Source organism: Lonchura striata, chromosome 4 (assembly GCF_046129695.1).
Source record: "Lonchura striata isolate bLonStr1 chromosome 4, bLonStr1.mat, whole genome shotgun sequence".
Classification (NCBI taxonomy): Eukaryota; Metazoa; Chordata; class Aves; order Passeriformes; family Estrildidae; genus Lonchura; species Lonchura striata.
The window spans coordinates 71,981,113-72,047,383 of NC_134606.1; the positions used below are offsets into that span (position 1 = coordinate 71,981,113).

Genomic DNA, 66,271 nt, shown 5'->3' on the forward strand with positions numbered 1-66,271 from the left:
TGGTGCAAGTCCACATCCTAGTTCACAAAGGTCCCCTCTCCCTAAGGATCTGTCAGGGACACATCTCTGAACCCAAGAACAACAGCCAGGAAGCAGAGTCCTCTGCTCCACCCTGCCAGGTCTAGACAAGCTGATCCAGTTGCTGGGTATCCACCAGGGAAAAGCAAACCTAGAAAAACACCAACACACCTATGCCAGCGTGGCTTGCTCTGTTAACTGCACTGACATCTGCTAATTGATTTATCTGATTACCCAGCCCTGTGGGAAGGAGCGTGCAGCCGTCCCAGGAGTACCTCCCAGGTTGGGATGAAGCATCCCTGCCATCTGGCCAGGACTCCATTCCTTTGTGTAATTGATTTCTCAAAACCCTCATTTTCCAGGGAGCCCACTCCAGTGACTACCAAGCACACGTACACCTGCCTTGGGTCTGCTGTGTACAGTGGTCTGGGAACCTGGAAACCACTTCAGCAGTGTAGAGAGGCACGCTGGAGAAGGCCTGTGCTCAGCTGCCACCTCGCAGCCTGTAAATAAATGCTCATAAGCACCATTTGCTGTGAAGATGCACTAAAGCAAGCAAACACTGAGTTCTCTTTAGGAAAAATAACGTGGCTCTAGGAGCATCCAAAGGAGCTTCATGGATGTGCTCCACTTGTCTGTGTTACAGCCCAAAGCCCCAGATGAGACTTTTAAGCCCAGCCTTCCTCAGGTCTTTACTGCAGGCAGGAGGGCCCCGTGGCTTTGTGAGCCACACAAGCTGCCACTCTCACAAAGAGCTGCCAGGGCTTAGCAGGGAAGCTCAAATTAGTGTGGAAGTACAGCACTTGGCTTCCTTGGATTGGGAGGATTTAACTCACCAGGAAACTGCCAGGTCCCTAACAGTGATCCATGAATGTCAGCAAGCAAGGGATTTTTCTTCAAGTGCATTTTTCCAAGGAATTGAATAAACAGCAAGGACACGGAGTAATAAAATAATGATTTACAGCAGCAGCAAGAGCAAAGTGCTGGAACCACAGAGAGAAGTGCAATAAACTGTACATTAGTACTCAGAAGGTAGAGAGTCTTTTGAGACCCATCACAGGGGACAATGACTCGCACCATAAAATCAGCTTAAAATGCACCACGGAGCTCTAAACCACATCAGCATCCTTTACACAGATGCCACTCTGCAAGTTGTGTTTTGTGACAGCTGTGGCATTGAGTGACAGCTGGGAGGGGGAAATAACCAGGCATGCAGCTTTCCCGGGGAAACACAGGACCTGAGCCTAAAGCCCAAGAGCAGAACTGCAAAAACTTCTGGAGGCCTTTAGAAGCCTCTCAATGGTCACTAATCAGCTTTCTCAAAGTTCCCTTAAATCCTAACAAGTGGCACTTTAAGGAGATGGTTTTGAAGTGGTGAAAATTGCAGCCTGACGTGCTGCAAAACTGACTGGGCAAAAATGTTTCCTGAGCATGCACTTAAAAATGCTATTTGAAAGCACATAATAAAAACAATTTTGCATCAAATTGAGCATTTTAAGCACTCCTGGGTGACAGGAAAGATGCTTTACTCCTGTTTCAGGCAAAACCAGCTTTTAAATGCTTGATGTAATCGTTAAGACACTTTAAAACAGAAAGGATGACAAAAAAAAAAAAAAAAAAATCAGTGCCATTTCTGACTAGAGTCTGGATTAAAGTAACTCCTTGCATCAAATATGATGAAAAAAGATATTACAAAGGTCTCAGGGGATGAGAAAATAAATTTCTCTGGTCGCCCTCTAATTGGAGCTGGGGCTCAGAACAAGAGGGGTGGAGGGAAGAATTGGGTGGGATACAGCGAAATGATCTCTTTAATAAGAAATGGGCCATACTGTGACATTTCAGAGCCCTTGGGCTAGAAGACCAAAAGATCTGTCAACAGAAAGGAATTTTAAGTTCTGCCATGGGTGGAAGGAAGCCTGGGAGTCAATCTAGCGGGTTTAAGACTGCAATTAGCTCTGGAGGCTTTAAGAAAAAGAAGATGTAATTGCTGCACTCAAACTTCAAATGCAGCAAGGATAACAAGCGCTGGTTTCTCAGACAACATCATTTGGGAAATTTTCCACAGCATTATGGTCCTGAAACACAAATTAGAGATCGCCAGGCCTTTTCTCTCTGAAAATATATTATCCTAATTTTCATCTTATTCAGGGTACCCTCCAGCTCCAGGGAGACTAATGAAGAGGAAGCAAAGACCTGATGAGTTCCATGTGGAGACTACATTTATGGATTAATCCCAACAGGGAGCAAATAAACCTTATTCCCAGAGCTCTCAGTTGGGACTCCACACAATCAATCAAGGAATGGATAGTTATTTATGGCTGAGGCTGTTTTGACTTTCAAATAAACATTTTAATTATTTTAAGTGTTACGCTGGAACTTGGAATGTGAGCCTTGCTTTCATTGCACTGCCTTGCTCTCCTGCTTCCTAATCCCAAACCACTCTGGTCATTATGACACCGTGCAAACCATACTGATCTTCATGCCTAAAACATTGGAAAGGTAAAATCCATGGATTTTTATCTAGGCAAACTAGAGAAGAGGAAGGAGGATAAATGAAAGAAACACTCTCAAGCTACACTGAGCCCTAAGAAAATGAGGTGCACAACTCTGAAACCCTTTTGCAATCAAGTTGGCACATCCTGATCCATCTTTGTACTCTTCTCTGCTGCTCTTCTCTGCCTGCTCCTACGAGCAATTTTAATAACCAAAGTGCTTTGGAGTGTTTCTTTCCCAACAGCTCATTTTCAAGTACCTGCACCACTTGCACTGCTAGCTTTTCCCTCCAGCCTAATTTGGTGTGCTGTGGCCTTTCCACTGTGAGATTAACAGAGCCACACTCGTTTTTAGGGAAGCTCTTTAGGCTGTTAGAGTCTCTTGCTAAATAAAGGCAAGGGGTGAAATCATGACACAGATCTGTCGTAGCTGCTGGAGTTACAGTCTCACCTTCACTCTGCATTGTGGCATTTCATCTCCCTCTGCTTTCTGTAGGGAGACTGAAAAAACTGCAGGAGATTGTCCCTGGGAGAGCAATGGAGCATTTGGGCTGGTGTTTTTACCTGCAGCAGGTAAGGTAAAGGGGAGCATGCTCACCACACAGCACCCTCGGCTGCTCTCCCTCCCCTGGATTTGTGCACGAGCCTCCTGGAGCCCTTCCTGCCACTCCTGGCAAAGAAACCAGGCTCAGCTTCATTTTTGCATTTGGCTGCTTGAGGGATTAAAAACTAAAACAGGAAAAAGAAACGAAAAGCAAAGAAAACATGCTCTTGATAACTTAGCAAAGGTTTCAATAATTGAGTTAATATAATTTTCCACAGAAGGAAAATTCAGTTTCCCTGGATATTTCAGTGCACACATGCTTGTGTTTTCCTAGAACATTTACCTTTCTTCATGGAAAGATGGTTTTACAAAAATAAATAGATTTGCTGGGGGCTTTATTCAGTTAGTTAGCTAGTTTACTTCTCTGGCTTAAAGATTAGAGGTTTTCTTTTGGTAAAGCTGGCTATCCCAACTGGCTGTATTAAAATAAGGAAGAATCTCAATCAAAAAGCCTCTCCTAAGGCAAGCTTTCTTGTTAATATGCACCAACATGAAAGGGTTTCTTTTCATCCTATACAACTACAGTGTGTGTAAATTGCAGGGGGCTCATTGGCATAAATCTTGGCTGTGACCTCTGAGGTAAACTGGATTTACATTACTTTCTGACAAGAATTAAATGAAGGCCTTGTGGATATATGAACAGCCTTCTAGACTGCAACAGATGGGCATGAATGTGCTCCCTAGGCAAACTATCAGTGACATCTGTGTCCTCCAAATTCTGGTGGTCTCAGCCAATTAGCAGGCAAAAGTGGAGGAAAAAAAAAAAAAAGAAAAAAAAAAAAAGAAGCCTGCCCCTGCACAGCTTCCCCAGGCAGAGCCGAAGCAGAAGTGTTTCTGTTTGGAAATGGGATCAGGAACAGCCTCCAGCAGCAAGGAGGTGCTTTGCTGGCTGCTGCAATGCTGAGGTAACACTGCAGGAAAAGCTGAAGTAATTAGGTAGAAGAGATATTAATATTAACACAGGACAAATCCCAGCCTCACCTAAGCCTGAGTGGGGCCTGGATAATGGGCTGTGATCATGGATTTCTAGTGCTGCAGCCAAGGATGGAGTTCTGTGGATCCTAAAAAGCAGAGGAGGGGTGAAAGTGAAGCCCAGGGCCTGACACAGCTAAGGCAGGATAAGCCCCACTCTTGATCCATATTCAAACCCCCACGGGACCCATAAGGATTCCCAAATCCTCTCCAAGCAGCCCCCCTGAGGTGGATGGGGTCTGGGGAGCAACACACTGGATAGCCACTGCACCTGCCTGCTCCAGAGCTCAGAGCTTTGTGGAAGAGCATCTCAGTTCCAAAAAAAAAAAAAAAAATTAATCCTGGGGAGAAAAATCTTTCCAGTTGTTTGTCAGAAGGAGGTTTGGGATTTCAGCCACAGAACAGAGCCAAAGGCACACAGCAACTGCTCACCACACGGAGAGGTGGCCAGAGGGCCACCAGGGAGTCAGAACTCCATCTCCAACCCACAGCACAGCCACGGTTTCAGGCCACTCGTAGCAGAGGAGTGACCCAGACCAACCCAAAATGTGAGGCTCATGCTCTGCCTCCCAGCTGTGAATGGAGCTGCCATGGTAGGAGCAGGCAGGACCTCTGGCTAAAAGCAGAGTGTGGAACAAAAGCACCTGTTGTTTCGCCCTGGTCATGACTTTTCAGAGAGGCCAATTGGGTGCTTTTCCCCCTCATCACTGCTGTCCCAAGTGCTACTAGGGGATGCAGAAAAAAAAAAAAAGAAAAAAAAAAAAAGAAAAAAAAAAAAAAGAAAAAAAAGGGAATTATTGAGGGGCAGATCAATAAATTAAAAAGTTCTAAAAAAAAAAAAAAAAGAAAAAGAAAAAAAGGCATAATGAATTTGGTACAGCACATATTTTTAGATCAAAGATGCCTTTGAAGTGACAAACCCTTAATCCATAAACTACTGAAGCACTTCCTTTCTCTCCCAAACTACTTGTTGTCAAATAAAATGGAAGTTAAGGAAATTATCTTTATCTGAAAATGGCCAAAAGAAGCCATCACCTAATGACAGCCTTGTCAAAATGACAATTGGGGAAATTGTTAGGAAGGGGAGGCCTGACGACTGGAGGAATAAGCTGGCTGTTTGCTCTAATCTGGTCAGGCAGGCCCCACACAATTCCAGTCAGCTTGCTGTGTGAAACAGCTAAGTCTTTGTCAGCACAGGCAGGGGCTGGAAAGACTTCTCTTTCATGAATATGTATCACCACCCTCCACATCTACAGAAAAAAACCCATACCTTTCAAACAGCAAAAAAAGAATAAAAAAAAAAAAATTAAAAACACCAACAAATCCCAGAACAACAAAATCCTGAGATATGGAGCCTCGTGGATAGAAAAAGAGACTAAGCAATGAAAGTGCACGTTTTGGAAGTGCAGCCAGAAGGACCCTCTTCCCAAAGGCTTTCTTTGCACTTTTATGCCCCAGCAGGCTGGGATGAGGCACTTGAAGTGCACAAAGGCAGAAGGGCCCATCAGGGTATTTAATGTCCATCACTCTGTGGTTTAGATTTGGTGTTGGTGGCACCAAACCCCGGGCCACAGATCCACAGGGAGCTCATGGGAATTCCTTGTGCCAGGAGGGCCATCACCCCCAGCAGGTCTGAGCACTTCCAAGGGCAGGCACAGAGGCAGCTTTGGATCAGGGGCAGAAATTCCCTGTGAAGCCTCACATTTCATCCCACTGAAATGTTTTTTCTGAGAGATGTCCACGACGTCTGTAAAGGAAACCCTTCACAACACCTGAAACTAACTGCTGAAACTGCTGTAAACCCAAAAATGGTGTTTAAAGCAATGGATGGGTAGATGGGAAGAGAGCACAGGATCAAACCAAGCCTATGCCTGCTGCAAAAAACCCAAATGAAGATATTTTAAGCTGTGGTGGGTTTTGTCTCTGTTGGAGAACGATGACATAATCAAAGCACGACAATGTCTGAAATGTTACCCTCAAGTGCTTGTTGCCATCTTTTTGACTTTGCTTGTAAAGCTGCAAACTAGATCTTGATTTATTATTGTGGTAATATTATAAACTTCCTTTTTTTTCTCGAAATAACAACCAGAGTATGAAAGTTTGGCTCCCAGCAGAGATATCAAGACACAGTGCTCAGTTTTGAGGTTCCCAATATTATGCAATGTTTGCTGTAGACATTTCCATTTCATTAGCATATTCTACTTTACACGAAATCCAGCAATGAATGCTGTCCCTGATCTAAGGCTAATCCTCTTTAAAGAGCTACAGGCTATATTACATGTGGCCACAGCCACGGTTATGCCAGGGCTGGATCACTTTGAAGCCTATTGAACAGTGTTCCCTTGTGAGGCCATACACAGAGCCATAAAGGGATGCTCCCTGTGCTCTGAAATCCTGCTGTTTCCATCTCCAAGAGTTTCTGTCAGGGACAGAGCAGAGTCCCAGGCAATGGGCTGCAAACAGGGAAGAAACACCCGGTGCCTTCACCACCCCTCAGTGCCAATTTATGTGCCAACAGTAATAAAAATCCTTTTTTCCTAAATCCCAACAGCAAGTGCCCCAAGGGAGGGCTTCCAGAACAATCAAAGGTGAAGGAGAACCAGACACCTGCTTCCCTGAGTAGGAAGGAAGCTGTTTGAGTAGTTTGGGACACAGCCATATGTATCTTGGAGGAAAAAGAGAGAAATGGTTGTGGATGTACCTGTAAGGCCGCATTGCTCACAGCTGGGTGCCCTGAACGTTGTAAACTGAGATAATGGAACTGTGTTCTTATTGCCATACAGTGTGGAATCTTCAACACCTTCACATCTATACAAATTTAAAGGGAGAAGAAATTACAAGACAACAAAAAGGGCACTATATTCTCTGGTCCTGCTACATATGAGGAAAATACAGCTTATATTATCTTTAATTGTTCCAAATTACTTTCTTTGTTCAGTGAAGGGAACTGGAAAGGCTGACTCTCCTCAGCCTGCAGTGTGCACATGGAATTTTCTCTGTCTGAATGGTGTCAAACCAGACAAGGAGAATGGATTCAGCCTCCACTGTAAAATGTGGGGCCTGCTGAAGATAATGTTCAACCTCGTCGCTATCAAAATAGCAGCAAAAGTTATTTTTTCCTTTGCAGTGGAGGGAGAAAGGGTCCAGACAAAAAACAAACACAAGGTGGAGGGAGCAGCAGAGGGAATAGGAAAAATAATCAGGAGGGTAAGAGGGAAGAACAGCAGAGAGCAGGAAGGGCAGGAAAATGGAAGAGAAACTGAGAAGAAAAAGAAAGGGAGAAGCCAGAGAGGCTCTAAAGGAGGACAAAGGGCAGATCATGATGTAGAACAAAAATGAGAACTTGGAAAGTGATATAAACAAAGTCCATCTTGCCAGGAGTACTTCTCAGCAGCCAAGGTGAATATTCCTCATCAGTTTATTCTGCTCTGATGAGAAGTGGAAGAGTTCTTTTTCCTGAGTAAACAAGGAGCAAAGAAGGAACTAAACAGAGGGAACTGTGCCCTCTTTTCCTCCTTTGGAAAATCTCCTCTCTGCTTACGGAATGGAGCTGCTCTTGGCACTGGGAGCTAAAACTTCAGGGAATACACATCCTCCCTGTGCTCCTCTCCTCCCTCTCACACTGACATCCAGTGGAATACAGCGGGATATCTCTGGAGTGCACCTGCCTTTGAGAAGGGCCTGTCTCTTTTCTGTTTGAACGTGAGGCACTGTGCAGTAACAACTCATTGCAGAACCTCACTACAGGTTGTCACCTACTCCATTAGGCTTTTCCCAGCTCCTGGAAGTTGTCACTGCCATTATTACCATTAACTTACAAGCACCACGACAACTCTTGCACTACCAAAATGAAATGTATGACTTAAAAATAAAAATAAAGATAAAGCAAAGAAACCACCCCCCCCCCCCCCACATCCCACCCAAACCTACAACTAATTACCACAAAACACAAAAGTCCCCCAAAACGAACCTTGTCTTCCGTGCCTGATCACACATTGCCATCTACTGGCTCCCACTCCTGTGCTCGGAGTGCTTGGGTGGCTTGGAATGAGCAAAGGGCTGTGAGCAGCCTGGGGTTTGTGGCTCTAAATCACTCAGCTCTCACTCGGCTCCTCCTCAGTGACCCGGCAGGTACCTGAAGGACAGTTTTGGGTCACCCCTGTGCCATCATCCCATGCCAGGGCAGGTACAGCCCATGTGACAGGTGCCAAGACACGAGTGAGGGATTTAAGGCCAGGGAAAGCCAGCAAACAGGACTCATGTACCTGGGGAGACACTCCTGGGGTATGGAGAGGGCTGGGGGGGACAAGTGCCCACCCACTGCATCCCCCTTGGGCTTTCTGAGCTCACCACATCACAGCCGTCCCCCGTGTGATGTGGCTGGTGTCCTCCTGTGCCCAGAGCTGGTAAAGCACCACTTCTGCACTTTTCTGCCCCAAAACTAACCCTCAGTGCACCCGAACCCACGGCGATGCTTGGCACAAGAGGTGCCAGCAGGTCACAGCATCTGCCTCAGCGTTTGCCTGGTGACACCGGGGACAAGCTGTGCCAGTGAGTGGGAACGCCGGCGACCAAAAAACCACGGGAATTATACTCACACGCAACATTCACAGCTGTTGGCAGCCTTTACACCTGAAGTCACTGGCAAATCCCAGCACCGCATCGACAGTTTTGCTAGCCAGGTTCAAAATCTGACCTTAAGAGAGAGGGACAGAACTGTGGAAATGGCAGCACAGCAGAAATCAGGCCAGATTTCCTGATGATTCAGCAGGGTGAGGATACTTCGATCATGTCAACTTAAACAGCAGAGATAAGGAGAAAGTTTCAGACTTGTCTGGACTGATGCTGGTCTCAAATGCCCACAGAAAGGCTTTTATGCCCTATCAGAGACAGAACTACAAAAGGACATTTTTCCCAATTGTCCAAGAAATGTCACCAGAGCATTCCCAACTCATAACCACTCCCACAGACGATTAAGAGACTATACTTCTTATAACTCTTCTGGCCCACCATGAAACATCCCAGAAAGAGAAAGAAACACATTTCCCCTCACTGACTCCCATTTCCTAAGCCAGTTAGGACTGACAGCAACATAAAAGTTGCTGGTATTTTCCCATTTCCCAGATTTCCCTATGTAGGCTCTGGAGTTACAGGAATCAGTTGTGAGAAGAACAACACTCCGTCACAGCCACATCTAAACCACCTCGGTCTTCCAGGCTGAAAAACACTAAATTACCCCAAAAACCACATTTATCCACAGTTTCGCTTTCGACCGAAGAAATTTCAACTAAAAGAAGAAGTTATTGTAATACTGGAATGACCTCTACTACAGCACAGAACAATTTTAGCAGGAATATTACCCAAAAAACCCACAGGCACAGAGTGCCTGCATTTTTTTTTTCTTATAAAGGGCAAACCTGGAGCTGCTTTACTGAAGCTGGCAGCGTTTCAACTGACTAGAAACTTACTGAAGAGAGAAGCTGTAAATCCAGTTTCTGCCCTCCCCTGTACAAAATCACACAGAGCTATACTTAAATCATAAAACAATAAAGGAACATGCGACTAATTTGACGTTACACAACCCTACGGGGGGAAAAAAAAAGGAAAGGTCCTTACATACCTCAATAGATACAAGTATCAAAATAATCCTATCAGAAAAGTTGTCTGATGACCTGGGACTTGGCTCTTTCCGGAAACAAAGGACTGACAGGAATTATAACTATCGACAGATGCAATAAACAGCAGGGTTGCGCAATTCTGGCCTTTCCAGAAGGCAGCAAAGTATTTCATTTTTCTTGTGTGAGCACACAGGCCCAGCCCTGCCTGCTGTAAAAAAAGCCTTCACGTGTGGCAGAAAGTTGGAATAATTTTTTCCTTCTCTGCTCTTCAGCACAACTTCTTGCAAAACACAGTTTAATCCCTTTTTTTTTTTTCCCCTGATGTCAGGGAGAAGAGCCCATGGAACAGCCGTAGTAGGCTGCATACATATAAAAGTTATTCCACAAGAACTACAAGGGAACTTATCAACCCACAAGTCATGTACCTGTTTGCTGAAGAGATAAAAAGTGAAAAGCAGTTTGTATGAACAGAGGCAGAATTTGACAGCCCGTGCCAGAGCAAGCAAACCCTCAGTACTTACTCGCTGTGCAGGCACAGGGAAGGGAGGACACGGAACATTCGGGATCTGGATGGAAAAGGAACAGGTTTGCTTCGCCACTGGCCCTGTGCTGGGGAGTGACACAGGTGAATACGAAAAACCAAGCCGCTGGATAAAGAAGAATCCACGGCTGTCTCAGGATTTGTAAAGGGAGATAAAAAGAGAAGTAAGGAAAAGTTTTCAGATCCCTTTGGACCATCGGCCAGGGGAAGATTAGGCTATTTGCCAAAGGCGGCGCAATGAACCTAACTGCGGTTGCTTAAAGCAAGCAACCAAATATTTAAAAATAATCAATTTAATAATATAATCAGGTCAACTGCTGTATGCTCATATAGCGTGCCGCTTACCAAAGCGTTTTACTCCTGGAAGCGTTCATTTGGGGGGGAAAACCGGAATTATTTTGCCTGACAGCCGAGCTCGCGAACTTGTGATCCCTGACAGGGCTCTGAGCACATGCTCAGATGGCCCCGAAACCCCGGACAGACCCGCGGCTATAGTGCGATTCGCTGTAGTAAATAATTTAACTCTTAAAAAAAAATATATATTTTTTTTTCTCCTTTATTTTTAAAGACGTTCCACTTCCGGCCCCGCAGCTTCCCGCCCCTGGCCCGCCCGCTCCGGCTCCTCCCGCCTCACGCTTCCCGCGGCTCCCGCGGGATTCCCGGGAGCGAGGAGCGCCGCAGCCCCGGCAGGTGAGAGCCGGGCTGGGCCGCCGTGAGGGAAGGAAGGGGGCGGGATAGATCGGCGGGCAGCCGGCATGTCGCCAGGCACTTCCCGTGGGTTCGGTCCGGGGCATCCCGGGCTGTGGGGTGGGGAGGTGGCGCCGAGCCTGCTCCGGGAGCCGGAGCCCGTATTCCCGTTGTTCTGCTGCCTCTGGAAGTGGGGGTAGTGGCACTCGCTGTCCCCTAGGAGAGGATGGTGAGGTGGGTTTGGCTCCGGTGGAGGTACGGCCGACAGAGCTGCGAGGGAGATCCACAGAAAGTTTCTTCCTCCTGGCCGATGCTCTCTGGTAAGTAGAAACTCCTTCAGCATTTACGTGCGGGAATGTTCAGTGTGCTCCTCCACCTCGGTGAGCCTTTGGGGCAGCACTGGGCAGCCGTGAGGGGATGCCTGAGGTGATTGTGGATGTGGATGTGGAGCCGGGAGATCCTCTGGGAGCTGCCGAGATCCAGGTTCATCAGTGGGTGCTGCCGAAGCAATGGGTGGCTGTTCTTTTTTAAATTAATGCAGCCGTCTGTAAAACTCGGTAAGGTGAACTACAGTGGCAAGGCACTGCGGAGCCTCTGCGGGCTGAACTGCAAACATAATGAAAGCGCTCAGTGGTTTCCCCCCTTCACCCAAAGATGACCTCGTGTAATATCCCCTGACCTCATGGAATATCCCCTTACCGGTGCAAAACAAGGAAGGGCAGAGCTAGACACGGGGCCGGTCCCTCCTGGCCCACCGAGGTGCTTCCAGCATCCCAGAGAGACCTGGGAATCCACAAGGAGGAGGGACTGATAATGGTGCCACCACAGCTTGGCTCACAGATGGCAAAGGAGTAACCTGCTACCAGGGCATCTGTCTGTATTCCTGCCAAAAGCACAGATGATATTTCCTAGCTTGTTTTAAAGGGAGCTCTGCTGAAAATTCTGTGTTTTCACTCATCATCTGTGCTGTTGCAACCTGCTTCAGTAGCTAAGATGAGGTTGCTGAGCTATTGTGTCAGAACTGTGGCTGATTTTGTGTTTAAGGTGCAGAGGAACCAGTTTTGAGGTTTCACACAGAAAATCATGCACTGATACACCAGCATGCACTATGCTTGGTGTTTGTGTACAGCGTGTAAAAACCACAAGTCAACTCCGTCATCACAAAACACAATCATCACTTCATTGCAGTGATGATTCAGCCAGTCATAAAGCTCTGAATGGAGCTGGTGAGCTCCAGATCTGTGTGAGACACACTGGGATCTTACAGCAATCTGGATGTAGAAACATCTGCTCTGTGTGGTACCGGAGAAACGGCTGCACACATGTTCCTCTGGTGAGTAACTGGGAGCTCATTTGCTGGTTTCTACTTTCAGACAGCAAGACTTTTCTTTTCAAGGCTCAGTTTTAGTGCGGGAAGATGCTGGCCTTGCATTTAGAGAACCAGATGGCAGCCTTTCCTGAGCTGGTTTTATTAGGGTGCACTGCAGTCGCTCAGGCCTTGGAACAGAATTTGTTTCATAAGTATGTGGTCTCTGTGCTGCATGTGAAGAACTTTAAAAAACAGCACAAAACTATCAAACAAAAGAAAAGTAAATTTTTTTAGCACTTCTTCAGCAGCAGAGAGCTGGGGTTTTCCAACAGACAATGGGGAAATAGCTAGAGGTGGTGACAATTCCTCTTTTAGGTCTTGTGGACAGTCCAACTTTTGCATTCACTTTTTATGCAGTCACTTCTAAACACTTTCTGTGCAACAGGTCAGGTCAGTGAGCCCAAGGAATGCTTTATAAACATATTGAATTATCACTGCCTACACACAGACTGTTGGTAAAAGTCCCTTGATACCTTCCAGCCACAGGACACACCGAGAACAGGGCGCACAGGCCCAGCCACTAGTGCCTAACTCCATTTTAAGTCTGTCAGGCAAATCTTACTGCTAAATAACATATTTCTTGCAAAGATAAATCTGCCTGTGAGACCCTCACGAAGAGCTTGCTGGCAGCAGTGGTCAGTCGTGGCTGCTGAGCTCCCACTCCTGTGCTTTCATCATGTTTGTTGTCAGGTATCTGCAGGTTCTGTCCAGTGTAGAGCAGCACAGGAAATATTTCAGTGCCACGCTCAAACCAATTTGTTGGGTTCCACAGCTGTTCCACGCCGTGATTTTGCCCTCTCCTGGTTCTGAGGGCTCCTCTCGTCATGAGCTCCTTCGAGGAGGCCGAAACAGAGGAGACGGTGACGTGCCTCCACCTGACCTTCTACCACCCCGGCCAGGGCGAGAAGATGATGTTCCGCTGCCTGGATTTCTGCAGGCGCCAGCAGGTCCGGGCGGACGACACGGCCAAGTTCGGCCGCGATTCCAGCCTCTGCCGCTACAGCCTGATGGACACGCGCGTCTCCCGCATCCAGTTCTCCCTGCAGTTCTACAGGAAGCTCCACACCTCGGAGTACGGCTTTGAGGTCAAGAACTTGAGCAAGAAAACCAAACTGACCGTCAACCAAACGGAACTGGCTTACTTGAACAAAATCGAGCTGCCCCTGAAGTGCATCATCTGTTTTGGGGACTACCAGATCCTGGCAGAGATTCAAGAAGGGGAGGCCGTGGATTATTTTGAGATTCACTTACACTTGGCTGAAGCACCCATCTTACAAGAAAGGTGCCTGCCATCCCTGCAGCCTATACCCGAGAATGGCATTTCTCCTTCCTTTTCTCTTTCCCAAGGCAAAAGCCCCACAGAGATTGATGAAAACGAGCTGTACTAGCGGGGGGAAGGAGGCTGGATCAGGTTTTGTAGTCTCCAACATACACGGCTCTCACCTCAGCCCAGTGTTCTTGGCGGTGCTTGCTGACTGCTGCACATCAGTTTTCTTTACTTGGTGTTTTCAGCACAGGCATTCCACAGCACTGCTCCACAGAAATGGATTCCTGCCACTGCCTTCACTGAGGGCTCTCTGATGCCCAGAAAGGTGTGGGAGGTGGGAGGTCACTCAGATCCATGGCAGCAGGTTTGAACTGTGGCCGCGTGCCTTGAAGGGACATTGAACAGTCATTAATACAGAGCATGCACAACAGGGTTTTTGGTCCCAGCCAAGGGGTGACACAATGTCTTGTTGCATATTGTACTTCGTGCTCTGCTTTGCACACCAAATTCCAAACAGTGTTTTTTGCGAGCCTAGGTTGTGACTTCACAGATTTCGCAACTTAGAAACGCTTTGTCCTTTTGAATTTATGTTTTTATTAGCTTCAAAGCTGAGTTTCTTTTTTATTTCTACTTATTTAATTAACTTTTTTTTTTTTGCAAGTTAACTACTTTTGCTTGTGATGTAGACAAACACATAGCATCAATGATCATGGTTTATAAAAATCCACATTAGTTTTGCAATAAATATATTTTGTTCTGTATTAAGGATTTGCTCCATTATATAGCTGCAATCTAGACGAATTTTTGGAGAATAAAATTATTTCCAGGACCATCCAGATAAGAGACTGTCACTGGCACTATTCCAGGCTTTCCAAAAATGCCATCACTCCAAGGTAAGAATTTACTTAAATACTTTCAGGAAGTTTTCTACCTCTACTCCTCTACCCAAACGTCTCTTAATTATTTTCTTGTCTTTTAAGCATTTTTCAGGTTGTTGCAGTTAAGTTTTTCTTTGTCAGGGGCTCAGCTTTTCATTGGCATTTGGCTTTTTTATTTTGTCAAATATTTTAGTTTGCTTGAAAGACACACTGGGGCAGGAGTTACCCATTTTATCATCCCTAAATATTAGGATGTATTTCAGCATTAATCATTCCAAGAAAACCATAATTATAACTGAGGGGAGGAACAGCTGATAGTAAGGCAACCAACCACAAGTGTGAGAAAGCCATGGGAGAGGCTATGAAACTCAAACACAGGTTAATGTAGGATTTGTCTCGTTCATCTCCTCTGTGACAAAATTACTTTGTTGCCATGTTTTCCAAGCCTGGAACCAGGCTCTGGTTTCCAAACAACAATCACTTGCTCAGCTGTATTTACTTGAGGTAAGAATAAACTGTGTAAAACACACATTAAAAAATGAGTTGTCCCCTATGACTACATTGATCTGACCAGCAAAAGATAATTTACACAAGGAAGGTTATTTTGCCTTTAAAGGGTGTGGCTACAGCTGCTCATATCCAACAGGAGAAGGGCTCCATGCTCCAAATTCCTCAGGTCTTCTGCAACAGGCCCTCAAAAGGGACACTGGAATTCAGCAGGGCTCTGACATGGCTGCCACAAACCCAGAAACAGATACCACACTGTCAAATGTAAGACTTGCTGAAAATTTTAATGACTTTTAAATTTGTCCAGATCGGCATTTTACAGTACCCTTGAACTGCTTCACGTGAGCTGCTTATAGAATCCCTCCGTTTCTCAAATACCCACAGAGATAGAGAATCACTTCAAAAGTCACCCAGTGTGGTGCACTGAGTACTGCAAATGTTCTCATTAACCATGGCTACAGAACATGCCCATCACAGAAAAAGCTGGAGTCAGCCTCCTTTTTCCTAAGTGCTTGTCTGTTCTAAGGGCAGGACTGTCAGCTGATTGACTTCCTCAAGGCATGGTCAGGACAAGGTCACCTCATGTTCCCTGGCCAGGAGAAGCAGTGACCAGGGCAGGGGAGGTGACAGTTTCAGCAGGTAAAAAAAAACATGTTATTTACATGTTGAGGAAGTTGCCTTCCTTCCCATATGAATATATTGTACAAAGAAATACCCAGAAGTCACACAGCAGTAGCTTAGGCCAAACCCAAAATATACATTTGATGTTTACAGATCTTTAAAGCTCGTTACAAGTATTGCAAATATAAATAATGGCAGTAAAATATTTTCAGTGACACAGGTACAACTGAAGAGATGGAATGTTACCAACAGGATTCATCTGTTCTCTAGGTTATTTGTACACATTTAACCCCAGTGTGCAGTATTTTCGTTCCTTATCCACACTGTAATGACCCAAATATTCCAAATAGCTTCAGATGAGCTAAACCACATTTTTCACACAACTTTCACCGACACATTCAGGTCTGATGATTGACAGAGCAGGTTCATTACTTACCACGTGTTCCCTTTTACTCCAAAACAAAGTTAAACCCTGTCACCCTTTTTCCCCTGGAAAAATGAGACAGCTGCACAAAATAATGGCAGAGCAGAATGGCTTTAATTTGAAACTTTGGGGAAAGCTTGAGATCTGCAAGTACTTTGCAGGTTCTCTTTTGTTAAAAAGTAAGATTGACATGGAATACCGGGGAGACCACACAGCACAGGACAGCAGTGGTGCAGTCACTGAATATGAATACCTCCTTGGATTTCAGTCCCTATTAGAAGGATTAACCATCCACTTGAGAGGCACAGGAAAGGCAGAGCACTTCAACACACTGTTAAAACATGAATTTTTCTTCTTTCTTTTCAAAATGCAGAAGTAGAAATTCAGTCTTTAGGTTCTTGTTCTTCCCACCCCCAGCAGCAGAGCCATCATCCCTCCCCCACTTTGTTCACTGGATGTTGCTTTTCCATAACTGTTCTGGTCCAGTGGAATTATAAATTTTCCACAACTGAGGAATTTTAAGGACCACGTATCAACAGAGGTTGGTCTGTTCAGGGGGGCTGGGAAAACAAGACTTTGGTCCTCCCAGTTCTCCACTGGTTAAAATTCCCATTTTAGTGACACATGTAGAGAATTTTTTTTTTATTTTTGCTTTTCTATCTAGCACACGCTTACTAAGTCTGGCATGTTATTATACAAGGCGGTACCTCACCTAACCTGATGAGTTTTACTATGTTCATTGGGGTTAACCGTGCTTAGTGTGCAGTAATAAAAAAAATTAAAATAAATGGAAAAAGGACAACAGAAGACTAGGAAGGCTTTAAGCTAGACAGACAGGGGAAAATCTGAAAATCTGCTATGTGTCAGATTTGTTTTGCAGCTCTTTTGCACCCTCTAAACAGCTGAAGAGCAAGTCAAAAAGCACAGACCAGAAATAAAAATATTTTTAAATTATTTCTCTATCTTCAAGTATTAAATAAATTATACAGGACTGTTTCTGAGATAAATATTAGGCCAATGATGAATTTTAAAGCAAAATCAATAGAATCATCATCCAGGAAAAAAAAGGCGAGTTAAAATATAGATAAGTCAAAGCTATGAAGCTCCAATTAGTGCAGATAGTTTTATATTAAATCCAGATACCCAGAAATATACACAATAGAATCATCCCAGTTTTCACAAAAGTGGAGAAGAAGGTAGATGATAAAATTGCACTTAGTTCTGAATCCATCCGGACAGCGAGTCGTTCCCGTCGCTCGCCGATCCGCGCGTAAGAAAAAGGGAAGCGGGTTACAAAAGAGCCAAGTGGCTTTGTGGCTGATTCCACTTCCCTTTCCAGCATTTGGTCACGGGCAGGGGCCGTGCTGGGATGGTCACTATCTGTCCTGGTGCTCGGAATCTGACAGCCTGACGTCCGAGGCCGACAGCTCCAGCACGGGATTGACGAAGCCGGCGTACTCGGAGTTGCCGTTGTCGTCCACGGCGGCGCTGACGAAGTCGTTCTCCCATTCCAGCCCGTTGGAATCGTCGGAGGCTGAGGCCGGGTGGCTCCCTGGCTTCCTGCTGTTGAACTTCAGCGCTGCCCGCAGGATGTCCTCCTCCGTCTTGGAGCGCTCCCGCACCGGGATCATCCTGTTCATGCCTGGCGTTTAACACACGCGCGTGAGAAACACGTCCTGGTGAGTTTGCACCTAACTTCTACGTTTCTCCTAGGAGAAACGAGGGTGGAATTTGGATAGATCGGAAAGGTCTTCAGTTTGTTTAATTCCACGCTAAATACGGTTCTGGTCACTGCTCAAAGACATCTAAGATTATTCTGATTTTGTCAGTAATTACGGACATTAATCACCTATTAGATTGGCTAAAAAACAATCTCTTGCTTATTTTTGGCGAGCCTTTCAATAGTCAAGGTCTCAACATTTTGGATAAAGTTTCAACTAAGAGCTTTTGCAGGTTTAGTAAACAAAAGAGCAGGTATTGGCAACAATGAGGAAATGCAGAAATACAGCAGTGATGATACTGCTGTATGATTGCTGGGATACTCCTTGGAATGCAGATCCAAGTCCCCAGTGAATGTTACAGTACAAGTAATAAGGGTTTTTCCCAAAATATTGTAGTCAGACTCCTGACCAACCTCCACATTTTGGAAGGAAGAACAAGCTCTTCCTCAGCTCCTGGCTCACGAGAGGGCAGCATTTCTTTACCATTACTTTTGTCAGGAGTCTACAAGTCAGTGCCACAAAATGCAGGGAAATGAATTTATTTATCTAGTGGAGTATCCTAATAAATGAATTCATTTAGGAGGGATCTCTCCACATTTATCAAAAATAAGGCAATTTTTCAGTAAAAATAATTTATAGTTTAAACCATTACAAACTTGTCAGAAATTCTATCAGAAACAAGTTTTAAATCACCTTCCCTTTTGAAAAAGACAAATGTACAATGAATGCAGCTTAAATTGTCAACATCTTTAACTCTGGAGTTCAGGATAAACCTGAAATGCAAGATAAATACCTTCTTCATCCTCCCACTCTAAATCCAATGAGGTGCTGTCATCGTTGCCACTCACTGATTTGGTTTTGGTCATCAAGTCACAACTGCTCTCCGTGTTGGGTGTCAGCACTGTGGCATCAGATGAAAGCCCTATTTAAAAAAAACCCATAATGTATTTTTAATTTGTAAATGTACTTGAATTTCAGGTTAAACATGCAAAAGTAAAATTTTAAATTAAGCTCTCATCGTGCTTTGTGACCCTTTAAACCTCAGGAATGCTGGAAAAGGCACTTTATCAGTTCAAAGAGTAATCAGTAGCTTATAAATAGTCAATATCACTGAGATATTGCCTAATTAGAACTAGAAAGGAGTTTAATAAGCTGTAAGCTGGGCTTGTATGAAGACTTGTAAAAATAAAACAAAACCCAAATCAACCCTCTCCTCCCCAAAAAACCAAACTACTCACACAGTCATCAATCCTCCACCTTAGTGGTTGTCATGTACCGTCACCAAAACTTACAGATAAAAGCTTAGCAAATTGTTTTCCTTTAAAATGTTAGTGGATTTTTTTAGTACAGGCAGGCAAATTTACCTCTTGCACTTCATTACAAAAAAATTAAGCATTAATATGCTTCTAATTACTTTGCCAAGGGATGTTAAAAAAAGCTATAAACACACATCTGCATCTTCAACTGGTTTTATAAGAAATGTTCGCCACTATCTTTTATTTAACAGATAAAAAAAGATCATATTTTTAAATTACAGATACATGTATGCACACTTTATATTTGTGTGCATAAACATAAAACTATAAATAATCTGTGTTTATCTAGGAAAAGAAGCAGCATTCTGTGCCCCTCAGGGTCCCTTAACATTTAAAGATGTGCTTACTACTACTTCGGAAAGCTTCATACTGGAATTTTGTATTCCTTAGGAAAGGGTCGAGGTCTTCCTCTGCCACAGAGCTGCAAGAACACAATTTTTAAAGCTTTAGAAACCTCCAAAGGTGCCATCAAAAATATGTTAATCCACATGCCCCCAGCTCTGTGCTACAAAGCACATGCACCCTGAACTAAACGTTTTATAAAATCATCTACAAAATGCCTTTCTATTCCTATTCACCACATCCTCTCCCAGTCCATGCTTCTGCTCAATTGTTATTAGTATTTTCAGTTAAAAATCAATTGAATAATTCAAAACAACTCTTCTCCTCTCTTCATCACTTTAGATAAAATTTCCTTAATTTTCAAATCACTTTTTAAGTAATGCGTTCAAACCCTGCTCCTGCAGTCCATTGATTTTAAAATCTGGCCAGTTCCTACTCAGTTTTCTCAGCTCCTATTCTAAGTGTGCTTCCATAGCAAAATTCCTCCAGTCCCCATGTCTTCAGTGCATGAGTTTTTTCTAAACTCAAACACCATTCCACTGTAAATGTCTCCACTTTTTTTTTTTTAGCTTGTTTTCCCCACCATCACCATTGAACACAGAAGATGGGAATGAAGAGACTTAAAAGAAACAAAGACTTAAATATTTAATAAATAAATATAATTAAGAATATTAATGAAGGAACAGGCAGACTCTTAAGCCATTTAAATAGTGTGCTTCTATTGGGTTTTTAAAACAGGCTCTGAACAATAAAAGTATGTTTATGTTAGGTGAAATTTTACATATAAACACCTTCTTAAAATACACCACTGGATTTTGTGTGTGTGTAAATATCTGTTAGCAGCTGGGAGTAGCACTGTATGCAGCAGTCTAGTAACTCCAGCGTGAACCAGAATGAGCCCAAAATACCCCCTAGCTTTCCAGATGAGGAACAGGAGTACAGACAGGGAAGAGTCTCAGTTTTCATTAATAAAATCTGGTCTCTTACCTCTGGAACTCTCCATTGTTAACAGCATGTGCTCTCTGCGTTATCCTGTGCTGCCTACGCTGCTAGCGAGAAAAGCGGATCGTTGAAAAAGCTGAACACTCAGAGCTCTCAACACTTCATCCTATTTTATGCACCCCCCAAAAAAAGCACATCAGTTTTTAGAAACATGGACACCACCTCAGTCAGGACTGCACCTGTTTTGTCTCCTTTTCTTCTTAAAGTGTTTTCAGTGCACAACAAACACCTGGGTGATGTTGGATTTCTTTTGCTTCGTGCCCAGGAACAGCCACCCTGCCATTTAAAAGATAAATATTTCCTACAAATCCTTTCATCCCTGTGCAAAGCAGTGCTGCCATCTCCTCTGGCTGTCTCCATCAGCACTAAGTGCTTCATCTATATTAATAACAGTTTTGCTGCCTTGCAGGGCCAAAAATATTAATAACTCTGCTACTGTCAACTTCATCTGAGAACTGCTCTTTGCTTCGGGTGTGGGGAGGTAACTGCACTGGATCTGGTGTTTTTCAGTCCCAAGAGGATGATGGTGGGTGGTGTTTTCTGGCACACTTTGCATCTTGGATATTTAAGTAATAGTAATTGCAGGTGGAAATGAGCAAACGGGGAGTGTAGAGAAAAAAGTGGAAGCAAAAATATCACGTTGTGCTAGTTAGAGGTGAAAAGATTCAAGAACGCAGAGAGGAACAGACAGAAATTTGGCACAACACAGTCAACAAATCTGTCAAAATCAATTACTGACACATGCATCGATTTTCTTTCAGGATTCCTATACCCACTTAATACCCAATATAGATTATCTCCCCATTTTGCCAGGTCACATCCCAATATCCAGCACTGCCAGTTCCAGGACACACACATATTAAAATTTCCTGCTGTTACAGACACTGACATTTAGTAGGGCAACATCAGCAAGCCAAATGAGCTTTCAGAGAGCTTGCCATACTTCCAGGGAAAAAGCAATTTTCCCATTTGTGCCCACAAACAGCAGGGAGATGAATGATGCATTCAAAAATAGCTTCCAGTTCATCTAGAAGGGCTAAGTGCTCAATGCATATCTGGACAAAAACGCTTCCTTAAGATCCTTATAATCCTTATGGGTTTTGAGGAGGCTGTTTGAGCAGGAGATAAGTGGTACTAATTTTACACCACGAGGAAATTAAAATCTCTACAATCCATTCTGTCTTAGGTCCTGACTAAAAGAAGTGCATATTAAAAATACTTAAAGACAAGAAATACAGCATTTCTTGCACAGAACTTCTACAAAAATCCGTTAACACGATTAAAAAAAAAAAAATCTACTTTTGCTGGCTTTTATATAGATCAAAAGTGGTAAGAAAAAAAACCCCAGCAGGCAAAAAGGTCAGAAATAATTAACCCTCCCACACCAAATGGCAAGGGGAGAGAAAGAAATGTGAAATGAGAGCTATAGGTAGTGACATAGAAATTAAATGAAAACTCCAGAGCAGGGTCTATACGAAACACAAAGATAAGGAGCAATACAGTGCACAAATATATAAAGTATATTTTACAAGTCTAAATGATGTCTGAATTAAACGTGTGCTTAATTTCAGGGGTATTTTTACCCCAAAGCCATCACAGATCATTTTTACATTTAAGATCAGTAACTTCTGCATATTATATAAGAAGAGTGTGAAGCTAATTATAGATTAAAATTATATCTCATTCAAAATCTATACTTGGCGACAGAAGCTGTTTCAAACAATTATGGTGATTTTCAGCTGCTCCAACCAGCTGCACTTTCAGATCTTGTATTTCTTTCTCTACTTTGCAAGCCAAAGCCTTGTCAGGTCTCCTGAGATGGGAAGGGTATCAGGGAAGTCTGCATAGATGGGAACAGGACAGAGGCTCTCATATATATTGGGGTCTTTTCCCCCTCACCTCCAAGAGCTTTTTCTGCTTTGCTGCCCTGGCTGCTTGACGTTGTGCAGCATATAAAGCCTCCTCTTCTAGTCTTAACTTCTCCTCTTGTAAGGCTAACTGTGTATGAACAAAACAGTAATGGTTAACAAAAGCAGAACCTATCTACCTTCCTATTAATAAAACCATAAGTGCGAGAAAACAAAAGAAAAGCAGCTAGAAAAACAAAATAAAACAAAATTGACTACAGCTAAAGCATTAACTGGATTTAACAGCTTCCCTCCCCGCAAGCGAACAGCCCGAGAAATTTAGGTAACTACTGAGAAAAAAATTATTATTAGTGAACTGCTGTAATGCTTTTTTCTATTTTATCATGGACTGCACAGTGAAAGATTTAAAGCTTTTCAGTTCCATAGGCACTTTAGATTAAAGTTCATTCAAGTTCTACATTGTATTCCACATCATATTCCATTAACTGCTGCAGCACTAAAACAGAGTAACAAATTATGTGGGTTTTTTTCCCTTAAGAAAGTTGTGGAGAAAATTTAGCACACGAAAAGTTGATTCAAGATTATTCCCCATTTAGTCTTGTCACTGAAGAAAGGGTCCAATTTAAGAGATCCTGGTCAGAAACCCAGCCTGTTCATTCCATTTTTCAGCTAAGAGCTATTAAAAACAAGTAATTTGTGCACCTAGTAGGCTAAAAAATACCAACTGATGAACAAAACCCAATTGTTCCATGTGAGTGGAATCTCCTAGTGTCCATGACTCATCCTAACATTTTTGGAAGAAAAACCATTTGTACTCACTGTGACCACTTACCTCTGTCTGAAGCTTCAAATCAACAACTCTCTGCTTTTCAGCGATGGAGTCGTAGTGTCTCTCTTTCAGGTCTGCAATTTCTTCCTCAGTCAGAGGCCTGGGGAAACACAAAAAAAGCTCCATCTATTATTCATGCATGACAACCCACATCTGCACTTTGACTTGTCTGTGTGGACTTTCCTGACCAGTCCTTTAAGGCAGATCCAACAGGCTGTGCCTGTGGCCTGCTCCTCCTGAAAGTTCCAGTTTGTTCCTCACTCTCACAATATATATTATTTATATCTTTACAGAAAGTATATTTTCAGAATCATCTCCACTAACAGAACTACTGGGATAGAACCATTACCGTCACTGCAGTCCATATCTCACTTTTTTTTTTTCCTTACTTGTTTTTGTCCCTCATTTTTCCCTTACTCCATTTTGTTTAGTGTTCACAGTGGGACAGCAGAGGGAAGGAGAGGTCCTCAGTCTCAAAGTCTTACCTGTGACTGCTTCCTGGGCTTTCCCCCTGTTAAAATAAATAAAGAAGAAAAGTCTGATTTTTGTAAATACAGAGCACTTCCAGAACTTCCCTTAGCAGAGCAACCCACGTCCATTTCTGTCTCAGACTGAGGATACTTGCTGAGTCTTATGCAGGAGCAAATTCTCCTTTGAGTCTTTCCAAACACACTTTCCCCCCACACCTCTTCTTTTCTTTCTTCCCAAAGTCCATAGTGCCCCCTTCCTTAATGGGTTATTTCCCATACTCTCCAAAACCAATCTCTTAGATCTTTATACAAAGCCTTAAATTCATATTTCCAGTGCAAGGAAAACTGAAAGTAAAAAAAAAAAAATCCCATGATTTAAGTCTATAGCTCAGCTTAAAGTAGGAGGAAGATTCAAAATTTTTAAGGATTTTACAAGCAGGTTCCACATAATGCCCCAGGTACTCACCTCATCACTTTCCACCAGGTTCTCAAACTGCAGAGGAAAAAGAAATAATTTTTACAGCTCAATATAATGAGTCACTAAAGACACACAGCAAATATGATTGCATATTTGATGTGTCTTGTAAAAACAGTACTCCAATTCTAACAGTGGGACTGTAACCCTACTTTCAGAGGTATTTTATTTTTAGAGTTGGACCTTCTTACCAATGTCTCTCCTCCTAAAAGGAGAAGAGTCCTAATTAAATAACAAGCATTCTAAGCTGCACAAACTCATCCAGCAGAAGTTCAGCTGTCACATAAAAAGAAAAAAAAAAAAAGCAAATAGAAATCCTCTGCACTGGTTTTCAGTATAGTAATCTTAAATCTAGTCAGTGCATCAGAAACAGAGGTCAGTACCTACAGCAAAACTCCTTACTGAGCTAAAATCTGGGAGGAGAACAGCACCTCCTTTTTGCAATCTGGGCTGGAATATCCCAGAATATTTCAGTATTCGTTAACTGCAGAAAGTGTTAAAGGCATTGCTAGGATTCAGCTTTTCCCACTTTTTCTTAAATAGCTAAAAATCTAAGTACTCACCTCTATAGTGAAGTGTTCTCCTGTTGAACATGTTCTAAAATACTTGGATCTGGAAAAATAAGTTTACAGTTAGACTGCAGAAGACTTTTCCATATACAGCAGAAGGTAAATGAGCCTGAGAATTTAAAATAGATTTTAAAATATGTTAAACATAAAATAACAACAAAATCTTCATGTGTTTAGCACATTGACTTATTAACTGGAGCTCTGCATCCCTACTACAGCAGACAGAGGCAAAAGCATGTAAACATCCTCTGTAGAACTGGGGAAGAAAACAAAATCCCGAGAGATGAAATCACTGTCAGGATGCTGGACTTGACATTTACAGACTATTAGCATGTTCTGCAATCCCTGTAATACATTTTTCCTAGAAAAAAACATTGTTCCAGGCAACTTCTGAAAATGCTGTTGCTCACCACGGCACTTAACTCTTTCCTGGCATCTTGTACCTCATCAGTGTGAAACAATACAATCTATTTTGACAGCTTGGCTGAGCCTCAGAGAAAAACACCCAATAAGAGGTCAAGGAAACTCTTTTAAGCTTAAAAAAAAAATTATCACACTCTAATTTTATACAGGGTTTCTTCCCCTGATTCTTTATTAAGAATTCTTCCTATTTTATTTTAATTTTTTTGCAGAGGACAGTTAGCTCTGTCCTCTACAAAACCCAACACAGTGTTAAGTTACCTGAACACATTTTTACCTAGCCAAGGAGGTTTGGCCATCATCCAGAAGAACATTCTAATGTAAACACTCTTCAGTGCAACATCCATTTCATCGAGCTGTTTCCAAAACCAGGGTTTCCAGTTACCAGTGCTGACTGGTGCAAGGAATAAAGCCAGGGCCTCAGGGATTTCTACACTTGCATGAAAAGATCGTTCAGCACTTGCAACCAACACCAACCCTGTGACACACCAGCCAAAGCCTGAATTGTTTTAACTGTATCCTGTTTCATCTCCATCTCATTTTCCTTTGGAAGCCAGTGAAGGGAGTGTCTCCCCTGGCAACTTGTTGCACTACCCACTGGTTCCTTCTTGCACAACCTTTCCTGCCACTAAAGAACCTTTTCCAGAGAATTCACTGCTGGGAAAGCAAAGAGGAAAGGCCACTTTCCTCTCTGGAAATCAAGTAGTACGTGACAAAGATAATTGGGACATGTGGCATGAGCACTTAGAGTATTTTCACTGCTGCCCTTCTCTGTAATTTGGTGTGTAGGAGCCAATAACATTAAGCATCTCATCTAACAGCACTCTGGACAGGAAATTGTTCCAGGGCCATCTACACTGTTACCAAACGTGTCATTCCAGTCTGCAGCACCAGGCTTTAGGTAAACTACTTCCAACTTCCCAAGCACTAGAGCTGCAGTCAGCTTAGCTGCAAGAACTGAGCAGCAAACTAAATGCACTGCAAGCTCCCTAAGTGTCATCACAAGCAGCCCAACAGCAAAGCCAGCTTTAGAAGAGCTACTCTTTCAGCAGCTCCTTCAGCTGCTTGCTGAACAGGGCATCAGTCCCAGAAAACTGAATTCTGTGCCAGAGTTTGAGCTCAAAAATCGCAGAATTACAGAAGCTTGAGGTCAGTAGGACAACAAACAGAAGACCCATCAGCTTCACCACTACCCAAAACTTCATGTGAAGTATTAGCAACCTATGAAAGTGTTTGCACTTTTTATAATTCTCACTTAAGCTCTACTTTTAAAAACACTTACTAAAAACTCTATACTTAGTTGTTTAATAAGGAGTTTATCTCTTACAGGCAAATCTTGGAGCATATAAAGATAATGAAGCTGGGGTGGGGGGAGGATCTGAGTGATTAAAATAATCATTAAGTTGATAAGCTACATTTTTACATTATGGTGTTCCAGAAACAGCCAAATGTGGACAATGTGGTATCAATCTCACTTGCAAACTTTACAATACGCCGTATTTTACAGTTTTGGTTTTAACAGAATTCCCTGCTGAGTGGTAGGAGAATAACCTCAACACTGATACTGCTCTGTAAACTACCACCACCACACCCAGAAAACAAACCTGCTCTGAAACACAGAGGCCAGCAGTTCTCTGTACATTTTATATGCCTCAGACTTTCACTGCAGCTTGTGCAACACCTGGACAATTAGACAATCCCGCAGCAGGCAGTAAGATTTGTTTCACTGGTAAGGACAGCCTGCTATTGGACTAACAACATATGCAGTGATTGCCACTAAATTTTTTGTCACTAAAGCTGTCACTAGATTTCCCTGCTGAAAAAAGGGGTATTGGCATGTAGAAGAAGACTCAGCAAAACACACAGGAAGAAGAAGCTTTCAAGTTGTGCAGGAAGAAGCTTTCAAGTACTGCCTGGTGTTCTCAAAGCACAACAAACTGCTGCTTCAGTGCCAGCTGTCAAGGCATTGGAAGTGTTCTCATCCCCTCTGGTGGAGCACTAAAAATACAAGCAGGTATCCTCTACGTGAACTGCTCTGGATTTTCACCCCTGTCTCTGAGAAGCAGCTTGTCTGGAAGGTGAGACTTGCCTGCCAGAGCTGATGTGCAGCAAGAGGCCACGAGCTTGCATCATGTAAACTGCTCAGCAGATCTGCTGAGAACCATTTCTGTCCTAACACATCAGAAGTAAGTGATCCAGTACTGGGCAGGATATGGGAAAACCTCAAGCACTTCCCGTTTGCAGAGCGCTTTTCCGTGAACTGGTTGTCACACGTTTCCAAGAGATAAGAATTTGAACCGTTCTGCAACAGACATGAGTTCATCTGAACCATTCTGCTCCTGATTTATCCCAACAGCGTCTCAGCCTCTGACTCACAGCGAAGACGAGATCACATTGCAGAAAACCGAGGTTTTTTTTTCCATCTTTCGCACAAGCACGGCCGCCTGCACGGCTTTCGGCGACTGACCTGAAAAACCCCTCTGGGCATCTCCTGCCGGAAAAACACCGGGGCTAAGGAGCCGGTGACCCTGGAAGCGCATGAGCCCCGACAGCACGAACCGCGCCGAGCCCGGCGGGCTCCCGGCGCCTCCATCCTCCGGGATGCCGCGGCTCCCGAAAGGAACGGGCGCCGGGCGCGCCCAGACCCCGCATCCCTGCCCACCCTGCCACCCGCTCCTGCCCCACGGGGAAGGCGGAGCCGCCGGGCCCGGCACCTCCCCGCCCCGGGGAGGGGAAAGGGGCAGCCGCGCTGGCTGCTGCTCACCCTCCGCCGCGCTGGATGCGGCCGGGATCCCTCCGGAAGAACAGCCCGCAGCACCACTGCGCCCAGCAGTTCCCCATGGCATCCTGCTGGCCGCAGCTCCTGCTGCCTCCCGGCGGGCTCAGGCCGCCCCGGCCGTGGGGAGGGGCGGCCGCGGACCCCCGGCAACAAAGGGCCGGCACAGCCTCATGGCTGCGCAGGCACGGGCGGTGCTCGCCCCGACCGCCGGCACCGCCCCTGCCGCCGGCGTCACCGGCGACATCGGCCCGCCCCTCGCCGGGACCGTCCCAGCCCGGCAGGATCCCGCCCCAAAAGCGGCTTCCCCCGGGGCCCTGCGCGGCGGGGTCGTCTCACGGTAGCCCGTGCTTTGACAGGAGGAACGTGTGGCAGGGTCCCCGTGGGCAGGATGGAAAATGGCGTTTTGAAAGGAGAGGAATCCCGCTCAAGGTCCCTGTTATTATGAGTGGGAAAAAGGGGTGTCCCCCCAATTATCGAGCCGTGACTGGGTCAGTGCCATCGAGGTAGCAACACCTGGAGCACACCTGGAGCGCAGGCACGGTGTGGTTTAGCGAGGTTCTCCACTCATTCTTGCTCTCTCTGGCTTCTTAAACCGCAGCTCCACACTGCCACGTGGGAACGCAGAATCACGGAACCGCAGAATGGTTTGGGTTTGAAGGGACCTCCAAGCCCATCTTCTTCCAACTCCCTGCCGTGGGCAGCAACACCTTCCCCTATCTCAGATTGTTCCAAGTCCCGTCCAGCCTGGTCCTGGGCTCTTCCAGGGATGGGGCAGCCACAGCTTCTCTGGGCAACCAGGGGCTCTCCACCCTCACAGCGAGGAGTTTCTTCCTAATCTCCAGTTTAATATGCAATCTACTCTCTTTCGGTTTGACCCCACTCCCCCTCGTCCGTGGTAAATTAATGGTGTCATTACAAAGACGTGGATTGCTCCTTTCTTTTAACGGGTCCAAAAGTCTCTCAGCAGTGGAAGGGTTAATTGGATTCCAAGTCAGCTCTCCATTAGCAGCACAGGACAGATGCCAGGACCCAGAGGAGATGCTTGCTAGGATAGTGGTGAGCAGCAGAAGGTAGGAGGAATATAATAAATCACTGCCAAGCACACTCCGATGTTGTTCTTTCCCTGGAAATGTGAGGTCAGCCTGGAAAAGTGCATTACTGTGATTGCATGCAGGGAGAGAGAATGAGGGTGAGGGAGACAAAAAAGCAACCAGGAATTAAGTGCAGAAGGTGATGCCTATCAGTGTGACTCAAGAGGAAGGTTCCAGAAAATATTGCTGGGATATATGATTCCTCATTACGCTCTTTTCCAGAAAATTGACATTTTGGCAAGGTAAATACTGCTGCTTTCCCAAAGAACGACGTTGCAGTATTCCAGCCTGACAGGCGTTCATGAATTCCTTCAGAGAAATTGAACACCTTTTTTTCCACAGTACCCTCAACTATGACATAGAGGCCACCCAACTGAGGCAGGAATATCGGGAATATACATGCGGAATGCCTTCGTTTCTACAATTTGTTCCTGGAGGTGTTTTCCTACACGTGTCCTGCCATGCCACTCCTGACCAGAACATGAGAAGTCAGGGTTAGCAGAAGGCCATCATGGGTTGCTACATCCACCAGTGGATGGAAGGAGCAGGGGGATGCTGGATTAAGAATGTACTGGCTGAAAATACAAGTAAATACAAGGAAACCCACAGGAATGCTTCAGCTTTCCTTCCTCTCAAAGGGAGCAGGTGTCCTCTCAAAGGGAGCAGGTTCATGCACGGTGTTACGTTGCAAATAACACGAGCAGGCACTGCCAAGTTTGTACGATAAACTGCACAGTAAGGCCACCGGCACAGACATCTAAAACTAAATTATTCCACCTTTATTCACGGCTGATCCGTGGCAAGATCAGCAGCCTCCCATCTGCACACAGATTCAGTGTGAGTGGATTCAGGCTGGGCTATTTTTGTCACGTCGCTCAGCCCACCGCGCAAGAGACACCGCTTTACGTGCCCTAGCGGCTTCAAGAACGCAGCCTTTATAACATTTTATTCTTAAAACATTTTATTCTTAAAACATTTGACGAGGCCTTTTAACGAGCCTTTCCTCGCAGCTCCCAGCCGCCTTTCGCGACAGGCGGGCGCGGCCGCGCTTTCCGGCGGGCCGTTGCCGCGGTAACGTTGCCGCGTTGGGTCGGGCGGCGGCGGCCGCGGTGCCTCCATCCCGGTGCCGTGCCCGCATCCCATCCCGGTGCCGTGCCCGCATCCCATCCCGGTGCCGTGCCCGCATCCCGGCCCGCTGCCTGCCGCAGGGCCCGGGCCCTCCCGCCGCGGCCATGGACAAGTACCAGGTGCTGGGGCTGGTGGGGGAAGGCAGCTACGGGGTGGTGACCAAGTGCAGGAACAGGGAGAACGGGCAGGTCGTGGCCGTCAAGAAGTTCCTGGAGAGCGACGACGACGCGGCGGTGAGGAAAATCGCCCTGAGGGAAATCAAACTGCTCAAGGTGAGGCTGGCGAGACACACACCCCCCCCCCCTTTTTTTTTTTTTTTTTTTTTTTTTTTTTTTTGGCCAAAGGAGACTCGCCCTGCTTGAATTTGCGTGTGCTGCATCCATGGGGCCGCCTGTGCTGCAGCCTGGCACAGCTGCTTCTCCCTTGGCCCGAGCGCTGGGCTGGGTGCACCTGGAAAAGCCTGGGCGTGTTCCGGCGTTCCCGGGGGATGCTGCGGTCTCTGTTGCCTCCTGCTGGTGGCTGTCCCCTTGTCCCGAATTTCTGGCCTCTGCTGCTGTGGATTTGCTGGAAATGGAAGAAACGCTGACCTTTCAAAGGCTGCGTGTGTGACGCTAAACGGGCTGGGGGCTGCCGGTGTCACCTGAGACGGGAGAACGCTTCTAGGAAAGTTTTCCTTAATTTGTTTTTATCCATGGAACCTTCCTGGCAGCCAAGAGGATGGGGGAGGACTCCTATGAGTTTCCCTTAACCATTTGTGAGAGCCAGCTGGCACTGTGTCCTTTACTGTCAGAGTGTAGGATTTGCCTGAAAAAAGGATTCTTTGTCAGAGTGGTGAGGCACTGGCATGGGTTGTCCAGAGGAGCTTCCCTTGTCCCACAGGAATGCTTGTCCCATGTGCATGGGCACATGTGGGAGTTTGGAATATTTGGATCCAGTTGATGTATTTGGTGAAAAAAAAAAGAAGGAAAACCTTATTTTCAGGCTACTCCTGTGATGTGGAGTGTTCCAGAGGTGGGAATACTAGCAAAACTGGTTCCTGTCCTCTTGTCTGCCGCAAGTGTTTCTTTCTAAATCTGCCAGCTTACAGTTCCTGTGCACTGAAGGGGAAAACAAGTGGTATTTGCCATTACTGCAAGAGCTACAGAGTTAGAGTTAATAGAAATGTATGTGGTGGAGCTTGGGACACAGCCAGCTCCAAGCACTATCCCTTCAAGCCCTTTTAAAGTGGATCTGTGTGAGCCTGGATTGCCCATGCTCCACTGGCCAGGCTCACCGAGTTACTGAGTTACTGAGCAGCACTCAGGTGTGCTGGGAATTAACTGACTTTGCTGGGTGAATGGAACCTTTGCAAGGGGAACGTTTGCATATACAGCTCAGGAAGGGTGGCCTCTCACAGGGGAAATAAATACCTGGAGGTTTGGTCTCTTTGTAGTTCCTTCCCTGGTTCCCTGTTAATCTTTGGGTTTAATTTTTTTTTTTCCTCTCAAGTTTGGGCAGAAATTTAATGTGTCTGAAAACAGCAAAGACCTCTTCAGGTCTCCTGTGTGGGGAATAAATAATTCTTGGGAAAAGAGCTTTTTGTCTTATTGATTACCCTTTAAAAATTCTTCTCTTGTCAGACCTGCTAAGAAATCTGGGCAGACATGGATGCAGGTTGGCTGGCACTGGCAGAGTTTCCCCTACAATTCCCTGTGCTCTGCAGTCCTTTTGCATCTTCCTGGGTCCCACCCCTGGGCTCTGGTGCTGCCTCCAGGCAGCCTCTGGGGATGTTTCCCTGCCAGGCTCCAGCTAATAAATAACTGTGCTCTGTAGCATGGCCTTTTGTGTTGGTGTGTGGTAAATGTGTAACAAATGGGAGGTAGATTCTTGTCTGCTGGGAATGCGATGACAAAATAACTAGAAAACACAGCTGTTTTCTCTTCCTCTTTTAATTAAAGTTGCATTTTTTGGTACAGTCCCAGCTGGGCTGCAGTTGAAAAAATTACCTGCAAAAAGTTTAAAAAAAAAAATTCCCTTTATAGCTTTTAGTAAGTGTTTTCCCTCACTAAACATTCTCTGGTTTTTTGACAGCAACTGAGGCACGAGAATCTGGTGAGCCTGTTGGATGTGTGTAAGAGGAAGAAGCGCTGGTACCTGGTGTTTGAATTTGTGGATCACACAGTGCTCGATGACCTCGAGGCCTCTGGTGGTGGACTGGACTACGACAGGGTTCGGAAGTACTTATTTCAGATTATGAGAGGAATTGCCTTTTGTCACAGTCATAATGTAAGTATGTGCAAGAAATCAGCTCTGCAGCTAAAATCAGTAGATACATATTGAAATAGAAGTGTGTATTTTTATATTTGTATATATTTGAATTTAGAGAAATACAGCTTTGTCTGAAAAGGAAAAGAGAAACATAAAATAAATGTCTGAAATTAGAGGTTCTGTGTTTGCCCATAGTTTTCTATTTGAATATGAGAAAGCTGCACCTTTTGCCGAGCCTGTCAGTTTGCTATGTACAAATGGGGAATTTGCTCTGACTTGCTTTTCTCTGTGCAGATAATCCATCGGGATATTAAGCCAGAGAACATACTGGTTTCCCAGTCAGGAGTTGTGAAACTCTGCGACTTCGGATTTGCCCGGCCCTTGGCGACTTCGGGGGAAGTTTACACGGACTACGTGGCGACCCGCTGGTACAGAGCCCCGGAGCTGCTGGTGGGGGACAGCAAATACGGCAGGTGAGCCCGGCCTGCCAGGCTGGGAAGGGCTGTGGGGAGCATGGAGGGAGTGCTCCATGCTGCCTCAGCCTTTGCATCCATGAAGCTGTGCTGAGCTGGGGTGCTGGTGGCTTTTCTCCCCAGGCCTGTGGACGTGTGGGCTATTGGCTCCCTGATAACAGAAATGCTTACAGGAGAGCCCCTTTTCCCTGGAGACTCGGACATTGACCAGCTCTTCCATATCACCAAGTGCCTGGGTAAGGAGAGCCCCTCGGGCTTGCTCAGGAATGAAGGGCTCAGATTTGTTTTGATGGGTGGGAAGATAACTCAGACTGTAGCCCTTACTGCAGTGCTGACCCAGCATTTCAGCCTCTCACATGTTTCACTGTCCTGTATTTTTCCACATGGTTGCTTTGTTTGCCTGATTCCAGGTAACTTAATTCCAAGACAACAGGAGTTATTCTATAAAAACCCCCTCTTTGCTGGCATGAAGTTGCCAGAGGTCAAGGAACTCGAATCCCTGGAGAAACGCTATCCCAAGCTCCCTCCTGCTGCCCTGGATTTAGCCAAGGTAATTAACTGGGTGTTTCCTGTGAATGTTTCTCTGTTTCCCCGTCCTTCACCTCACGTCCTTCACCTCATGCAGCTGAGCACAGGGCTGTTGAAGTGCCCTCCTCTCAGCTTTGTTTAATTGCTGGTGTGTTTTCCTCCTCCTGTTTGACAGGAGTGCTTGCAGATTGACCCAGACAAGAGACCATCCTGTGCCGAACTCCTGCAGGGCGATTTCTTCAACAAGGATGGCTTTGCTGAAAGGTAAGAGCTCCTTTCCTGCTCACTGCAGGCTCAGGTTAGAAAGAAGTGAAGCAGCTGTGCTTGGAGACTGCACACTACTGGGTTTGCAGAGCTGACAGCTGCTGAATGTCTCAGTTTGTTTTGGCTTGACCTTCCTGGAAACAGAGTTGGAAGGGAACACATTGCAGGGGCACATTTACCTTGTTGTGACATGAATTCATCAGTGTCACACCACTTTGGGTAGTACAGTCTTACACTGTATTCACTCACTTCATCTGCACCAAACTGGTGCAGATTTATTTTTTATTGCTGTATTTTACTGTTTTATTGCTGTTGTGTGAAAAATGTGTGCAGAAGATTTTATTTAACGTATACATGACATTTGTCTTCTCATTAGTTTAAAGGTCTAAAAGGTCCTGAAAAAGGTCCTGGGCTTAACAACTGATGATGATACTAAAATAAACAGAAGCCCTTTTATTATGTTTTTTCCTTTTTCCTTATATGGAATGTAGATTTACTCAGGAGCTTAAACAAAAGATCCAGAAAGATGCCAGAGACCATCAGTTGCAAAAAAACCCCAAAATCACTAAAAGGGACAAAGATGATGCTTTAGAAGAAAGAAAAACCATCAGCGTCCAGGTTGGTCAATCCATGTTTTCCAAACCTGTGTTGTTTTGTTTTTTTCTCATGTTTTAAAATCATTGTTTTTAAAATTGCTGCAGCAATTAAAATTCCTAGGAAATAGCTTGGGAGTGTTCAGGTGGCTCTTGGGCCAGTCCCTTGCAAGTCAGCCACACAGTGGTGCAGTTCCTGGCAATAAAGAGCTGGAGGGGGAATTGTTTGGGAAGTGTAAGTCATGATTTATGCTGCTGTTAACCCGTTTTAAAGCCCTGTCATCAAAATAAAAAATTTTCCTTTCAACTGGATACCAAGGATGCTTCAGAGTGACTTTGAGGTGACATTGAGATGAGCTTTTATTTAATTTCTTCAGAAAAGACATAGGATACAGCTGGTTTTCCTCCATAATTTCTGATTCCAGTCTCAAGTGACTTATTTACAGAGAGTGCTGGAACTCTGACAAGTTTTCTTCTGTTTGATGGAAAGCAGAGATTTTCTAGCAAAACCAATTCTATCTCCATTAGATTCTTGCAGAATCATGCACGTGTAGGCTTCTCACATGTTGTTTTTTTCCTGCATGCACTGGTGTAAACTGCTCTTTCAACAGGACTGTTAAGAAAGACGATGTTTATCTTCCCAAACAGGATTTCAGCATGGGCCCAAGGAACAAAGATGGAAAGCTGATAAAGACCAAGCCCGTTAAAGCTGATGCAGAGAAAGCAGATCGATCCTCCAAGCTGGGCTTCCTCTACGACAGCACAATCCACCCATTTAAATTCAGCCCTCAGACCAACCTGAAAGATTCCACCAGCAGCCTGGACTACACCAAGAACCTGGGCACATTTATCCCTCCCATCAACCAGAACTTCTCTCCTACATTTGGGATGGGGTCTGGGCCTGGGAACCTTAATTACAGGTATGGGAGCAGAGCTAGGAGAGCTCATATCCAGCATTCCTGGGGCGTCCTGGGAGGGCCAGGCTGATGTGGGAACGTGAGACGCGGGGTTTGGTACACCTTGCATTTGTTGTTTTATATTGGCTGTGTTAGCCCAGCTAATACCAACTGTGAGGTATTTTTGATTACAGACTTGATGAAAAGAGTAAAAAATACTTGAACCCCTTGCTAAAGGCACGGAAGCCTTCTCCAGTGGGGCGTTGCAGTGTCAGCTTGACACCGGTGAGTCGTCTGTCTGTCTGTCTGTCCCCCTTGGCCAAGCAAAAATAATTCAATTGTGTGTTGTATTTTCAAGAACTCCATCTGGTGCATCTTTCACCATAACTCTGCACTAGAAATACTGGGTTTGTTACTCCTTTTTTCCTGCAGACTTTTTGTTCATTATCCCTTGCTAGCAGTTCTTACATAAAATATATTTCATGTCAGTAAACAATTTTAAATGAGGGGAGCGGTCCAGCACAGGATATCTGTGAGATTTGAAGTATATCCATGGCCTCCTGCCTGGCCAGGAAAGATAGACCATGTGTGCTGTGCTACTGAAGCAGAACTGAGGGTTTGGATTTAATGTGGCCCGGGCCTTACTTAGTCATGCATTAAAAATTGATAAGGAAAACAAGTGAAATGGGAAGTTTTCCTCTGCTCTCACTACCTAGGCATGATTATTACCGTGCCAGCCAGAAACATTTGCCTTTTTCCAGATAACTAATCCCAGCCATTCTCAAGTGCTGTATTTTATCTTTTGGAAAGCAGCCTCACTTAGATGATTTTTTTTATTTTGCTGTTGTTTTTCCATTGCTTGTGTATAAATAGCACTTGAGCAGGTTGAATTCCTTACACACATCAGAGTCTTTTGTCTCACTCTTGGACAAATTCCAACTACATCAGAGCATTGCTGTGTTACTGCTTTTTTTAAGCTTGAAAATACCTTTATTTTTTGTTTATATTTTCATGAGCTGTTCCTTATGCCCTTGATTACAGGTTACTAATGACAAACCTATCCTTCAGGCAAGTAAGAAAAAATGGGAATTCCTCAAGACAGATATGCGTTTGCCAGAACTAAATCATCTCCCTGAGCTGAGGGGAGCAGAAGGTAGGAGCTTTGAGGTCCTCTAAATAAAACCTGGGAACCAAAGAAGTGTCAGGAAGCAGTGTGTCAGCTCTCACTCCCTAACCATGGCTTGCCTTGGTGGTGTTTTGCAGCTCAGCAATTCAGATTTCTGAAAAAGGAAAAGAGAACGTTTGCAGAGCCCCGAGTCCCCTCCCTCGCTGCTATTGACCTTCATTACTCAAGTCTGGCTTCACAGCAGGTATCAAAGCAATAAAGTGATTTGTGCTGCCCTGTATTTGTTTGGTTTGTGACTTTCTCAACAGCAGGGCCCACAGAATTCCAGTTTGACTCCTAATGGAGCAGAATTTGACCTGGGATCGTAAGTCTTACACTGTGGGAGCATTTTTGAAGCTTGATTCGACTAAAGAACAGATTTGTTTTGGATTTGGTATTGGCATTGCATGTCTTTAGAAGGCTGTTTGCTGATTGTCTTCTCTGTGGATGCTACAATTGGGAATTGATCCTGTCTCTTTCTTTCCCAATTTCCAGCCATCAGGGACCTTGATGCCAGATGCATCAGAAGCTAACTTCCCCTGGGTGGAGCACTAGCCCTGGGGAGATGGTCACACCTGCCTGTAAAAGGTGGGCTTTCATTTCTGCTGTGTAGCCTGCTGCGGGCTTCCAAGTGGATGGTTTTGTGAACACTCACCTAGGGATGGGAAGTGCAATAGGAAAATTATTTTGTACTTCACATTCTTGGTCAGGACATGCAGCTATGACGGATTTCTTACAGTACACAGCTTGCTGTGCCCAGTAGATTATTTTCCTGAGCTAAGGTGCTGGGCATTGGGGTTGGAAAAGAAGCAGCTCACGAAATTGGGGGGGCTGAGCAAACTGGTAGAACAAAAAAAAAAAAGGGGAAGCTGGCTGCCTGCATGTGAGGAGGGGAAAAAACAACTCAAGTTTGTGATCTGTGAAGCACAGAGGTGTAATTGCACAGCTTCAGCAAGGTAAGGATGTGTAACAAAGCAAAATAAAGGAAGCCTTTCACCAGGGAGTATCTCTGTGTTTTGTTAGTCTGTCCAGAGTCATTCTCCTTTTCTCCTCTTGATGCAGGTGACTGAACAGTGGGAACAATCCATCTGAGTTTCCAGGGGCTAAAGCTGCCAGGTCTCTGCAGGGGAGAGGAGGATCCCTTACTCCTGTTGGTGCAGCAGACTGCTTGGGTCCAGGCCAAGGATGGAGCTTGCACTGCCATTGCTGCTGGATTTCTTGCACGCAAAAAGCCCCTGGAATGTTGACTTTCTGGCTTAGAGCCAGGCCTTGTCTGAGAGGAGTAGTGGTCACTAGTGTGTGACAAGGGCAGGAGCTGCTTTGGAGGATTCTGAAGGAAGTTGGCTTTCTTCTGTCCAGCTGCTGCCCGCCCGAGGGGTTTGTTTTTCAATGAATCGTGACAAAAGCAGCAGTCAGAATTCTCATATTTCAATGGGCTGCCTGACCTCGATTGAAAAGCACCTTTGCCTTGACAGTGAAGAAAATGTTTGTGCAAGAAATACAATATCTAAATGTGCAAATCTGAGCTGTTCCTTTGAAACCCTCGCTAATGCACTTGTCACTTTGTTTTAGATTCCTTTTTCCTTCACATTTTTGACACCATGTTTGGGCAGTTGTCTTTGGGGTGTTAGCCCTGGGTAGGTTGTCAGGCTGTTGTTGATGGTGAAGGAAGGAATATCCCTGTGGAATACTGAGCTGTGATGGAGGTGACATGTGGAATGTCTCAGTAACTGGAGTCATCATTCCTTGAGGTCCCTTAGGAGAATGGGACGGAAAACTCAACTGTTGGGCAACAATTTTTGCTTACTTGCCATTAGTTTGTCTGTGCTTAGTTTTGGGCTGTCCCTGTGTTGCTCACGACTGTTTTCCATCACCTGTCACAACTCACATGGTGTCATTAACTTATTTTCCCACAAAATACAGCCTTTCCCATTGATGGATCATGACAGAATATTGTCTGAACTCATTGTATTTAGGGATTTGTCTCCATGATGTCTCTTGACGTGTACATTTCATTTGTAAATAAAAAGATCTTCCAATTCCAGGCTTGACTGTCCCCATAGTGGATGCTCCACTTGGCCACAGTAGTCAGTCAGGTAGCCATGGGCAAATGCAGGGGGGAAGAGAAAGTTTGGAGAGGGAAGAGTGGAGGTTTTTGGGGGAAAGTTTGGTTTATGGGGGAAAGGTTTAAAGGGAAGGTTTTGCATGGGGAAGAGTGTGGCCAGCAGGTCCAGGGAGATGATCCTCTACTTGGCCCCAGTGAGGCCACATTTGGAGTGCTGTGTTTAGTTCTGGGCTCCACAGGTCAAGAAAGACAAGGAGCTACTGGAGAGGGTCCAGCAGAGGCTGAAGATGATGGAGGGGTCTGGAGGAGAGACTCTGGGAGCTGGGCCTGCTAAGTCTAGAGAAGAGAAGACAGCAGGAATCTCATCAGTCCATACAACTATCTTCAAGGTGGGTGTCAAGAGGACGGTGCCAGATTTTTGGTGTGCCCAGCAACAGGACAAGGAGCAGTGGCCAGAAACTAAAACACAAGGAGCTCCGTGTCAGTGTGAAGACTCACAGAATCTGCTCAGTTGGAAGAGACCCACAGGGATCACTGAGTTCGAGGAGTGTTCGGACAAAACTCTCAGGAACCTGGTGGGATTGGTGGGGTGCAGGGTCAGGAGTTGCACTTTATAATCCTTCATTGTCCCTTTGGTATATTCTGTGATTCGCCTTGGAGTTCCCTCTCTGGAGATATTCCCAGCCCAACTGGACGCGGTCCTGTATCACCTGCTCTGGGTGACCCTGCCTCGGCAGGGAGCTTGGACTGGCAGTCCTCCAGAGCTCCCCTCCAACTCGAACCAGACTTGAGAAGGGGAGCACGAAGGTTCGTTCAAGCCGGGGAGGTGGGGAAGCTATTTCGCAAACTCCAAATCCTCCGGAACCCGTTGTGAGGAAGCGGAAGGGGTGGAGCGGGGCCGGGCAGCGGCGGCGGCCATGGCCACGGCGGGGGCACCGGAGGGAAGCGAGCCGGGATGCGAGCAGGGATGCGAGCCGGGATGCGAGCAGGGATGCGAGCACTACCGGCGGGGCTGCCGGCTGCGGGTGGGTGAGCGGGGCGCGGCCGTGCCGCGGCAGGGCTGGCGGCCGATCCGCGGCGCCCCGGTCCATGCCCTGTCCTTCCGTTCGCAGGCACCGTGCTGCGGGAAGCTGTACCCGTGCCGGCTGTGCCACGACGGCGCCGAGGAGCACCAGCTGGACCGGTTCCGGGTGTCCGAGGTGCAGTGCAGCCGTTGCCGGCTCCTGCAGAAGGTGGGCGCGGGGAGGAGCGGCAGGGCTCAGTCCCGGGGGCACCGCGCTGGGTCATGCGGTCCCACCGCCCCGCTCCATGCCGGGTTGTGGCCCGCTGGTGTGTCAGGGAGGTTTGGGTGGGATGGGGGGAAAGGGCTCTTCACCCAGCGGGCGGTGAGGCGCGGGGCTGGGGTCACGGCCCCGATCCTGGCAGAGGGCAGGAGGCGCCAGGGCAGCGCGCTCAGGCTCCCGGTGGCGTGCTCGGAGCTGCCCTTTGCGGGGCTAAGCGATGGGCATGGCGAGCCTTGTGGGGCCCTTTCCAGCTCAGGATGCTCAGAGCATGTGGCAGCGGGGCTGTGTCTGAAATATCTCCAGTGAGGGAGACTCCACAGCCTCTCTATTCCACGCCACAGGAAGGAAGCTTTTCCTCCTGTTCAGGTGGGACTGCCTGTGCATCAGCTTCTGCCCCTTGCTTCTTGGCCTGTTTCTGGGCACCACGGAGCAGAGGCCGATTCCATCCTCTTGGCACCTTCACATCCCTCCAGACATCGATGAGATGCCCTCAGCCATCCCTGAGCGGGCCCAGCTCCCTCAGCCTGTCTTCTCCAGGCTGTTGACAGCTTCTTAGCTCTCAGCTTTGCTCCAGGAGCTCCACGCCCCTCTTGGAGCCTGGAAGCGGGCGCAGCACTCAGGATGTTCGTGTCCCCTCAGGCCCAGCAGCGCTGTGAGGGCTGTGGCAGCCTCTTTGGGGAGTACTACTGTGACATCTGCCACCTGTTTGACCGTGACAAGAAGCAGTACCACTGCCAGGAGTGCGGCATCTGCAGGTGCGTGTGGGCGGCGGGCCCGGCTCCGCGGGCACCGGCTCTGCCCTGACACCTCTCTCCGCAGGATTGGCCCCAAGGAGGATTTCTTCCACTGCTCCAAGTGTAATTTGTGCCTGAGCCTGAGTCTCCAAGGAAAGCACAAGGTGAGGATACGCTGCTTACCTCCCTATCTCAAAAGGTAATGCCTTGAACATGAAGCTGGATGGGCCTCAGCCCCATCTGAGGCCACAGGAACAGGGAGAGAAGTGGGGTCTCCTTCTCTGAATTCACCTAACAGCAACACAGATGCCACTAATTGAAGACATAATAAATTTTACATATTGGAGCTTTATGGTGTAGGAAAACACAGAAAACTACACAGCCAAATAACGTTTTCTTCTCTTTTTCCATTTGCAAAGTGTATTGAAAATGTCTCCAGGCAGGATTGTCCAATATGTTTGGAGGTGAGCAGCTTCTTTTCATCTCCTGGATAACTGTGTGGCCCTATTTTTGACTGTGTGTGAATTAATTTTCTTCTTTTTCATCTTATATTTGACTCCAAACAGGATATTCACACATCTCGTGTTGGAGCCCATGTTCTGCCGTGTGGTCACCTCCTTCACAGGTAAAGCAGACACCTGAGAAAGGGAAATACCTGCAGCATTGTGCTGGGTGTTTATTCAGCAGCGTTCAGTCTGGACCAGTTGCTTACAGCTGGTTTCTGAGGCACCTGCACTGTGGGGACGGTCTGTTTGTCCAGGAAGTATTTTCTGTAGGGGGGTTGTCTTCCTTCTCAGTCTGCTTTGACAGTGTGAAGCTCTCCTGTCACTTGGCCTAGGGATGTTCTTAATTTCTGCCTTGGGGATACCCGTGTGGCTTATTCCCTCTGTGCTGTCCAGGGGTGTTCTCTGTCAGTAATTCCATTCTTCTTACTGATATTTGTTTCCTTTTCAGGACATGTTACGACGAAATGCTGAAGGAGTAAGTATTTCCAAATATCTTTCCTTTCAGAGTATTACCCTAGTCCAAACATATTGCTTCAAGAGGTAAAAATCACAATGCCAATTCTGTACCAACTAACTTAAAGACAGCTTCTAAAGGCATGAAGGGCTAACTTAAAGGGTTAGAGGGCATTTCACCTCCAGTTCTGTTTGCCAGAACTTGCTGCTTCATGCTGTTTGTTTGCCTGGTGCAGTGTGAAACTCGTCCCTACCTACGAACTTGTTTCATGGTCTGCCTTCATCTTCTGATTGAGACGTTCCCCCCTCTTTCTGCCAGAGGCTACAGGTGTCCTTTGTGCATGCACTCGGCGTTGGACATGACCAGGTACTGGCGCCAGCTGGACAACGAGGTGGCACAGACTCCCATGCCCACGGAGTACCAGAACATGATGGTGGAGGTAAGAGGGCAGCCTTGCCCGGTTTTCACGGAGCTGTCCCTCAGAGTTGCTGGCAGTAGAGGGCACTAGGGACCAGTGCTGGATCGGGAGCCAGACCAAGGGGCGGGGAATGCCGAGGAACAGTCACGTATAGGCTCGGGGTGTTCATCATTCCTGTTTATATCCACGCACTGCTGGTGCTGCAGCCTCTCCCTCCTGCCTCCCCTGTGTGTGTGCAGATCCTTTGCAACGACTGCAATGCCCGCTCCACGGTGCAGTTCCACCTTCTGGGCATGAAGTGCCAGAGCTGTGAGTCCTACAACACGGCCCAGGACGGGCGGTGCCGGCTGTCCTTGGAGGAGCAGTGACCGGGAGGCGCGCGGCGTTCGGCCGGACGGGCAACGCTGGGCCCTGGCAGAGACTGTTTTGCAAACAAAGCAACTCTTGTGTCACTAAAAATTCCAGTATTCCAAGTTTAAGGAGTCCTTTACTGCGTCGGGGAGGAGGCAGGTGAGAGGAGCAGCAGGAGGAGATGTGAGGAGCAGCTGATGCAGCAGCAGGAGGAGTTTTGGGGAAGCTGAAGGGGAAGGGAGGTTGGAGGTGCAGCTCTCAGAGGAAATGGGTCGCTTTGAGAGGCTTTTGGGGCAGCGTGTGAGGACATGGTGTTCCCTGGGAATGATGTGTGTCCACAGGGACAGCGGGCAGGAGTGGCATCCTCGGCTCCCTTTGTGCACTGTCACCTGTGTGGACAGAATTCCCTTGAAACAAGGGAATTGCCCTGCCTGTTGGGATGACCAGCTGGAAGATCCAGGTGCAAAGCCCCCCTTTTTCCCCTGGGCACCCATCCTGACTCGCTGTCCTCCCTCTGCTCAGATTCCTTTGCCAGTTGCAGTTGCTTTTTCCCCCGTTTCTTCCTCATTTTGCACTGTTCACTGGCAAAGGCCGAGGTGGTGTGGGGTTTGAGACATGTACATAGCTGCATTTTGCTGGTTAGGTACCTAAAGTGAAGCACACCTTCACATCAGGCTGAGCCTGAGGTGTTCACTGAAATAAAGCAGTCCAGGGTCCAATTTTCTGTGGTTTTGGTGTTTGTTAATGGTAGAACTTCAGTGTGGGGAGAGAATGGGAGGGGGGGTGAACGGCTGCCTTTTGAAAGAAATAAAAACCCACCTCCACCCTCTTTCATGTAACATCCTGCCTGAGGTGTTTTGCAGTCTTAAATATTGCAGAAAGTCCTTGATTTCTGTGAATCTCACATGCAGATACTTACAATAATAAGATTTTAAAAAGGGTCCGTTACTCTTCAGGTTTTAACTACTCATTTTTAACTTGTTCTGTTGTAAAATGAGCTTTTCTTAATCCAGCAGTGCCCGGTTTCTGTAGGGAATATTTAGGATTTGGATGGTAGCTATTGTAGCTTGCCTTGACTGGGGTATCTTTTTCTGGAGCACTTTTCTCACTGCTATAAATAAATGTAAAATAAGGTCTCTATTAAAATAAACAAACGACGCTGTGCGTGATGTGCTCTTCTTTCACACACGTACTCCCTGGAAATTCCCAGCTGAGTTTAAACCATGATTCAGTGCTGAAAAATGGTTGGATGTGGGGAGGTGTGAGGCCCGAGACACTGTTAGGAAAATAAGTGCTTTATTTTTTAAAAGCTCCTGTGTTTTCATGGTTTTGTTCTGTGGTTCAAGGAAGACTCTCTGCTGCTTTGGTTGGCATCTGGTGACTCCATCTCCTTCCCTGGGTAAAGACCTGCTCCCAGGTAAGCCTGGAAGTGCCAGTGGGGCTCCCATCAGCCTGCAGGAGTTGTCATCCCAGAAGACTCTGGCCAAGTAGCCTTGGAGTGTGTTGCTAATGGTAAAACCATGCTGGTCAAGTCCACAACCGAGCAGGTTAACTGTTAAATGGGAAGCTAATTTTATTCCAATTATTAACTGGAAATATTCTTGTTTGGGTTCCAACCACAAGAGGAGGCTGAAAGAAATTCTTAGTTGAGCTGAGCTTTGGTGTTGGGAAGGAAAATTATTCATGGTGTGGGATCCAGGTTATTTCCAACTTTTGCTCTCCTGTTTTTGGTGTTTGCCTCTGGAAAGTGCACGAGGGAATGTGAACACTGAGGGAATGCTGAACCGCTGTTTGGCGTGTTTGTCTTGGCACCGAGCCCTCAACTCTCTTTGCCAGGGAATAAATGGCACCACAGGAAAAGGAATGGCATTTTCAGGGGATAAAGGGCAATGGAGGGGGGGATAAAGACAGGTAAGGAGCTGCTTTATGGGATGGGAGATGCTGTATGAAGCTTTGCTGCCCTGTTCATGGAGGTGCAGCCAATGGGAGTGGGAAGGATGCTGGGATCGGGGCGATGAGAGGATCCAGGGATGGCAGCAGCAGCTGCCTTGGCCACAGCTTGCCCTTGGGCTATGGGAGCTGTTGAGAAGCTCCTGCACTCCCTGGCACCTGGAATCCTGCCTTGCTCACCCATCCACACCACAATCAGGAGCAGATGGGATTACTGCTGCTTTGTGGGAAAAAAGTGGAGTTCCAGCAGGCTCAGGGCTGTGGCCACACTCAAGGTCACGGAGCTATTAATAAAGGCAGGGCCTGCCGAGGTCTGTGGAACGTGGGAGGAGGGACTCGGGGAGGCAGCAAGTGGAACAGTGCAGGGCTGGGGGGGCTCTGCTGGGCCCTCCATCCCATGGGAAGGCACAGGGCGATGGCTCAGGAGCTGTGGGGGAGTGAGGATCTCGAATTTTGGACTGGTTTGATGCCTCTGGTGTGGTTTTGGCTTGCTGCAGTAACATCACGTGGGATGGAAGTGGGGTGTTCTGTGTTAAACCTCTGGTTCAGCCACCCCTTCCTGGGGCTGACATCTCACCCCTGCCCATCTGATTTTGAATCTCCAGCTGGAAGGGATGCAGTGGGGGAGAGGCTCCTCAGTGTTGTGCTGTTTACACCTCAGAGGGGCAGCCCTGAGAGCATCTGTCTCTGCAGAGCTCAGCCCAGGGGTGTGCTGGGACCTCCGTGCTGGAAATGGGGTGGTTTCCTTGGATCTGCTCCTCCATGGTTCCAGCTGGAGGTGGGTTCTGACACCTGAACCAATTCCTGTGCCCAAGCAGCAGCGGGGAGGCTGCAGCCAGGAGCTACTCCCTGCTACTCACTCCGGTAACTCTGTGCTTGGAAAGGTGGGTGATTGATGGGAATACTCACAAATGAGCCAAACAAGAGCATCATTAGGGAGGCCAGAGGGAGTCTGGAAGTGGTGATAAAGCTTCCAGCCGCTGGCTCTGCGGTGAGGGCAGGGCAGGAGAGCCGGGGCGGGATCGCGGCATGGCCGGCGCCGCGGGTTGGGAATGGGATGTTCCACACGCACGGAGCTATGCCAGCTATTTTTTTCCTATATAAATAAAATAGCTCCGAGATGAAACGGAGCCAAAGCGGGGTGAGGGAGTTGGGAGGAGGTGGAATTGAGCCAGAGATGTGGGAGCCTTTGGGAAAAATGGGAATTTGCTGGTTTTGCACATGAAGCAAGTCGGTAGCAGGGTTAACCCCGCTGATTTTTAAAAAAGGAGAAAGGCCTTTTTTAGAACATGTCCTGGTTGCTTTTTCCCTGCTATACTGGTGTGGGATAGAAACCCCTCGATAAGCCAGAGGGCCTGAGGTGGGAATGTGAGAGGGGTGTTTGAAGCCATTGCCTGGAACACAGGCATCCTCCCTCTGAGGGCATTACACCCCAAAATAAAGTGTTTTTTCCACTTGGCAAACACATCTGTTATTCCCTAGGCTGCCCTGTGCCTTGGCTCATGCTGCCAAACAGTCCTGCAGATGGAAACACATTGTCCATGTCCATATCATCTGTGTCACTGGGGATGGTGTCTGATCCCAGAGAGGTGAGGAATTTCTTTTCACCCCGGGATATCCCCAAAAATATGTACAGCTCCTTCCTTGCATTGTAGGGCAAGAGAGAGTAATTCATTTTGAGGATCCAGGCACAGGGTTGAGCAGGAAAACAGATCCCATTTGTGTCCTTCATGAAAAAGGAATTTATTCCCTTGGGGTTATATACTTTTAATTGAAGGTGATGGCTTTTCCTCTCTCTTTATTCCCTCAGTTTGGCAGCAGCAGAACAACACCCTATTTATTTCCAGAGAAGAAGGGTGGTTGTTTTTTAATTCAGTTGGTGGCTTTTCTTAGCCAAGGTAGCCTAATTTGCTGCTTCTTAGGTGCCAAAAAGGTGAAAAGGAATTTTGCTCATCATAAGCATCTTCAGAGCCTGTGCTTCCCTGTGTATGCTCCCAGCCCCAACAGTTTTCCAGGCTGGCCGTGGCTGGGAGGTGCAACAACCATCCACAGGTTTATTTTCCTGTTTTCACCAAGTTTGAACTAAAAGGAGGTTGAGGGACTGCACAGGCTGAAAAAGGCTCAGGAGGAAAAGGAAAATGCACTATGATTGCACTTCCTTTTGGGAAGCAGAGCTGCCCTCATTTCTCCTGACCTTTCCAGGTGCCTGTTGTGGCGCCGGCCGCGTTTGCTGCACTCACTTGGTGGAAATCCGGAGATGATGCATCTCTCATTGCAGGAAGCAATCATGGAAACGCCCCAAGCTTTGATGTTTCCAGGGATGCTCCATCTGGGAGGCAGGGTGAACAGCAGAACCTGTTCCCGAGCCTGCACCACCTGTACCAGGACACCCCAAAACTTTGCAGCATCATTCAGGGCTGGTTTGTTTCTTAAGGCCACATGGGCTGAGGGCTTTGCTTTCCACTGCCAGGGAATTTAGCCAGAGGGAGAAGTGGCTGAGCATCCCCTTCCCAAACCAGCTCTGCCATCAGCCACCCCCAGCCTTCCCACACTAAAAGCTGAAGACGAATTGGGGATGAAAAGAACACTCCGCTCCTTTTTAGCAGCCAAGTTTTTTTGAGGAATGGAAACAAAGCTGTGGAGCAAGCAGCCACGTGTGTGAAATGAATGGTCAGTGCATCTTCCCATGGGCTCCTGGGCTGCTTTTGGGACCAAAGCCCCTACAATTAAATGGAAAAAACTTAAATTAGGAACTTCTGCATGGAAGCACCTGCAGGAAAGGAAAGGAAAGGGAGCAGTGACTGAGCGGCCCCATAACTGTTCATGATTCCTGGGGAGACAAGGCAAAGGATTTCATAGCAGGGCAACACAGGGGAGTGATTTTAGGGGAAGGGACATGTGAAAGCACGGGAGACCCCAGCACACTGCTGGCTCTGGCTCAGCAGACCCCCACTCCCCCCTGCCAAATCACAGAGCAGCAGCATTTCCAAAGATGCCACAGCACTGGCTGAACCTCCATCCTCTCCCTTGACCTCCCCAGCCCTTCCCCCTGGGGAATTTGGCTTCCCTTGTCTACAAGAAGTGGCTGAGCTGCCCCAGGACCTGGTTTCCTGCTCAAAGGCCAACCAAAATTCAGGTTTATTGTCAGCACTGCACGGCTGCCCTCCAGTTCCTGCCATCCACCAGCCCCACTGTAATCCTGCCTGAGGCAGGGGCTCCATGCCCGGCATCTCCTCGACAGTGGATGCTCTGCTGCAGAAGCGCTTATAAATTAAGGGTTTATGGGGTTTTTTCTCTTCATCCCTGCTAGGAATCATCATAGAGAGGGTTGTTGTAGTTGCCCCAGGAGCCGTAGTCGTGGTCGTCCAAAAGCCGTCCGTAGGAAGAGTGCCTGCCAGGGAAAGCAATCCTGGGGTTACTTTGAGGATTTATTACTTACTTTGCCAAGGGATGAAGAAATATTAACACAAGGGCTCCCTAGGTCATGCTTTGGGATGTTTTAAGAGGAAGGACCAGGAGAAAGGAAGTGAAGCCCCAGCTGAGTTTTGCCCCCATTGAATGAGCCTGGACAGGGCAGGGAATTAAAACCAGACCTTTGCTCATCTCAGCTTTCAGCAAAGGCTCATTAGGGATGCTCAGCACTGGGCTCTGCTGCTGTTTATTGTCCCAGTGACAGCGAGACCCACGGCAGCAGCTTTCCCAAGGGATAATTACTGGATATGACTATGCTGAGCAGCATCCCTGGCATTTGAGCAGGGCTGTTGTAAAATGAGGGATCCAAACTCCGCTTTCCAGTACAGGAGCGGTAAGAAACAGAGCCCTGCTGGCAGCAGAGGCCACAGATTGCCCTGCCAGGCTTGGGGACAGCATCTTCCTAGCACTTAGCATCATCCTGGTGACAGTGAGATGGAGCCTCCGGGAGGGGGGGAAGCCCAAAACCAGCCTTACCTGATCTTGAGGTACGCGGCTGCCCCGAACACCAGCACCACCACCACGATGACCGTCACGGTTATGGCCACGATGCTCCCTGTGCACAAAACACCAGAAGGGGCAGGGTTCAGCCCCACCACGTGGAGACTCAGCTCCACATCCCACACCCCAGCTGCTCCCAGCTCAGCCACAGCAGCCATCTCTGACGGGGGGAATATTCCCTCAATGATTCCCAAAGAGGAGGCTCGGCCCCCCTCTGTTTTGGCCATGAACCCCTTCCCATAAATGCAGAGCAGGAATATGTAGGATGAAACACAGCTTGGGCACTATGGACTCGCCCTCTGATGCTCCTCCCAGCACTAGGCAGCATTCATTGCTGAGCCAAGGCTAGAAATGCTCCACGTCTCCCCTTTTCCAGCCACGTGGAGCCATTTTAAGCTACCCGTGTTTGCACAAGGGGATGGGGAGAAGCTCATGACAGCTTCCTGACCTCTCCAGGAGGGAAAATTAAAACCTCCATCACCCTAACTCAGGCTGCACCCACCATCCAGCCGTTTGTTTCCCTTCATCCTGAAGTGTTTCAAGTCAAATTTAGAGCTGAGGATTTTATTCGCATCTCCAGGCAACCGAGATTTGTTATCTACCACTCCTGGTCTCTGCCAGTGGATCAGATGACATGGGCTCCTCCAGGAATTTTGCAGAGACATGCTCTGAGGAAGCTGAGCACCTTTTCCCTTCCAGTGTGGGGCTCTGAGCACGCTGAGGCTGTCATTCCCCACGCACATGGGGAGCAGGGGAGCTCACCTGCACTCAGGGCACGTGGCACCTCCTCCATGGTGACTCCGGTGGTTTTCTCTGAGGCCGTGGCCTCGGCTTCCGTGGGGCTCATCTCAGTCACTGGGGGGGATGTTGGCTCCATGGCCAGGCTCGATGCCATGGCCAGTGTCCCCAGGGAAGGGACATCCTTGCTCAGCAGCTGGGTGGCAGCAGGGCTCATGGGCGTCGGGGACGGGCCCATCCCAGGAGGTGAGGTGGGGTCGTGGGTGGGAAGGGAGGAGGGAGGTGATGGCATGGCCGTGTCTGTGGGGCTGGAAGCTGCCCCCAAATCCTCGGTGCTTCCTGCCAGGCTGGCGGTGTTTGCTGTCCACGGAGCCGGGGCCGCCTCCGAGGCGGGTGGCACCGAGCCGGGGCTGGAGGCTGTGGTGACAGGAGCAGGGGACAATGCTGCCACCGGGGCGCTGGCATTGTGGCCATCCCCCTCCAGGGGCCTGGAGGACGTCCCATCTCCGGAAGGTCCCGTGGACAAGGGCAGCTCGGGCTGGCCTGGAGCTGGTGTGGGGACATCCCTGGAGTCTGGTTTCACTGGGACACCCCCCCAGAGGAAGGGGGAGCGGATGGGGATGTGGGGTGACTCTGGGGAGTCATGGCCCAGTCCTAGGAGTGAGACAAAGAAATGTTAACGACAGGGCAATCCCTGGGGCAAGCTGGTGCTTGGGAGAGCACTAAAGGGCTTGGGAATTGAGCTGGAAATAAGTTTAGGAATGGTGAGAGCCATCTAAAATAGAGGGGAAATACAGCTGTGTACCTAGAGGTGAGGTTTAAACCAGACCAGTTGTCCTGGTATAAATCAGCCCCACTTTCCCCCCAGTTTGGGATACCCCCATCACCCCAGTCAGCCCCTCCAGTTCCCCAGCACCTCCCTCCAGCAGCAGGGGAAGAAGCTCCTGCTCACAGCAGCCACTGTGCAGCTGGGAGTGATAACACAAGATGCCTCTTTCTCCTCTCCCCCCATTTCCTTGTGCATTCATTCTCTTGTCTCCATTTCTTAGCATGAAGATGAGTCATTTCTCCCTCTGTCCCCACCAGCTGACTGCTGGGGCTTTTCCCCCCCTTTCTAGGGCTGAGCTCAGCACTGGTCCAGCACTGGCCCCCTTCGTGTGGTTGGGATGAGGGAAGAGTGTGCCAACACTGCATGACATCGGGAGGCATTTTTATTCCATGTATTCATCGATTTACATCCCCCAGAGCATCCCAAGCCCAGCGCTGGGAAGAGCAGGAGCTCACTCCAGCTGCAATGAACTAATCAGGAGTGGGGAGGATGGAAACATTCAGTGCCTGTGTGTAGAAACAATGGGATCTGGCACTGGTGAGCAGGGACTCATTAATCCAGCCAAAATTGCTTTTTTTGGTTCTGTGGATCTCCATGTGGAAGGACCCCGTTTCCCAAGCAAAGGGGTCTTGGAGGTGGGATTGAGGCTGTGGCTACTCTTCTCTCCTGGGGACAAGCTCTTGGAGATGGCTCTGAGCTTTCACCCTCCTCAGGCCAAGGACACAAACCGTGGGACAGGGAGGAGGAGAGGAATGACAGGCTGGAATCTGGTTACTGAATGAGCCACCACAGCAGCAGGGAGGCCTGCACCAAGGACCCTTCACACCACGGTTCAGAATCCATCTGTATTTCAATCTTTTCACACCTGGGCCTTTCAGATTTCTCCAGCAGGTACCAGGCAGCCTCTGCAGCCCAACAAGCCCACCAGGCACAGCAGGATCCTCCCAGCACCTCAGGAGTTTGTTACCTCTGTAAATGCAGATGCTCCTGGTCCCTCAGGGACACAGGCAGCTTTCCACCTCCCTGCAAAGCCACCCTGATGTCCCAAAGTGCTTGGGGTCAGCAGAGCTCCCATGACCTGCCTGAACTTTGGAGGCAGCCCAATGGGCAGCGCTGCCCGCCGGGATGAGTCAGGAACTTTCCAATCACATCTGAGGGGCACAAATTCGGAGACTGAGCCAGAACTGGAGGCAGGAACAATCTCTGGCTGCTTGCTGAGCGCTCCCAGCCAAGGAGGTCACAAGTCACAGGGACTCTTCCCAGGAGGGCAAGGAAGCTCAGCTCAGCCCTGGTCTTCCCTGCCTCTCCCTGCGAGCACGCCCTGCCCGTGCCAGCGCTGGGCTGTCCCCTGCCTCCTCCAAGCCATCGGCTCCATAGGAGATCTGGGAGCCAGGCACTGCCCTTGGGCTCTCACCCAGAGGAGATAACCCCAGGAAATCCCCGCCATGATCCGAGAGGCAGCGCAGGCTGCTTGTGAATGGGGTGAGGATTAAGGGACAAAAGGGTCGAGGACCCCCTTGGCTGGTGTTCCGTGTGTCCCCATCCACATCCCTGCAGCCTTGTCTGCACGTCCTGTCCTCTCACCAATGCGTCTGAAAGGGAAAACCAAAAGGAAAACCAAAGCCAAGCAGAGCTCTTCTTTGTTTCCCCAACATCCCATCTGCAGGAGCTGCTGCTGGAGCCCTGGGACAAGGGACAAACCAGACAGCTACAACACCTCACGCAGGACCACGTGGCTTGGAAGGCTAAAAACACCTCCAGCATGGGCTGGCAGAGGCTCTGAGGGATGTTTGCTCCCAGAGGATGCCGAGCATAGCTCAGCCCTGAGGAATTTGCTCATCTAATTCACTCAGGGCAGTTGACCACCCTGCTGGAATCCAGCAGAGAGCGAGGCAGGGTCCTGCCAGGATGAGGTAACCACCTAGGAAAGCACTGGTGTCACACTCCAGAGCCCCACAGGAGCTTTGCCAAGTCCCTTTCCTAGATTTTTGTCACTTGGAATACAGAAAACAGCCAGGGAAAGAAGAACCCAAAACCCTGCCATGCAAATATCCTGCTCTTAGGGGAAGGGGATATTGTTAGGGGATAATCTCTAGGGGAATATTAGCCCTAATCAAGGGCCAACGTGAGGAATGAGCCTGGTGAATTATTTCTCTCTCCTGCTGCCAGGATGCTCTCCTGGCTCCTGGAGGGCACACAGAGGGGCAGGTCTTGCCCTTGCAGGAGCTGAGTGATGCTCGTGCTCCTCTTGGGAAAGAGCTGCTTGACCTGGGCTGGCAGCCTCTCCAGAATGCTTTTCCCAGGCACTCCGAAAGCCATTGCAGCGAATCCTGAATTGCTCTGCCAGCTGAAAGGCAGCCTAAAAGCCACCAGAGAACATCTCCAGCCCGAGTGAATGACATCAGGCCGGAGCAGCAAAACAAACATCCAGGGATAAGGCAGAGCTTTCAGCAAGCTTCGCTTCCGAGCTCGTGGCCTCTGGCACAGCCACAGGAGCCCACAGGAGCCATCCCACACTGCTGCTCCCAGCCCACATTGACTGGAGCACCCAAGCCCCAGCTGCAGCCAGGGGTGCTCCTCCAGCAGCCAAGGCCAAAGGGATAATGCAAGTTTCCATAACACGGGCATTAATTTGTTCTGAGCGCCCTTGCACGAGGAATCTCGCCACCTGCTCCCAACAAGAAATGTAACAACAGCAGGAAAACAAGGAGAGCTGCTGGACACACACACAGCACTCTCTGCTTGTGCAGCCAGCTTGGGTACCACTTTCCATGCCAGTTTAGCAGCAGGCAAACACCCAAAAACCACAAGTAACCAGAGCATGCTGTAAAGAGTAAGCATCACTGCCCTTTAAAGCAAAGTTCTGTAGAAACCTCAGCCTTTAATCACAGGAGTGAGCAAAAAAAGACCTTTTGCTGGTCCTGCATCATGCTGCTCCTCACCAAATGCTGATGACAGAACAGCCCTGAGTCCCCTGAGTGTGCCATGGTGTATAACCAGGTTAAGTGATGCAGAGCAATAAAACAATCTAGATGTAAATATAAGTAAGGATTTCCTGCTCATGACCTCGTTGGCTCAGCTTTTGTTTCTGTGGCTGGGGATTCCCATAACTTGTGCTGGTTTTTGGTAGTTCCCCTCCCCCTTGTTAATGCTCAGGTATGGTTTCCATTGTATTTCTTTGCTGTAAAACCAGCAGCATCTGGCTGTGGATGTCCTCCTTAGAGTAGCTAGGACTAAGCCAAACTGGTTTTTGCTTTGGGTTCAACGAGTTTTTCCAGCTGTTCATCCCTGCACTGCCTCACCTTCCCTGTCCCCATGCAGTTTGGGATTTGGGGATGTTCACTTCTCTCTGCAGTGCACAGGGCTGTGCCTGAGCTCTGTGCCGATGTGGGGGAAGGAACACAGAGGATGTGGTGGTTGGTTTGGGCCTTTAACTTAACTTTAACTGGTGTCTTTCTTTTTCTGGGGCACTGTTTGGACTCCTGCCTCGTTATCCCCAAGAAACAGGGATGATGGGAAGGTCTGGGAGCAGTTCTGCAGGCTCTGAGCTGTGTCTCACACTCGCCAGGATTTTCATGCCATCGCAGAGGGAGCACCCAGCAGGATCAGTGATGGGAAATGCTGACTCCTGGGAGCATCTCTAGCTGGAGGTGTGCAGCAAAGCTCCAGCACTGCATGTGAGTGCTGGTGACCCCCAGTGTCAGCAGCAGCACCCCTGCCTGATGTGCTGCTCCACTCTTTCCTGCTCTATCCCCTCTGTTTTCAGCGCCAGGGTCTGTCGGCCATGGTATGAAACCAAGGGAGAAAACCAGAGGCCAGAAACACCAACAGGTAAAAGGCAAAGCTGTTCCCTGCCCGTGAGAAGAAGCCAGGGCCATCAGATCCAATAAATCTGCAGTTGCTCTGATTTACTGGCAAGCCGAGCTGGCTTCCTGCATGATTAGTTTTATTCTGCTGCATGGTCATTAAGTGGCTGAGCTCTAATTGCTCTGAAGCTTTCTGTAGCTAAGAGAAACAGCTGCACAAGAGAAATCCGTGTGTCCCTCACCATCCCAAGCCTCTGTCCCAGCCATGAGGCCTGGCTCACTCCTGCTCACCCTCCAGAGCCTGAGGAATGCTGTTGTGGGCAGACCCCCCTTGAGGAGGCACGAGGGAAGCTCCAGCACTCTGCAGTTTCGGCTCTTCCCAGCTGAAAATAGCTTTTTTTTTTTTTTTTAATTCACATGGCTCCTTGCATGCTGCATGCTCCCTCCTTCCTTGCCTGGAGTGGGTGTTAAAGTTCTTCCCTGCCCCATGATCCAAACCCAGAGGTGAGGATTTGTGGTGGCACGACAAACCCACGCTCCACCCAAAGAAAAGATGGTGTTTCCCCCCTCCAAAGCTAAGTGTTGCTCAATTATTCAGCTCATTAAGCCCTTGGTGCTGATGCTGCAATGAAATTATAGCAGAAAAGAAGGCAAAGAGGAATTTTTAGGTGTTTTTTTTTTCCTCCTGAGAGTGACCAAACAACCTCTGGCTAGTGGTCAGCCTGTACAGCCAAAGGTGTCTGATGGGGTGGAAAGCAGTAGCTGACAGCACCAGCTCTTTCTAAAATGCTGTCTTGCCTCTTTAAATGAAAAACACATACGGTATTTCAAGTTATATTCTTGAAACATGCCAAAAGGTGTTGATGCTGTGCTGATTCCCCCTGGGGAAGGGGAATAAAGGATCCCATGGGATGCTCTTTGTTGTCTCCTTGGGCTGGGAGCTGGCAGATGGACCTGCCTGCTTGGGACACCTCACGAGATTTTTCCCAGGCACATATCTTGGATATGGCTCTGGAGCCAGGCAGGAGTTTTGCAAGAAGCAGTTCTGCCCAGGTGACAACTCCCCAGTTCCATAATTTTCCTGGCTGGCTGCTAATTAGTGCTTCCAGGTGCAGCTTCCAACATGCATCAGCCCCATCCCAGCCCCTCCCTGGGGGGAGAAGCAACTGGGTTCGGCAGAGGAATTTTAGAGCATCCTCTGCTATTAGAGGCTGATTGCTCATTTGGGCTGGGAGAGGGGATAATTACCCAACCCCCCCATCCTTCAGCTCATGGGGGAGCAGAGTGCTTGAAGATTTGCCTCCTCAATGGCAGCTTAAAACAGCCCATGAGGCTCTTCCAGCCCAAAAAGCAGCTCTTCCAGCCCAGAGCCTCCCCGAAGAAGCACTCAAAACCTTCAAGGCCAAAATCTGCTTCTAAAAGGTACTTAAAAATGTCTCAGCTGGGGCACAGGGGGAATTGGTGAAGGGGAGAGCAGGCTTGGGGCTGGGCACCAGGTCAGGAAAGCAAAACAGGTTTCAATTTACATCCAGAGTAAGAAGTAATAACAGGATAAAAACTTCCTTGTGCAAGACGCTGTTATTTCATTACGTGGCCAGGCAAAACCCAGACTTATTTTATTCCTGGCCAGTGACGTCCTTGATGTCATTTAGTCCTGCAGAATGAGCTTGAAGCATATTTAAATCGTGCTTGGTGTTTCCTCCCAAGTGATATATATATATATACACCCTGTTTTTTTATTTTGTTTTTTTTTTTTTCCAAAAAATTTTTAAGTGGGGACAAAAATGTTGTAGAAAGCATCTGAAAGATGCTCGAGGGCCGTTTGGGAGCAGACTGAGAGACGTGGGATCAGGGTTCAGGGAAATCTTTTCTGTTCCTTCTGCCAAGCCTGGCTGGCGTTGGTGCTTTGGAGAGGGATGGTCGTGGGAACAGCTTTGGGTTTGGCCCGGGCGCTGGGAAAAGCCCGCCTCCCAACCCCAAAGGCTGACTCCCGACAGAGACCGGCTGCTTTAGGGACAAATTTGGGCCAGCGAAGGAGCAAAATGCTCATCCCCATCCCTCCCGAACACATTTTCTCGGGAAGCACAGATCAGGAGCTCGCCGGCAAATCCCCCCTTTACAGGGCTAATTATTCATCCAGCTCTCCCTGATCGGCTCTCAGTGATCCGGGGAAGATGTCCGGGCTGCTGACGCGGTCCGGGGTGATGGTTCGGGGTCCCGCGGCCACGACCTGCCCAGCTGCGGGGCTGGGGAGGAGCCGCCGCTGCCTGCGGGCTGTGGCAGGGAGCTGAGCCCCGGCCCGTGTCGCTGCTCTGCCGGCAGCAATGTGACAGCGACAGCTCAGCCCATGGATTCCTCCTCGCGCGCAGTGTCCCCGGTTATGCAAGTGTGTTTTCCATGTTCCCGAGCAAGCGGCTCCTCGTGTTTATTAAAAGCCCAGCCTGGGCGGGCGGAGGGGTGACCTGAGCTCGCTGTCGCATCAGCCGGGGACAGAACTGTCCCCGCTGAGCGTCTCAGTGCGGGAAGATGCCAAAATCGGGCGTTTCTGTGGGATGGGGAGCCTGGTGCCGCCGGGGGGAGATGCCGGGGGCTGGGGGCGTGAGAGCCTGGGCTCAAGGCCAGGGAGAGCCGTAAAAGCTCCTTGGGAGCAGTGACCGTGGAGGGAAGGGGCATATGCGAGGCTGGCCGTGAGGAGACTCTGGTGGTCCCATCAAGTCGCCCTCCTTCGAGGCAGCCGGGGGAAAGCCGGCTGGAACGCGTCTTGCCCGAGCGCGCCGCTGTCACTGGGGGTGACCCCCCTCCCGGCAGTGCGAGCGGGGCTGGCTCTGCGGAGCCCTTCCCCGGGAAGGAGCCGGGCTGTCCCCGGCAGCCGCGGGGCTCCTCCTGCCCCGCCACCCCCGCCGAGCCCCCTGCCCGTCCCGCTTACCTGCCGGGAGGAGGAGGAGGGCGAGGAAGAGGAGGCGGCAGCAGCAGCCCATGGTGCCGGCGGCGCTGGCAGCCGCGGCGGGAGGGACGCAGCGCCCGGCCCCGCCGCCGCCCGGCCCGGCCCCCGCCGCCGCCCCCCGCCCGGCCCGGCCCACAGCGGCACCTGCCGGCCCCGGGCACCGCCGGGGGAGCGGCACCGGCACCGGGCACGGGATGCTGGGGCCGGTCCGCCTGTGCTGGGATGAGGCGCCGGGAGTGGATGCCGGGTGCCACACGCCGCCCGTGGGCGGCACACGCTGCGCTTGGCGTGCTGCGGGTCACTGGCGCTCGTCCCTCTCGGTTCTCGGGGCCGTGCCGGCTCCCGCCTGAATGTGATGGGGATGTACTGGCACAGGTTGTACAGAGAAGCTGTGGTTGCCCCATCTTTGCAAGTGTCCAAGGACAGGTTGGGCAAGTCTCAGAGCAGCCTGGGCTAGTGGAAGGTGTCCCTGCCCGTGGCAGCAAGGTTGGAACAACAAGGGCTTTAAGGTCCCCTCCAATTCAAACTGCTCTGTGATGCCGTGATTCTGGACCTCCCTGGGGATCCCCTTGCCTGCTGCAGAGGGATCTGGTGCCTGTGGTGGGGGACAAGCCAGGTACATGGATCAAGAGAGCCAGGCAGTCAGGGTCCTGCCTTTCCACGGCACAAACAGCTCCCAAAATGCAGCTTCCAGAGCCCAAAGGATCCAGCCAGGAGACAGACACCTGTGGCACAGCAGGAGGTACAAGGACCATTTTTTTACCTCTTTCCTTCTGGGGAGAGCTGTGCTGTGGGTGACATATTTTCAGGCTGAACTCATCCTCCCCAGGCTTTTGCACGCTCACTATGGAAAAGGATTTTTGGAGCCCGGGCTGTAGCCGAGCTATCTTTACCCGGGGTTACTCAGCCCTCTGTTCTGCTGTGTTGTGTGGCATTTTCTCAGGATGGATCCTGGCCCTGGGCCTAAACCAGCAGGGCACAAAATCCAAGTCAGCTGGCATTCCTGAGGCAGACGAGCGCTATCAGCATCTCAGCTCTCCTTGAAACCTTTCCTCTGCTCGGGAGGAGGGAAAATATTGCTGTTGTTGCCGCCGTGGGAGCAGCGTGCTAATCTCCCTGCTTCCCATCTCGCATCCCTGTTGTCGATGGCGCTGGTGCTTCCATGGGCAGGAATTTTTGGAGCGGGGCCGGGCTGGGCACGGCCGCTGCTCCTCGCCGTGGCCCTGGGTGCGAACGCTGCGCCCGAGCCGAGTTTTGGGGCGCCGAGGGCTGGGCTCTGGCGAGCCCGGAGCTCCCCTGAGGGCCACCAGCCCTGGGCTCCAGCTGCCACCTGCTGGTCACCTCTGCCTGGTCCTCCCGGCACGGAGCAGGGGACACGGCCAGGGAGACGTCCTTTTTTGGGGATAACTTTTGCCAACCCTTTCCCATTGCTGCCGGAGATTGGAAACCATTGCCTCTGGTGACATCTGCCCTGAGGCTCCAGCTCTTTTAATATCTCTTCAAATTGCCTTTTCCCTCCAGTTTTATCCAGATATGAAGGATGCTGGAGGGAAACTTTTCTTTTGATGGGCACTAGGATTTCTTTTTTTTTTTTTTTCCTACTCCCTGCCCTTGCCCACCCCACCGGGATGGAGCCAGCTCCTCTTGGGTGGCCCTGTGCCACATCCGGGTGCCAGCTGCCAGTTTTGCTGGTCTTGCCCAAGCCCTCAGCAGAGCTTTTGCACCATCCTTGTGGTTTATCACTCTTTGCCTGCTTTTGGGGGGCCGCTGGCAGGGAGCCGGCGCGGCCGTGAGCCGAGGGGCCGGCGGTACCGGTGTGCCGGAGCTTGCAGCAGGAATTTTTGGCTGGCCAGGGCTAAGGGAGCTTGCTCACCCCCTGGCCAGCGGCCAAATGGCATGGCTGGGCGGCTGCCAGCACTCGCATTAATAGCTGCCAGCTTGCGGTTTGAGGTCACCCGTTCTTTCCAGTCTTTCATTTCCACCTTCATTCGCGCCCGGGGGCTCCGCCGCCGCTCCCTGCCCGCGCCCCTCTCTGCCGGGAGATCCTTCTGTCCCCTTCTGTCCTCTCCTGTCCCCTCCTGTGCTCTGCTGGGAGCCGGGACAGCGCCAGCCCGCGGCGAAGCATCCCTACTGAGCGACTCCGGATGGCAGGAGGGGACACGCCAGCACCGGGGGACACCTTCACCCCTGTGGGTCTCTTCTCCTCCTCAGGGGACCGGGAACATGCCTCCCGAGGCAAAAATGACACCGCGAGGTGTATTTTGCCAAGGCACAGCCCCTTGCAGAATAATTGGGAGCTGCCGTCATTGCCTGCCAAGGCCCTTGGGAGGGTGTTTTACTCGCTGTGAATAAATCTACCTTCCCACAACAAGCTGGCCGGGGATAAACGCTCTGGAGAGGCGCGGCTGGACTGGGGTGTGCGGCCTCTGTCCCTCTGGAGAGGGGATCCCGGGAGCGCCGCTTGGAAGCCGTGATGGCAGGATGGGGGATCCCTCTGGCTGCCCAAATCCCCAGGGATCTGGGGCGCGGCATCTGCTCGACGCCTCCTGGCAGGAGAGGCCAGGCGCGGCCGCTGCGAGGTGGGACACGCGTGGGTGGGACACCCGGGAGGGGACACCGAGACCGCCAGGGATGGCTCCGGCGGGGTGGGAGCCGCGCAGCTGGAGGAGGAGGAGGCGCAGGAGGAGGAGGAGGAGGAGGAGGAGGAGGAGGGCGGTGGTGCCAGAGCGGCCGCCCCCGTCCCGCCCCGCCGCAGCTGCCGGGCACCGGGCACCGGGCAGGCGGCGGCGGCGCGCATGGAGGCGGCGGCGGCCCCGGCCCCGGGCGGCGGCCCCGGTACCCTGCTGCTCTGCCTGGCCCTCGCCTCCGGTAAGCACGGGCGTCCCCCTGCCCCGCCACCTGCCCGGTCCCGGGATACCCAGCGGCTGGCAGGGCGTTCCTCCCTGTCCCGGCCCGGTGCTCCGCGTCCCTGCGCGGTGTCACCTCCACTGTCCCAGCCCGGTGTCACCCCTGCCCCGGCACCGTCCTCTCTCTAGTCCCGCTGCTTCTCGCTCCCAGGCTGATGATCCTGCACCTGCCTCCCGCTCCCATCCCGGTGCTCCCCCGTGCCTGTCCTGGTGCTGGCCCATCCCATCCCGCTGCTCCCCGGCTCCCGTTCTGCTGGACCCTTGTGTTCCCCCCTCTCACACCCCGTCCTGACGCTGGCCCTGTCCCATCCATCACTGTTCATCCTGGTGTTTCTCCAGCCCCAGCCCAGAGACTCCCTGTGCCCCCCTGGACAGTCCCATCCCATCCCAGCCTTTCCTTTGCCCAGCACTGTCCCTGGGCTCCCTCTGTGCCCCCAGGTCCCATCCTGGAACTCCCCACCGTTCCAATCCAGTGCTCCCCTGCCTCTGAATCCCTGAATGCCTTGGGGCCAGCCTGGGGGCCAGGATGTCCTGGCTGGATCCTGGAGCAGGACCGGGATGCTTTTACCACCTGTTGAAGGGACGCTGCTGATGGGTGCCTGAGTACCCACGGCCGTCCTTGGCAGCGCCGGGAGTGTGGGATGCCGGGGGCAGGGGGGCCAGTACCTATCCAGCAAGTGTGTGAGCACTCATTCCCATGTTAGTTCCTAAGATTTTTGGGAAGCAGGCAGCTGCAGACAGGTGTCTGCTGATGGTTGCCAGGAAATAACCACAGACAGGCTGGACAGCTGAGACCCTCCCTGGCAGAGAGTGCCTGCACTGGGATTTCAGGGGAGCTTTTCTCTCTGCAGGGAGCAGCTTGGGTTTGGCCCTTTGGCAGGGCTGGTGACAGCACTTGGCAAAACCTGCCAAACCTGTGCTGGCAGGAGCAGAGCAAGAGTAGCCGACCTGTTTTGGGGCTGGTGTGTCCCCTCAGAGCTCAGTCATGCCCTGGGTGGTTGCTCCCCTACGGTTTGGGCTTTCCTGGGAGAGCAAGGCGGTGTTAGGAGCAAAATAATCCAGTGTTTGGGATACTTTCCTGGGTTATCTCCGGCTGCTCAGGAAAGGCTGCAGCCCGAGATAGTGGAGCCAGTCTCGCCGTGCATCAGGGAGGTGAGGGAGTTTGCACCTGCAGCCTCTGGGTGCCGCGATGCGGCCGCGGGTGGGCACAGCCCCCTCCCTCCGGGGCTGGCACTGCCACCAGGGCGGTCCTGCCAAGGGGCTGCCAGCCCGGAGGATGCCAGAACTCGGCATCTGCTTGCAATAAGGGTGGGGAGCGCAGCTTGGTGGGGATCTTTCCATGTCGAGCTGTGAACTCGGTCACCGCGAGTGAAGTCAGCCTCCCTCCCTCCCTGTCCCGCCGCATGCCCACGCCGCCCACAGCTGGATCCCGGGGTGCAGCCGCCCCATGGCTCATCCCTGGCTCCCGCCAGGCAGCTCCCACCCTGCGGCTGGCCCGGGCGGGGCGGTGGGCTCCCTTTCCTCCCCGCCGGGCTCTCTCGGGGCGCTGTCACCCGCAGCGCGCCGGCAGCGCCGTGCTGGCTATATATAGCCAGGAGGGACGTGTGTGCCGGGAATGTCCCCGCCGTGGCACGGGGGGGGGACTCCGGAGGCTTGGCCGGGCATCTCCCACCGCTGTTTCCAAGGTGCCGGATGAGGAAACAGGGAGCGGGAGACGAGGCTGCCGGGATCCGGCTGCGCCAACTCTCCGGGACGCCTCCAAGTGCCCCCACGCGGGATGGCGACAGCCCCGCCTCGGCGGGCCACCTCCTCGGGAGCCACCCGGGCTCCTGCCCCGTCAGGCAGGACCTGTCCCCGCTCTCCGGGTGCCACCTCGGCGGGTGAAGCCCTGGGGAGGGCCGGGCGGGGAGCGGGGCCGTGCTGAGTCAGTGCTGGTATGCCAGCGATCCGGTTACCGCCGCTCCGACGCGCCCGCCCCGGCCGCCTCTCGGTTTCAGCCCGGGGCCGCGGGGAGACGGCGGTGGCCCCTTTCCCCTTTCCCAGGTTGTGCGGGGCTCCAGGGAGACCTCGGAGCACCTTGCGGTGCCTAAAGGGGCTCCAAGGGAACTGCAGAGGCGCTTGTCGCAAGGGCACGGAGTGACAGGACAAAGGGGAACGGCTCCGCACTGACAAAGGGCAGGTTTAGATTAGATACTGGGAAGGAATTCTTCCCAGGCTGAGGAGGGTGGGGAGGCCTTGGCACAGGTTGCCCAGAGAAGCTGTGGCTGCTCCATCCCTGGGAGCGTCCTAGGCCAGGTTGGACAGGGCTTGAACCAACCTGGGCTAATGGAAGTTGTCCCTGCCCGTGGCAGCAGAGTTGGAACGAGACGAACTTGGCAGTCCCTTGCAGGCCAAGCCAATCAATGATTCCATGAGTCCGGATCTCTCTGGGCATCCCTCCCTGCATCCTCCCCGGGCAGAGGAGCAGCTGGCTGGGCTGTGTGGTCCAAAAAGCCACCCTGCTGGCTCCCAGACCTCCGTGCCGGGGCGTTGCTGGGTGGAGGCAGCAGGCGGGGACCGGCTTCCCCTTCTCCCGGCCCTGGGGAAAAGCTGATGCTGCCGGCGCAGGGGGGCCGTGGGCGCAGCTGCAGAGCCCGCTGCCAGCGCCCCCCCCGTGGCTGTGGGGGGTGCCGGGGTTCCCCTCTGAGCTGCCTCCGCCGCCTTCCAGGCTTGGCGTGCTTCGGCTGCGTGGGCGCCGACACCAACGCCACGGCCGGCCACGGCGCCGAGGGGCTGAGCTGCGGCACGGCCAAGGGATGCACAGGTGAGGGGGTGGTGTGGGGGTGCTGGGGGAAGCCGGAGGCCTTGGAAGGGAGCGGGGGAGCGGGCCAGGATGGCGGATGAGCAGGTGTTTTGTGTGGCACGGCTGGGCTGGGAAGCCAGGGGCGCCCAAGCCGACCGCGCTGGTTGCAGCCGGGCGGGCTCGGAGCTGCTGCGGGGATGCAGCGGCTCGGGGGTGCTGCTGCCTCTGGGCAGAACTGTCACCCCTCGTGCTTGTCACCCGCAGGGAACGGGACGCAGCTGCGGCGGCAGAGCCACTTCTCCCGGTGCCCGGAGGAGTACCAGCACTACTGTGTCAAAGGGAGGTGCCGCTTCCTCGTGGCCGAGGAGGCGCCGGCTTGTGTGTAAGTCACCCGCGGCGGGGACACGGCGGCACGGGGTGGGATGCTGTGCCCGTCCTCCCCGGGAGAGCGGCCTGAGGGGGGCACGGGCACCGTGGCAGCTTTTGGGACCGCCCCGTGCCTCCCCTGCGCCGCGGGGCAGGTGCGAGCGGGGCTACACCGGGGCTCGCTGCGAGAGGGTGGATCTGTTCTACCTGCGAGGGGACCAGGGCCAGATCGTCATCATCTCCCTCATCGTCGCCATCGTCGCCCTCATCATCCTCGTCGTCGGCATCTGCCTCTGCAGCCAGTACGTGGGGGAATGGGGTGGGAAGGGAAAGGGAAGAGGGAGCAAATCCTGCCTGGCTCCCTTGGCTCCAGGCAGGTTGAACTGGGGCTGCCCCAGGTCGCTGGGACATGCTCCTGCAGGTGTTGGGAGGTGCCTGGGACATTCTTTTGGGGCTGGAAAGCAGGTGTGAAGATCCACGTGGATCTTCTGCAGGGTAAAAGCCGAGGGAGAGGAAGGAGCATCACTGCCATGCCCCCTTCTGCCTCGTTTTGTTTGTTTGTTTTTTATTATTTTCCACCCTGTCAAGCCACTGTCGGAGGCAGCGTAGGAAGAGAAAGGCAGAAGAGATGGAAACGTTAAACAAGGACAGACCTTCCAGAAGTGAAGATGTGCGGGAAACGGGCATCGCGTGAAGGTGCAGGGGAGCGGGGGGACGACCGAGCCGGTGTGACCGGAGCCCCGCATTGGCGTGGGTGCCGAGGCCGACGGGATCTGCTTTCTCCACAGGAGCTCCCGGTACCTGCGGGCGGGTCCCGGACGGCGGCAGCGGCTGGCTCCATGGGCGAGGGCTCAAACGTGCGGCGGCTTGAATAAAGGGGTGGCGGAAAGGTGTCCCCGTGTCGCCAATGTCCTTGCGGGCGCGGGGGCCGCTGCCGGCGGGGGCTGCGCTGCCGCGCCGCGGCCGCCAGACGGCGACACTGCGCCGGGGCGGGGCGGCCCGCCTGCAATGCCCGCGCTGGCCACGCGAGGGCGCCACAACCGCGGCGCCTCCGCCCCGGTCCCGGTCCCGGTCCCGGTCCAAGGGGCTCTGCCGGGCTCGGGTCCCGTTCCGAGCGGCCTGGGAGCCGTGCTGGAGCTGCTCCCATTGCAGCCGCGCCTCTCCGCAGGGACCGAGCCGAGCTCAGCGTCCCCGGGCGCCCTCCCGGTTCCCGACGGCCGGCGGGAGAGGGGAGGGACAGGGTGAGGGAAAGCGGGAAAAGCGGTGGAAAACAGGTGAGAACCGGGGCAGAACCGGGTGAACCGAGGCCGTTGGCTCCCGTCGCCCCCGCGCTGAGGGCTCTGGTGGCTGGAGTTGCGGCGTAGAGCCTGCCCGGGCCGGTGCGGGACACGCCGCGGGTCCCGTGGCTCTGGCAGTGGGTTTGGCTCGGACCCTCTGCGGGGGGACAGCATCAGCTTCCCGGGATGGGGCCGGGTGTCCCTGCTGCCTCCCACGCGCGACGTGGGGACGCGGTGGAGCCGCGGGACCCCGGCAGCTCCCGATCCCCGGCCCGGTGACCGGCCCCAGGGGCTCTGCATTGCCGCGTCCCCCCGAGACCGGGAGCGGGTGGGGCTGGAGTCCCCGGGAGAGCCGGTGACCCTCCCGGCCCCGGGCTCGGTTCTCCCGGCACGGGCACCGGCTGGGTTCCTCCGCCCGAGCAGGACAGACCCTTCCAGCCTGGCACGGCTTTGCCACGGACGGGATGCGCCCTAACTGGTGAGTGTGGGAGCAGCTGCTGGGCAAACTGGTTTGCACTGGGAGCCCTTTGCTCCTGCCTGGGCCCAGCCTGGGAGCTGGAGCTGGCAGCAGCAGGGGCTTGGGGGTGGCTCTGGGGCTGTGTAAAGCCCCGCCGTGACTGAAAACCTTCTTTTTCAGATCCAAGCGTGCCATGGTGAGAGCCGAGGCCACCCCGGGGATCTGCACCGGTTCCTGCAGCCCCTCCTGCCCGGTGAGATGGTGATTCCAGCTGGATACGGGGGGCCTGTGGCCACCCTGGTGGTGCCAGTCCCTCGGGAATGTTGGTGCCCAAGCGATGCCACCTGGCTGTGCCAAAGGGTGCGGAAGGCTCATCCCAGTGCCCAGGCAAGGGGATATTTTTTGAGCTCCTATTTCACCTGGGTGCAGGAGGGGGAAGTGGATTCTTCATTGCACACAGCTGCTGGGAGCCCTGGTGTGAGCTGAGTGGCACCAGCAGCACCTGTGAGCTGATCCCCCCTCTATAAATGCTGCTGGTCCCCAGGCTTTGCTGGGCCTGCCTGGGGGAGTGGAACCAAGAGAAAAAAAATCCTTGCTGCTTCCTTGGGGATGTGCTGTACACAGTCTGGGAGACAAATAAAACGAAAAGGAGGTATGAGCCTTTTTCCTGTCTGTTTTTTGGGTGGGTGGAGTTGATGGCTGGGATGCTGCAGGCCCACAAGGGCTGGGAAAAGCAGGCACTGGGAAATCAGCGGCCCTGCAGGTCTCAGAGGTGGATAAACCACTTTCAGTCTTTTTATGATGCTTCATGGAGCAGTGGCCAGGAGAATGTTGGAGCTGCTCTATTCAGCGCTGGGTTTTCAGTGCTTTAAGTGATTCTCACTGGGATTTTCCCATGGCAGCCCTACATGCCCTGGTTGTAAGGAGGTGATGCTGCCCTGGATGCCACCCCAGAGCTCCTGCACTGCCAGGGAATTGCTGCTTTAGCCTGATGAATTCCTGGGGAGTGGACAGACCAGACAGGAGGTGGTGTACTGAGCACCAAGACTGGGGATTTTATAAAAACCCCAAAAATAAACCCACACAACTAAGTCAGGAACTTTGCTGCTTCCTTTACATTTTTGGGAATGGGTTAGAGAGGTGGTGGGATGAAAAGGCAGGAGGTGGATCCCCCTTGTGTGTGTCTGAGGGCAGGAGGAATGAGAGCTGGAAAATAAAATTACTACCAAAAAAAAAAAAAACCCAAACAAAAAAAAAACAACCCAAACAAAAATCCCAAATAAAAATCCCAGGTACAACAGAGAGCAGAAAAGCCAACTGGTTTATGCCCAGGCTGGCAAGGACTGGATGATATCCCTGGGGAGGTGATGCTGGCAGGCATCAGGCAGAAGCAGCCTGAACTTTCCAAGGAAATCTGCTGCTTTTAGCAGGAGGATTATGATTTGTGTTGTTTTGAACAGCAGCTGAGTATTTTTGGGTGGCTTTTCCCCCCATAAGCAGTGATGGTGTCACCTGGCAGAGATGTCCTCAGCTGGCTTAATGGCACCTCTCCAGTTTTCCTTGGAATCCCAAAAGGTCACTGTAATTGATAACCCATACTTTGTGCATCTGGGATGTGAAGGATGCAAACCTGAGCACAGGAATGAGCTGTGGGTCACTCACCCCAACAGAACAAGGTGAACTTATAAATTAGAAATAATTAGAAAAATTTGGAAAATAAATGCCAAAGGCAGGCTGTGACATGAAGGGGGTGGGTGGATCCCAGTGCCTTGGCATCAGCAGGTCCAGCCCCAGGTCGGTGGGATCTTTGGGGAAAGAAATAGAAACCAAAACCAAACAAAAACCAATTTGTCCTTTCTCTCCAGTTCTGTACCCCACAACAAGAGGGGCTGTGGCAGGAGATGGACAGGCATTGTGCCAGCCCAATCCACCTTATTTCTCACACTACAGGGAAACTCAGCAGTGATCCAGGAGCTGCCAGTGCTCCCCAGAAAAGGGACAAGCTGGCTTGAACAGGGAGTTCTTGTCTTTGGCTCTGTTTTATCGTTCTGGTTCATCTCTGCACACCCAGGTGTCCTCGTGTGCTTCCCTTGCTGCGTTTGTTGTACACAAAGCTGCCACATCTGGGCTCGGGGGATTTTCCTGTGGTTTTCTGGGCTGGCTTTGTCATCCTCCTGCATCCCAGACAGGGGCTTCTTCACCTGCAGCACCCCCAAAGCCTCACCTGTGCTGGGGAGGGCTCACCTGGGCAGGGAGGCA

The 66,271-nt window shown here is 50.3% G+C and overlaps 6 protein-coding genes across 9 annotated transcripts; 4 read left to right on the forward strand and 2 right to left on the reverse strand.

The window, feature by feature from the left end:
• The first annotated feature begins 10,895 nt into the window (after positions 1–10,895).
• TIFA (TRAF interacting protein with forkhead associated domain) lies at positions 10,896–14,999 on the forward strand. The gene is made up of 3 exons (XM_021531563.3): positions 10,896–10,935; positions 11,153–11,252; positions 13,074–14,999. The coding sequence occupies exon 3, from the start codon at positions 13,126–13,128 to the stop codon at positions 13,687–13,689; it is 564 nt and encodes a 187-aa protein (XP_021387238.2). The 5' UTR covers positions 10,896–10,935; positions 11,153–11,252; positions 13,074–13,125; the 3' UTR covers positions 13,690–14,999.
• A 219-nt stretch (positions 15,000–15,218) lies between these two features.
• On the reverse strand, positions 15,219–28,006 carry AP1AR (adaptor related protein complex 1 associated regulatory protein). 4 transcript variants are annotated; one of them, XM_021531566.2, is made up of 10 exons: positions 27,775–28,006; positions 24,585–24,633; positions 24,013–24,039; positions 23,562–23,587; positions 23,080–23,176; positions 22,279–22,377; positions 20,365–20,423; positions 19,383–19,456; positions 18,513–18,641; positions 15,219–17,640 (listed from the first exon to the last, which is right to left on the reverse strand). In XM_021531566.2, exons 1-10 carry the CDS (start codon positions 27,849–27,851, stop codon positions 17,375–17,377), a joined length of 903 nt encoding a protein of 300 aa, XP_021387241.1. In that variant the 5' UTR covers positions 27,852–28,006; the 3' UTR covers positions 15,219–17,374. The 4 variants fall into 4 exon arrangements, with proteins under 4 accessions (XP_021387241.1, XP_021387239.1, XP_021387243.1 ...); XM_021531564.2 differs by having other exon boundaries at positions 20,365–20,426; XM_021531568.2 differs by lacking the exon at positions 22,279–22,377.
• Positions 28,007–29,945: 1,939 nt separating this feature from the next.
• CDKL2 (cyclin dependent kinase like 2) lies at positions 29,946–38,218 on the forward strand. Its single transcript, XM_021531569.3, has 13 exons — positions 29,946–30,280; positions 32,079–32,273; positions 32,550–32,728; positions 32,852–32,964; positions 33,139–33,278; positions 33,432–33,520; positions 34,012–34,138; positions 34,762–35,033; positions 35,204–35,294; positions 36,051–36,162; positions 36,273–36,379; positions 36,670–36,762; positions 37,237–38,218. Exons 1-12 carry the CDS (start codon positions 30,113–30,115, stop codon positions 36,727–36,729), a joined length of 1,653 nt encoding a protein of 550 aa, XP_021387244.2. The 5' UTR covers positions 29,946–30,112; the 3' UTR covers positions 36,730–36,762; positions 37,237–38,218.
• A 913-nt stretch (positions 38,219–39,131) lies between these two features.
• Positions 39,132–43,143, forward strand: RCHY1 (ring finger and CHY zinc finger domain containing 1). Its single transcript, XM_021531605.2, has 9 exons — positions 39,132–39,264; positions 39,352–39,471; positions 40,162–40,277; positions 40,342–40,420; positions 40,676–40,720; positions 40,823–40,881; positions 41,211–41,237; positions 41,535–41,655; positions 41,874–43,143. Exons 1-9 carry the CDS (start codon positions 39,157–39,159, stop codon positions 42,000–42,002), a joined length of 804 nt encoding a protein of 267 aa, XP_021387280.2. The 5' UTR covers positions 39,132–39,156; the 3' UTR covers positions 42,003–43,143.
• A 3,898-nt stretch (positions 43,144–47,041) lies between these two features.
• Positions 47,042–56,273, reverse strand: PARM1 (prostate androgen-regulated mucin-like protein 1). Its single transcript, XM_021531571.3, has 4 exons — positions 56,207–56,273; positions 48,670–49,299; positions 47,884–47,962; positions 47,042–47,326 (listed from the first exon to the last, which is right to left on the reverse strand). Exons 1-4 carry the CDS (start codon positions 56,256–56,258, stop codon positions 47,242–47,244), a joined length of 846 nt encoding a protein of 281 aa, XP_021387246.2. The 5' UTR covers positions 56,259–56,273; the 3' UTR covers positions 47,042–47,241.
• A 2,746-nt stretch (positions 56,274–59,019) lies between these two features.
• Positions 59,020–63,171, forward strand: BTC (betacellulin). Its single transcript, XM_077782594.1, has 6 exons — positions 59,020–59,092; positions 61,838–61,933; positions 62,177–62,294; positions 62,434–62,580; positions 62,867–62,974; positions 63,067–63,171. The coding sequence occupies exons 1-5, from the start codon at positions 59,020–59,022 to the stop codon at positions 62,970–62,972; spliced, it is 540 nt and encodes a 179-aa protein (XP_077638720.1). The 3' UTR covers positions 62,973–62,974; positions 63,067–63,171.
• The last annotated feature ends 3,100 nt before the right edge of the window (positions 63,172–66,271 follow it).

What these genes read in the sequence shown, in the direction of transcription:
- AP1AR (XM_021531564.2), bottom strand. Translation starts at nt 27,851, where the DNA reads ATGGGGAACTGCTGGGCGCAGTGGTGCTGCGGGCTGTTCTTCCGGAGG. An exon ending in CGCATCCAGCGCGGCGGAGG is followed by an intron (nt 24,634 to 27,774) that starts GTGAGCAGCAGC and finishes TTATTTTTCCAG; the next exon opens with ATCCAAGTATTTTAGAACAT. An exon ending in AGAGTGGGAGGATGAAGAAG is followed by an intron (nt 17,641 to 18,512) that starts GTATTTATCTTG and finishes GTTAAACGCCAG; the next exon opens with GCATGAACAGGATGATCCCG.
- CDKL2 (XM_021531569.3), top strand. Translation starts at nt 30,113, where the DNA reads ATGGACAAGTACCAGGTGCTGGGGCTGGTGGGGGAAGGCAGCTACGGG. An exon ending in GGGAAATCAAACTGCTCAAG is followed by an intron (nt 30,281 to 32,078) that starts GTGAGGCTGGCG and finishes GTTTTTTGACAG; the next exon opens with CAACTGAGGCACGAGAATCT. An exon ending in CCTGGGAACCTTAATTACAG is followed by an intron (nt 35,034 to 35,203) that starts GTATGGGAGCAG and finishes TTTTGATTACAG; the next exon opens with ACTTGATGAAAAGAGTAAAA.
- RCHY1 (XM_021531605.2), top strand. Translation starts at nt 39,157, where the DNA reads ATGGCCACGGCGGGGGCACCGGAGGGAAGCGAGCCGGGATGCGAGCAG. An exon ending in TACGACGAAATGCTGAAGGA is followed by an intron (nt 41,238 to 41,534) that starts GTAAGTATTTCC and finishes TCTTTCTGCCAG; the next exon opens with AGGCTACAGGTGTCCTTTGT. An exon ending in ACCAGAACATGATGGTGGAG is followed by an intron (nt 41,656 to 41,873) that starts GTAAGAGGGCAG and finishes GTGTGTGTGCAG; the next exon opens with ATCCTTTGCAACGACTGCAA.
- BTC (XM_077782594.1), top strand. Translation starts at nt 59,020, where the DNA reads ATGGAGGCGGCGGCGGCCCCGGCCCCGGGCGGCGGCCCCGGTACCCTG. An exon ending in CACGGCCAAGGGATGCACAG is followed by an intron (nt 61,934 to 62,176) that starts GTGAGGGGGTGG and finishes TGTCACCCGCAG; the next exon opens with GGAACGGGACGCAGCTGCGG. An exon ending in GGCATCTGCCTCTGCAGCCA is followed by an intron (nt 62,581 to 62,866) that starts GTACGTGGGGGA and finishes CACCCTGTCAAG; the next exon opens with CCACTGTCGGAGGCAGCGTA.
- TIFA (XM_021531563.3), top strand. Translation starts at nt 13,126, where the DNA reads ATGAGCTCCTTCGAGGAGGCCGAAACAGAGGAGACGGTGACGTGCCTC.
- PARM1 (XM_021531571.3), bottom strand. Translation starts at nt 56,258, where the DNA reads ATGGGCTGCTGCTGCCGCCTCCTCTTCCTCGCCCTCCTCCTCCTCCCG. An exon ending in CCTCCTCCTCCTCCCGGCAG is followed by an intron (nt 49,300 to 56,206) that starts GTAAGCGGGACG and finishes TCTCACTCCTAG; the next exon opens with GACTGGGCCATGACTCCCCA. An exon ending in GCCGCGTACCTCAAGATCAG is followed by an intron (nt 47,327 to 47,883) that starts GTAAGGCTGGTT and finishes TTTCCCTGGCAG; the next exon opens with GCACTCTTCCTACGGACGGC.